Source organism: Python bivittatus, unplaced genomic scaffold (genome assembly GCF_059951505.1).
Source record: "Python bivittatus isolate LINGU-HERP-01145 unplaced genomic scaffold, Pbiv_v1 ctg000270_np1212, whole genome shotgun sequence".
In the NCBI taxonomy this organism is placed as follows: domain Eukaryota; kingdom Metazoa; phylum Chordata; class Lepidosauria; order Squamata; family Pythonidae; genus Python; species Python bivittatus.
Window position 1 is genome coordinate 1890011 of NW_028277050.1, and position 72089 is coordinate 1962099.

Consider the following 72089-nt stretch of genomic DNA (forward strand, 5'->3'; position numbering starts at 1 on the left):
ATTCTAAAATATCTCTTTAAGTAACCAACATTTTATGGCAGTGTTGTCCAAACTTGGCCACTTTAAGATGAGTGGACTTCAACTCCCCATGCTGGCTGGGGAATTCTGAGAGTTGAAGTCCACTCATCTTAAAGTGGCCAAGTTTGGACAACACTGGTTTATGGAATCACATTACTCATATAACCTAGTTAGAATCAAGAATATCATTTATTAATTTTAAAATATTACTGTATCCCCTTTCTAAGAAGAACCAAGGCAATGTACCAAATAGGGCTCGGATACTCAGTTGTGACATCCCTGTGTTCATTTCAATCTCTGTCAATCCCATGGATTGGAGCATGAAATATGCTCATTCCTAGAATATGATCGTTCATGTCTGTTCAGTCCTACCATCTCATGGGATGTTTTAGGCTAACTTGAGCCAGGTTACTTGTCTTATTGTACTCTCTGATTATCCTTCTCATTTTCTATACCTATATACCTTTTTCTCCTTGTTAATTACATTTAAAATATCATTTATCAAATGGTACGTGTATATCATATGCATGTAACCATCATATAAGTATATATTGGCCAGCCAAATGATGAGGAGATTCTTATCAATCTGCACATGATCACAAGAAAACCAAGGGGGATTGTGAAGAAAATTCTTCTCATTACTTTGTAGAGCACTATAGAAGGACCAAGTAGAAAATCATCCCTCTGTTATCATTTACTAGTACTCCAAACATCTATTATGCACAGTTCACATTTCTACTTTCCTCTGATCTTAATGTATTTGTTTGATTCTACAAACTTTCTCATGATTTTGTTAGGATTTTCTCATGGGAAGAAAGTCATTACATGCCCAGCTGCTCAGTAGAATTTTAGCCATCATGTAATCAGTTTTTATGGGTTATGTAGTAGTAACTTAGAACCAAGTAGTGTACCTCTTCTCTGAGAGTTTTTGGCTAGAGACTTTGTTAAACTTGTGTAGTAGATAAGTCTTGGATGCCACATATATGAGAAGAAGTGATTTTTACTCTGTTTTGTATTAAACTTGTATTTTATGGAGTTTTGCATTTTTATCAATAAACAACCAGATATTTTATACTTTCTGGCTGGATTTTCTTTGGAGAACAAGATATGGACATTGTATTCTTTAAATCTCTCTAATGCTGGTGTGTATTTTTTGGCCATTTCCTGGGAGTATTGCTGCACTCTGCATAACAGATTTCCTGTTCAATTAAACCCTAACTTCTACCAGTCCACCAACCATTTGTACTTCTATAGTCTTCTGAGTCTGGAGCTCAGCCAGGCTTTTATTCACAAATGTCATCCATAAAAATGTAATTCCCAGTTTCACTCTCACATGTAATGAAAAGAATGGGAAAAGCAATATAAGGAAATGTAAGATAAACCTGTTCAAATTAATAGAACAAGGAAGTTCTTTTCATGATAGTCCACCATTTTAGGGAAGGACACAAGAAGCAGATGGGGAACCTCCATTCTCAACAAATTTCAAAATTTAATGCTGGAGTAATCCTTGTGAAGTATGAGAAATCAGAGAGTTTAGGAATACTAACAGGATCTTGCTGGGCTGGGAACCTGCATTAGAATTCATCACAGATAAAAACAGATGCACACCTGATTATTAGGATAGATGATGAAACTTTCCACTGCAGATTTGACTCAAGATATCATGGATGTCGCCACTACATGGGAAGCAGGGAATAGACTAGAACCGAACAGATCTGATCCATTCCTCTAGTTGAGTAGGGACAGATTCAAGCTTGCTATGGTTGCCTTAAAGCTTTTCAGAAGTCTTGCTCATTATCTCCTCTGGATGTCCTTTTTGTCTGAAATAATTAGACTGTTCTCTAGGTTTCTAGAAAAGCATATTCCAATATTTTACTGCTAGCTCAAGCTATAAACAAGTTACGAGGTTCAGGCCTGGTAAACATTCAAAAGAGAGACCATCAGAGAATGTTCCACAGGCTAAGCTAGGAAGCTGAAAACCGGGATCCTGGAAGAAAGTGATCGCAAATCACTTCAGCCAAATAAACTTCATGGATGCATCCATGGAGTCAGCACAATTTGAGCTCAACTTGAGGGCATCTCTAGATCAATGTGGGATTTTCATGCAAAGGCATTCTGAGCAATTAAGATAGCAGGTGGCCGGGGGGAACAATATTTCATTCTGAAACCATTTTGGAAACGTATTTCTTAAATCAAATTTTAGAAAGTAAAAAAACAACAACAACCAGATATTAGCAGGATATTCATGAGCACAGACAGAAATGTTCGTGGATGCTACCAAGGGTGTGGCTTAGTTAACCCCTAATCCCGTAGCAAACTTAAGACCTTTCCTATAGTGACGAAGACATCTCCAGCCCACAGGCTTAAATCAGCCTAAGAGGCCAGTCCGTTAGGACCACAAGCAATGTTCTACCCCCTTGTTTCAGCAGTCTGGTTAATGCTTGTTTATATTCATTTGATTTTATTTTTCTCAGTTTCTTGGGTTTAAAACAAGTAATGAGAAAACAGCTCGTGACATGCATTTGCCATTTAAATTCAGGAAGAAATCTTGAAGTATAATTGGAATATTATTATTATTATTCATTTTAATTGCACCTTTTTTGTGAACAGTACTTTGCCATGCTCCCCTCTTACAAACAGAATCATCTTATAAAATGAGTCATTAAAAACTTACTCAGTGCAGAGTGAATTGAGACTGAGAAAGATTTGCTTAGGGCCAAGCAACAAGATCAACAAGCATATAACCCTAGACATCCCCAGATGAGTAGATCCACTGTGCAAGGTAGTGGGGATACAAACCCACATTTGCTGTAACATTTATTCCAGGAGTTGTTTGCAGTCAGTGAAAATACATTTTCGTTTCATGTACTTCACCGTGGTGAGATCGTCTGGTTGTCAGCAAAAGAGACATCTGCCCATCTCCCTCTTCTTTTATCCTTGTTTCCCCAATGACTCATAAGTACTGCTATTTATATTCCTTGTCTTTCATTTAAGGCTATTTGCTCCTCTTGTTTGCAGTAATGAGTTGTGAACATGGAAAGTGACTTCTTTTTCAATCTAACTCATTTCACTAACACTTTCTCATACAAAATGCTTTTCCTGCACTGATGGAAGGCGAATGAATAGCTTCTTATTTGTTTATATTCAATTAATAGCAAAGGAATCAGGGTTAGCTAAATTCCACTCCGAAATTATTTAAGTGGAATGTCTATGCAGAGACAAACCAATATCCAAAGAATCATGAATTACACAGAGAGACAGTAGGCTCACTTTCACAAACTGTGATCAAGAGAAGATTAGGCTGTCCTCCTAATTTGGAGGCTTCCATAGGAATTCCTGCACTGAACAGGGTTTGGTCTCTGTGGCATGAATGGCTCTTTCCAACTCTGATTTGATGATCTTTACTTTTTTTGCTAGGGTCTGCAACGTATGGCAAAATATTTTTGATAGTAAGGAAAGTTTCAAAGGCAGCTTGAGATAAGATATTAGCATCCTTTCTTCAAAGGGAAAGTGAAAAGCCAGTCCTGCTCAACTGTTACTGGGATGCAAGCCAGTATAATTTCTTAAATGATTTCAGACACAGAGCTTTAATTGGGATTTCTCACAGCAATGGCAACTCCTTGTCATAGCTGTTTTTAATATAATTCCAGATAGTAGCTACGGCCAACTTCTGTTTCCTTGAGGATCAAATGTTCTCCAGATAGCAATCAAGAACCCAGAAGTGCATTTTGCTACACAAACAGATCTTCCCTTCTAATAGTTAGGCTCCATACATAAATCTGGAGCCATTGGCAAAAACGGTTTCCTGGTTACAGAGCATTGCCACTTAGACATGGCATTACATGCAAATATGTGCATTTATATAGGACACTGTGTTCACAATCCAGAAGAAACATTAACATTAAAATATTGAAAATCTCTGTTTCCCAAAATAACCTGAAGATGTTTTGCCTTTTCTTATGCTTGCAGGCACTTCCAAATCTGAAATTTTGGACCACTGTTTTCTTACTTACTTACTTACTTACTTACTTACTTATTTATTTATTTATTTATTTATTTATTTATCATTCACATTTATATAACTGCCCCTCTCATATATATGACTCTGATCAGCTTACAAACAATTAAAACAAAAATAAAAACAAACAAAAAAGAACAATGCAACAATTTAAAAATTAGAAGAAAACAAGATAAAAGCATATTAAAAAACCCATCATAAAATACATAAAACCCACAGTCCATTCCACAAAACAATCAGTACAGCCACTGTACCAGCTCCCCCACACTCCCATGACCCCGTGCCCATTGGCAAAACCATATCTTCAGAGCCTTGCAAAAAGCCAGCAGGTTGGGGCCAATCTGATCTCCAGAGGGATTATGTTCCTCAGGGTGGGTGCCATGGCAAAAAAGTCTCCCTACTTGGGTCCCGCCAGATGACACACCCTGGCTGACAGACCTGATGGGATGGGTAGATGTAATTAGGGAGAGGCTTCCCCAGTTCTTTCCCCAAATTCACCTGTTTTTGTGGTACCATCAGTACCTAAATGGTCCCCCCTTGAGCTGACCAGCCTCTCTCTAGCAGGTCAACAGGGAAGCTCAAAAAATGGTAGACAGATGATGCCCCATCCCCTCCCATCCATCCTCTTCCTCAATCTTTACTTTGGTGCATTCATAGTCTGGAAGCAGACTGAACAACACATAAACAGACTGTTAAAGGGGATAACGGCAAAGCTGCAGCATAGAGCTGCCAGGAACCACAAGGAGGGGAGAGAGGAGACCACATGACCTTGGCTGCTAGGGGGAGACAGATGATCAAAGGAGTAGGAAGGAGGCAGGATTTCCTTCCAGTGAGAAATTCCCTGACCATCCCTGCCGCTACATAAGAATTGCTGTGAAACTATGGTCATATTTCTTTTGGAGCAGCAGCTGAGCCAATTAACTCGTGAAGATCACCAGAACTTTCAGTGTTGTGTGGGGATGACAAGGTAGTGCTGATCTCAGACAGATGTGTCTCTTGCATGAAAGGGGCTTCTATGTGCATCTGTGCATGTACTTCTATATATCTCTCTGCCTTATCCTCTAGTTATCAGTTGACATATCTGCTAAATAACAGAAGGTTATCAATATAGGTTTAGGATAGATTTATTTCTGAATAGACCACACGTAACTATTGTATTTGTTGAATTATCTGTACACATATTCATTATCATACTGCCCATTTCTTTGTAGTAGTGGAAATAAAAATATTGGAATCTGTTCACTGCCTCTTTGCTTATTACTGAGGGCTAAATTAAAACTTATCTGTTGCTTAAAAAACCAGCTGCAATGGGAGAGGACTTTAAACATTATCGCAACAGTGGAGCCGGGACAAGCGTGCTTCACTCTTTCTCCTGCTTCATTAAAAGCAGAGGGGGGGATGCATGTTCTGTTTCTCCCATCCCTATAGCAAACTTGTAATGCATGTTGTGGGAGAATGACGAGGATGTGATGTGAGAAAGTGAATGGATGGGAGGGTGCTGTGAGTGAGTCATCAAATTACCAACTGTTGACCATAGCGCATTTGTGAGGTGGGATTGTGCTATATGATTGACTGACACCCGTGTGTGGAGCCTGGGAGATAGGGCATGGGGCACATACATTAGCTATAGTATCCCAGTAGTGTTGGGCCATGGGAAATACAGTGGGGGTTCCAGGTAGGCTATTTTAGGGGAAGGGTAATCTCCAACCTGGTGGTAATCCCCTTCCAACACAGCAATCCTGAGCTGGGGACCCAGTTGCCGGATTGTTGGTATGCCTAGCCACAGAGTACTGCTAGTGAACGCCAGGTCTGTCTGCCGTAAGACCACATCCATTCATGAATTATGGATGGATGAGTGACACACATGGCATGTATTACTGAGGTTTGGCTGGATGAGAATGGTTATATAGTTCACCCTGAAATCTGCCCAGCCAGAGTTCAGATCCTGAAGGAGGGAGGTATGGCACTGATCAGGAGATCTTATCTGTAACCAGGAGTGACCACTCTGTGACCACTTTTCCTGCTGTGATGGGGTGTGAGTGTTTATGTGTTGGTGTACTAGCTGCCCTGCTGTCTAGTAGAAACTTATCCTGGGCTTTTGGACCTTGTTGGACTGCTAATAGAGACCTCTGTATTTTTGTGTTGAGGGACTTCCAGCTCCATCTTACAGATGCTGAGTCAAGTTGGGCCCAGAAATTCATGGTCTCTGTGGCAACTATGCGCTTGTCTCAGGTGATCTCAGGCCTGACACATATAGATGGACACACTTTGGACCTTGTCTTTGCTTTAGAGCAGTTGCTATATGATCTGGATATGGAGGCATTTCCACCAACTCTTTGCCATTGTCATATCACCTCCTGGTCCAGGTGTGATTGACTGCCACCAACAAGTCCTCATAGTTGGACTTATTTGAATGGCCCACCCCAGGTGCCTCATGGATCTGGCTAGGTGGGGAGTTTCTTGACAGTCTGGTGGATAAATCCATTGAGGCCCTAGTTTGCTATTGATACTGTGAGGCAACCCAGGCCCTTGACAACAACAGCTTCCTTTTGTTGGCTGATCTTGGATGGCTTCTGATGTAGGTTAACACAGGAACCCTTAGATTTGTTATCCTAGATTAGGGTGTTCCAAAATAATCAATATCAATCCCCAAGGGTTGATGGGACTATCCAAGGGATTGTTGTTCTTATTTGTAGTACAGTACTATTAGTTAAAGTAGTATTTATTAAATTATTTTCATACAATAAATGTTTGGGAGTCAATGAACAATCTGAAACTTAACAAAGAGGTTGATGAACTGAAGAGTTTGGGGACCCCTATCCTAGATGATCACAGTGTATATAGCAGTGTTTCTCAACCTCAGCAACTTTAAGATGTGTGGACTTAAACTTCCAGAATTCCCCAGCCACCCTTGCTAGCTGGGGAATTCTGGGAGTTGAAGTCCACACATCTTCAAACTACCAAGGTTGAGAAACACTGGTCTATAGCCATCATATCTAGACCAATTCAGGACCTCATATTTGTCATGATAACTACAGAGCTGTCCCATCATATATTTGGCTCAATACTTATGTCATTATTTTATTAATAATTATCAAGTTATACCCCACCTTTCTGTACATAGACCTTAAATACTTCAGTTAAAGCAGAAAGGGTAGGAGCTAAGCCCAGTTTCTGAGGGAATACATTCCATTATTTGGAACAAGGTAGGAAAAAGATGTTTTCATTAGCCTGACCAATAGGACTCGGAGCATTCTTAAGATGGCATTTCCTGCTGATCTTAATTCCTGGGCAGATTCATATTGAGATAGGCAGTCTCCAGAGATGATGAAGATGATGAAGATGATGAAGACAATGATGATGATGACGATGATGATGATGTGCCATCAAGTCATTTTTGACTCCTAGCAACACATAGATGGATAGTCAGGTCCTAAATCATTTAAGGGGTTAGTTTATTTCAAATCAGTAGGAAATGGTTTGAATTTCTTGAAGATGATCTGAAGATAATCTAAAGATGGTCCGAAAGTGATCATAGTTCAGTTACTTCCTGTTGAATAACAGCTTTGCCCCCCTAAACTGATGTGAGAAATGCTCCATAGGTATGGGAAATTTAATAGATTCTTTAGAGTTTGAGGAGATTTTCCAGCCAGCCTGATTGGGCTGAATCATGCAACACAAGTATAGACCCCACAGTGTTGAGTGGCACACACCATAAAGCACTGAGCAGTCATCCAGTTGGTTAAAGCCAAAAGATCCACACTGGATGTCTTTTTAAAGAATTTGCCAGTTGGGCCATGTAATTTGAGGACATGCCACCAACAAATATGTTGGAGTGATAAGGCATCTATGAGGGATCAGTTGCCTGGTATTCATTCTCTTTTAATCAGATGGCTAGTTGTGTAAAGTGCTTTTATAGAGTGTACCATTACTTTCTGACTCAAAGGATGAATGGGAGAAAGGAAAAAGACTACCATCAGGACATCATTAAGGTATCATCATTACTACTGCCTCCAGGGAAAAGCCAAAGATGGGAATACCCCAGGCATTGAGAAGAGTTGGCAAAAGAACGGGGTCCCAGAAAGGCTCCCTTTCCAGGGCTTCCTCAAACCTGGTAATGCCACGAGCTCCAAGAAATACAGAGGTAACTTGGGTGATTGACACTTTAATTTCTAAGGGTCTTCTGCTGAGAATTATAGATGACATATAAAGCTATTATTGTGTTAGACTCATAACCTCCCAGTACATATTCAAGTCCAGTTCAAACTTCTGGCTTTGACCAAAGACTTGGTCCAGAATAATCTTAGTCAGTATGGACATATCCAAAGTTTAAGATCTTCTTTGGACATTCTTCCCTAGGTGCTACTTCCAGGTAAGGTATGGTAGTGGCAACTGGATCATTTGATCTCAGATCCATTAATATGGGCTGCACCGCTGTCATGGATTTTCTTAAAATTATGCCAAAACAGCTAATAGAGTCATACACACATTTCTGTTCCATAAAATATGGCAATTTTTCCTCCAGAATGTAAGTCCACAATCTATGGGGGTAAGGTGCAACATCCTTTCAAGCAATATGAAATGCTACATGCCAGAATGTTCAGAAATGCTGAAACAACCGGCTAACAAACCCTTAAGAAAAGTCATCGTCTTTTCAGAGATTTCCCCATCCATGCAGGGTGGGAAGTTCATTCACCTCCATGAACCTCAGGGAAAGTGAAGATGATGGGTGAGCTAGCTGAAGGAAGAAGGGCATAATTTTCATCTCCACCCCCTCCCTCTAAATAAAATATTACATGAAGCATGTTAGATGCTTCACTCATGTATTTTATTGTTTATTTTTGTATAAATACAAACACTCCGCCACTACAAAGCAAATTCTATCATCTTGTAAGACCCCAAGGGTCATCATAAAAGAGCTGGAAGGGTGTGCGATAGGCTATCAATGGGATGCAACTTGTCCACCCGCTCCAGATGCAAAAAAATCTTGGAATGGTTTGGAGAAGCTAATTCACCTACTGCTTTTCTCACCCGGTACATTTAATTGCAGTGCTATGATGTATGCGTGTCATTTTAGATTCATATAAACACCATCCTGTTGAAGATGCTCATTTCCTATTGTAGAACACAGTCTACATTATCTCCTTAAAAAGTTTGTGTTCCAGTCACTGTGCCTGCTCACCATAAAAGAGCAAAGTCTCTTTCTATCCATTGATGGGCACAGAGTTATAGGAACTTCCAGAAAGTCATTTACACACAAATACACACAGGACCCATTTCACACATTACACTACGGCAAGGTAAATCCAGTTTCATCGGTTTCCAGTTCTACATCCAGGCAAGCTGCAGTCAGTCTTGATTGCCTGACTAGTATGTCCCAGGAGTCTCCTGCTTGCAAATTCTTGTCCTGTTTACAAAACCGGGGAGACCTACGAACAGTGTCACGAAGACCTGAAAAGCAACCGGGACTGAAGAGGATGGGTGGCGACGGCGATCGAAGCAAGACTGGAAAGCAGTGGAAAGCAGTACCTGGGGAGCAGTTCTTCCAGCCCAAAGTGTTTGTTCTCCCCAAGCCGCTTTTATCCCGTGAGGTCACTGGGGAAAGCCTGAAAAAAGGCCACATTTCGTTGTAGAGCACGTGGGTCCACACAACTTTGTCCCGATTATTTACTGCACCTCAGACTCCCGCCAGGTGCGCCCAGCCCGCGTCTAGCTATACTCTCTCGCCTGCCCACGAGCCCAAACGCCGCCCCGTTTTCCTCTTCCACCTGCAGGCTGCAAGCCACCTGTTGGCCCGGCCGGCCCAGCCCCGGCTCTCGCCTTTGGACCCCGAGGGAAGAAGCAGGGGCAGGGCCCGGGCCCAGCCCGGATGGCTCCCCTCCCCGCTTTCCCCGTCTTTCGTGCCGGAGGGACCAAATCCCCGAGCAGCCCACGGCGGCAGGAAAGCTGCCACCTCCTCGGGGAGACGGCGGGGAGGAGGCACGCGAAGGAAGGGGACAGGCGCGCACGCACTAGCAGAGGCGGTGGGGCCGAGCCGCGGCCATTAAAGCAAGCCGCCGCCGCCGCCGCCGCCGCCGGTGGGTGGGCGCCCTTTTCCGCCTCCGTCGCTGCGGGAGAGTCCCAGCCGGGCACGCGCTGCCGCTGCCTTTGGTCGCTCACCGCTCTCCTCCCGCCGACTGCCGCGGGCTACCTCTCGCTCGCTCGCTCGCTCGCCCTGCCTTGACGTGGCTGCCGTCGCTTCGGGGTGGGATGCGGACAGCGGCAGGCGGCGCGGAGAGCAAACGAGAGAGCTGCTCCCGGCGGCGGTAGCAAAAGCAGCCAAGGATGCTCCGGTCGCCATGGCAGCGGCAGCGGCAAGAGGTAAGATGGGTCCCCTCGCTCGGCTGCCTGCCTTCCTCCAGCCTCGCCGAGCGAGGGTAAGTGCGGGAAGGGGCGGCTGGTGGCGGCGGTGCGCTGGCCTTGGCCGGCGCGGCCGTCTGTGCATGGCGACTGGTCTCCTCCCGCTGCCTTTGCGTTCTTGTTGGCCGCTCGCGGTCCCTTTCCTCTGCCCTGCCTGCCCGCGCTGGGGATGGGGCAGCTTTTGACTTGATCCTCTTCCCTCAGCATCGAAGCCCCACCGAGAAAACCGACTGTCTGCCCCAAGGACCTGAACCTCCCGGGTCCCTAACTTAACCTTCCTCCCTGTGGCCCTGGCAGCATCAGCACTGCCCCCTTCTTTGCTTGACCTCAAAGCTCCTGGTCTGCAGGAAAGGGCAAAAGGAAAAAGGGGAAAGGCTCCCAGGCCCAGCCTTTCAGTTTTCTCTCAGCCCAGACTTCTCTCTACCCAGGCCTAGTGCCATAGCAACTTCTTGGAGGCCACTGGCAATTGCAGTTTGCTTAAGCCTAAGATCAAAGGCTAAGGCATTGGGGGAGTAGGAGATTAATGGGAGGAACCTCTTCATTTTTAGTGCCTTCCTTTTCCTAAGCCTTGGGGAGGAAGCGGAGCAGCAGGGCCTCCAATCCAACCGTATCAAGCTCCCTTGTTCATCTCCACCCTCCCCATTTCTGTGCCTTGTTCCCCCTCATTTTTCTGCGTCTTCCCCTCAGTCAGGAGCCTGTGATCTGCTTGTTTCCCTAGTCACAAAAACTTCCCATCTGGAAAGACGGCTAGGATAGTGGGAGGTGGCATTTAACAGGAAGCATGGGGTGGGTAACTGCAGGCAGAAGGCTTGCTGGAAACCAGGAGGCAACCCTACCCAGACGTCAAGGCGGAAAAGGCAGGAGAATTAGGAAGAATTAGGGCATATTCCTGTAACAGTTTGGGCCAGGTTGTGGGAAAGATCAGCAAGAAAGAACAAACAGCTTTGTAAAACTTGTACTCAATGGAAGCTTTGTGGTTTTGGAAGAATGGGCAAAGTAACACTAGAATTAACTAGTATCTTTATTGGCATTACATGTGAATGGCAGATACATGGAATACCCAGGCTAAATATAGACCTTAATGACATCTGAAAATGGTATGAAGTTGAAGTCATAATAATTGACAAAAGTTATTGAGCCAGGAAATACAGCAGGACAGAAGTTATTGCCTGTATGATACTAACTAGGAACACAGGAGTAACAATGGGAAAGGAGGTTGCCTTGATCTCCTATTTGCGGGCTTCCCAGATCCGTTTGGTGGGTCATTATGTGAGATAGAATGCTTCTTAGATGAGCCTAGGTCTGACCCAGCAGCTCCTGACCAAATATTACTTGTACATTATCTGGTAGCAATAGTAATCAAGACCAGCATGGTAGATTGAAGGCAGCATTTTTAAAATCAACCTTTAATATGTTTATGAGCAGTTCATTTTGTGATTCTCAGATTCATATCTATTTGCATGATAGATTGTGAATGGGTTGCTATCTATTTTGGGAGAAACAGACTTGGAGGGAGGGAGGGAGAGATCTAATAAGACTGTAGCCCTAGGAAAGTCTCTCTACTCCCTCTTTACTTATTCCAGTCCATGTCCTGAGTCAAAAACATTAAGGTCAGGGAAAGAACTTAGTTGAAGAATCATTTCCAGCCAATAAACAAATAGGACAAATACCTAATTGTGGACAGTACCTAAACATATGGTGAGGATGGACTGAAGCACAGAGGATGGACAGTCTGCATGGAATAAGACAGAGCTGCTGGGGAATGCAAGCTTGCAAGAGCTGAGCTGGAATGAGAATGTTCAGCAGGCTTGAGAAGTAGTACCACCATCAGGGTGGGAGCTTGGGACCAGAACAGCATGTGGGCACTGAGAATTTATGAAAGGAAATTCTTAATTGAAGTAGCTTCTGTTACTCAGAGGATAAGTGAATTGGCAGAACCATGAGCTGGTGGTTGTGTGTGGGTCACAAACATTAACTGGGAGGCAGACTGTATTAGCTTTAGAAGTAAGGAAAAAGGAAGAGTCGTTCTACAGTAGTTGAAAGTTCTCCTGCACCAGAACAGGAAATGCCATGTGGATAATCCATGTCAATGGTATCCAGGTGCTTAAGACAGAACATTCAAATGGCATTAAAAGAGAAGACCACCACTGGATGATTCTAGAGGCCTCTCTGTGTGCATAGTGCTGTTTCTTCCTTTGAAGGGGCAGGTATGCAGTTCGGGGGGGGGGATGCTCTTTGATCTTGTACTGTTCTTGAGCGCCCTGGTCAGTGCAGTGACGATGAGCAGCTGTTTTTGATTTTTCCTCTATGTTCTTTCCTGATCTGACCATGAACAGCTTATTTTTAATTAGATTATTATAATCCACTCTAGGTGAGAACTCCCTTAAAGGAAATTCAAAATTGTAGCAGATTCAGAATGTAGTGGCCAGACTTCTGTCAGGAGCTTCACAGCAGGAGTATATGATACTTGCTCTGGCAAAGCTGTATTGATGGTCCATTAATTTCCAGATTAAAATCAAGTTGAAATTAACCATGGTCAAGGCCTCCTCAGTGGTGGCGCCAGCTATCTAGAATTTCTTCCCCCTCCAAGTTTGGACCACTCCCTTCCTGGTTTGTTTTAAGAAATGACCAAATACTTATTTTTATTACCTAGCCTTTTCCCTTAGGACTTTGCTTTTCAGATTATTAATCAAATACTGTTGAGCCTGAAGTTATGTAAAGTCATATTACCTGCTATTTATGGATTTTATATTGTGTTTTGTGGTTTTAGTAAACTTTGTAATTGGGATTTTCTTGTTTTATTTATATTGTTAATTTTTGTGCAGGCCACTTGTACTGGCAGTAAGTAGGTTATAAAGATGAGAAATAAATAAAGGTCAGCTAGAAGTTTCTAGGGTGCTCATTAAAAAGCAGGAAGGTAATAGCTCTCTTTCACAGTCACTCCCCAGCAGCTAATATTTAAAGCATTCTGCCTTCAGTACAGAACAGAGACAAGATTAATATTCATTGAATTTGTCTAGCTATTTTTTAAAAAATGTCTACATTAGTGGCCATCATCACATTCTGATGTTAATTTCATAATTAAACTATATGTTTTAAAAAGAGTTTCCTTCTATTGATCTTAACTGTTCCCAAGTAATAATACCTACAAAGATATTTGTCTATATACATTTTCTATATCATACAAGATTTTATATACCTCTGTCACATCTCCCCATAAAAGCCACAAATCAGTGTAATCTTCCTCCACAGCAGAGATGTCCTAGCCCTCTAATTAGTTTGGTGGCCTTTCTGTACCCTTTCCAGTGCTATGATATCCAGTGCTAGCAGTAATAACACTAAACAAGGCAGTCTTCCATTATTTACATAAGGGCATTACTCTATTGGCAATTTCATAGTCAGTCTTTTTCCTAAATAGCATGAAATCACTTTTTTACATTTCATTGATCTTTTCATTTGACCCATGACTTCAAGATCCTCACTGCAAGATTAGATTCTGTTAGTATTTAAGTGAAATTCAGATTCTTTGCTTCAATGTGTATCACTCTGCACTTACTTAATTTTCCCTTCTTAAAAACCCATTCAGTTTGCCTTTGAATCTCTTTGCAACCTCAAACTCTCTTTGATTTTAGCACCCTGAGTAATATGGTTAACAACGTTGATCATTTAGCTGCTCATCCATGACTCCAGATCATTTATAAACATATTTTTTAAGTATTGATTCTAATACAGATCCTTGGGGAAAACCCTTCTCCCCTTTGCATATTTCCCCATTTATTTCTATTGTTTGCTCCTGGTTTAACTGCTTCCATGGGAGGAATTGCTGTCTTAATCAAAGGCTGCTAAAGTTGCTCCATTCCCTCTGTGCATTTATGTTGATTAAAACGAGACACAATTCACAGAAAGTTTTCCTGGATGAACCCTGTTGACCTATTACACTCTGGACGTGTTAAAGAGGCTTGCGCAGGACTCTCCAGAACATTGCAATGGATGGACCAAATTCCTGCATTGCCACCCATCATGTCTACTAGCCTGCTTTGCCTTACCATAGGCAGCAGAGTAGATGGGTATTGTCAGACCAGGAAAAGATTGAAAGAGGCACTTGAGAGATAGAGTTAGAATCACCCCCCTCTTCACTAGATGCTTTCACAAAACTGCTCTGGTTTCAATTCTCCTGGGGTGCAAAGAAGCAGGTTACAATAGGTTCTTGTGCCTGGTATGTGCTTGAATTCAGTCTGTAGGCTTCAGTGTTGTACTGACCCAGTGTTGTGGCACAATAGGTTGTACACTCCATTAACTACTCATTGTGTGGGTGGATGAGTTGGAATGGTTTCTGTGAGTGGAGGAGAATAGGCAGGAAAAGATGCCTTCCTGTTTTCTTATATTTTCCTTTTTCTTCTTTCTACAGTACAAATGGTTCTCTAAACTCTAACTTGCCAAGGAACTTGGGGAAATGAAAATCTTTCCTGCAGTTGTTGATTGGGTATCTATGGATTCCAAACCAGAGGACAAGGTTCTATGGATAGCGAGCCCAAGTGCCTGGCAGAAAAGCAAAGGAAGTTGGTCATGTGTGGTCATTTAAGAGCTCTCTGATCAACAACTCAGTGGTGCCTTGCGAAAACCAAGACTTTCATTCTGCTTCCAAGTGAACTCTTCCGACCCTATCCCCCGAGAACCTTTTGTTTAATTTTTATTCATCTTGGAGAGGCAATGTCAAGTGAGATTACTAACAGGAGGTAATAATTTTTGAAGACAGAGAAAGGAAGGAAGCAACAGAGGAAAAGATGGCAATGGAAAAGAAATATACTTTTACCCCTTCTTTATCTAGTTTTCTTAAAATGCACCGTTAAACATATTTGGAGGCAGCTTAATTTCCTAAAGGGAATTACAGCATTAATCTAAAATATAACATGAGCAGCACAAATATATAACTCTCCAAAATCTATTATTCAAGCCAGCAGTAAATCAGCAATTATATAGACCAGCAATTTAATACATGCATCAAGGGACCTTACATTTTCTCCAAAAATCCAAGTGGGATGGACATAGGTTAACATCCTTATATTGAGGCTGTTCAGTAATACTGGTCTTACTGTTGTAAGAAGATATAAGGATCCTCCAATTCACTGAAGATGCTAACTTTCCTTGAAAACAAAACAGTGTCTTCACAGCAAATAAGAGTAACTCAGTTTTGTGTTTTTGCTTCATAGTTTTTGCTCTATAAAATAATTTTAAAAAAAGAGAGAGAGAAAGAGAAAATAATCAAAAGAAAAAAGAGATGGGTCAGAACCGTGTCAAGGAACATATGGATCAGAATAGTGGAAATGAAGAAAAAAGTGTGAAGGATGTAGGTCAAAAGAACAACAAGGAGTAAAGAAAGACATGGTGTGCACCTCATGGCAATAGTTAGACTTTTTTTCTGCATCCCTCTTCTATTTACGAGACAGCTACAGAAGTAAACATTGGGTTCTCTGCCAGTATTCTGGGTGTATTCGTATCCCGAGAAGGAGGTGGCACAATGAATCGTGGAGGTGACAGCAGCTCCATGGAGGAACTATCGAAAGCTACCCTGCACATTAACTCACTTTGGTGGTTGGCTTGTGGACTCCTTGCTCTGCTCGCCAACTCCTGGATAATCTTGAGCATCACAGCAAAGCAACAGAAGCACAAGCCCCTGGAGCTCCTCCTCTGCTTCCTGGCGGGGACGCACATTCTCATGGCTGCTGTGCCACTCACAACCTATGCAGTGGTGCAGCTGCGACGCGAATCTTCTGACTATGATTGGAATGAAAGCATTTGTAAGGTCTTTGTCTCTACCTATTATACGTTGGCCTTGGCGACATGCTTCACTGTGGCCTCTTTGTCTTATCACCGTATGTGGATGGTAAGATGGCCTGTCAACTACCGGCTGAGCAATGCTAAGAAGCAGGCCCTGCATGCTGTGATGGGCATCTGGATGGTCTCCTTCATTCTTTCCACCTTGCCATCCATTGGCTGGCATAACAACGGAGAGCGTTATTATGCCAGTGGCTGCCAGTTTATTGTCAGTAAGATAGGCCTAGGCTTCGGTGTGTGTTTTAGTTTGCTGCTTCTTGGAGGCATAGTCATGGGCTTGGTGTGTGTGGGTATTACTTTCTACCAGACTTTATGGGCACACCAAAGGCATCATAGATGCCATCACCAAAGGACAGATGATGCCTCTTCTTCTTGCCCTTCTTCAGTTCACAACACTTTCAATGTGCCAGCCATTGTAGTAGAGGATGTAAGAGGCAAAAGACGATCATCATTGGATGGATCTGAATCTGCCAAGACTTCCATGCAGATGACCAATCTCATCAGCGCTATTGTTTTCCTGTACGACACACTGACTGGTGTGCCCATTTTGGTAAGAAATATCCTGTTTTTGACCTGCTTTTTGGAAGGTTTTTAGGGGGCATAAATCCAGTTATGAATCCTCAGTTTCTGTTAGGACTGGCATACTGCAGTCAGTTTAAGAAAGCAGTTCCCCCATCTTGCACATACAAAGACGTTTCCTGAAATAAGGGCATTTTACATTCTGAAATAGAATAGTAACAACAGGCATTTGGATTATATTTCAAACCTAAGCCATTTTTTTTTCATTAACGTCTTTAAAATTAGGCATCCTTGGCAAAATCATCTGTAGTCTTCAGAGACTGTGTATATCAGTCATACATTCTGTCCTTAGGTCTGGTTCCTACCCATGCACTGCACTAAGGAGATACCAAGTGCCTTAATAGGATTTCAAAAGGACCCTATAATTATACACCAACTTTTGGAGGCTAAGCAATACATGGATGCCTTTGAAGAGTATGCCAGGAGCAACACTCCAAATTAATGAAATAGTTAATATTACATTTCTTTCAATATTCTGTAATATTACTATCTACATATTTGTTCACCTTTCTTTTCTGTCCTGTTAAAAATTATAAGTGGTGGCTATCTCTGGAGGGTTCTAGGGATTACACTCAAGGCTTTGGGGGCTCTGGAGCCACCAATTATCCTACTGCCTTGTCAGTAGAAGGCAAGCCATCCAGCATCAGGGGTGAGTGCCCTAATCAAAATTGTGCTCCCGGTGTAGTAATATATTTTTCCAGTAGAAGAGAATATGTGTAGCTCAAGGTTGAACTGTGGAGTTCTCAGAGAACCCCAAGGACTCCACAATATATTTTCCTTATAATAGTAAATAAGTGTCATGGTTGGGGAGAAAGGAAATACATGTATTCTGGGACATTTTGTGGGTAGGTGCTAAATCTATCTTAATGTCTAACACCATTCTGATCCCCTCTCAGCGATGCTGTAGAGCACATCTTTGTTCCACAGAATTAATGGGAACCACTGAGAATCAACTATATGTATATGCATTTTCAGATATACAGTCTTATTACAAGTCTGATGGTTTTGTTCACGCTGGACAAAAATATTTGAATCTCGGGGACTATTTATTTGTATACATATGTCCAAGAAACCAGGGCCAGGTAGACGTTCAGATTTATTGGTAGACTATCTGGTTGACATGCTAGATTGCCAATTATTTAACAATAAGAACAATGAAACTCCCATATTCTAAATCAGAATGCTAATGTGAAACAAATCTGAGCAGGTGGCAACCCTCAGCCAACCTTGGCAGATGGCAGAAGATAAACACTTTGGTTAGTATTTGGCCAGGGTTTGTGGTAGACAGAAGTAAAAGAAAACCCCAGAAGAAAGCTGTGGAAATCCACTTCTGTTATATTGCTAAGAAGACTGCATGGATGCAGTATCATTTGCTTTAAGATGAAGAAAACCAGGTGTGAATTTTTGTGTGGCTGACTTGTAAATATATTTTGGTATTAAAACTAAAATGCTTTTTATTTTTATTTTTGAATTTCTAAGCTTTTTTTTTAAATGCAAGCATTTGTTTTTTGTTTTTTAAATGTATGCCTGTCATGGTAGAAAATTACAGTCTCATGTTTATCTCCAAATGTTGTCATTTTTTTTCTGACAGGGAAAAGATAGAGCAAAGATAATCCTTTACAGCCTGAAGCTGTAAGGGTTTTCCACTCTTTCAGGATAAACCTGAACTGTGTTTTTTCAGCCCATGCTTTTACAGATCACTTTTGACAAAATACAACACCGAAATCCTTTACCACTAGTGTTTCAGTGGAAGGAGATAAGTTAAGGTCTTCCTTCTTAAGAGCATGGCAAGAAAAAAAATATTGCAGTTGTCAATTTCAATATACTCTGGAATTTTCAGCCAGAATTCACATTGCTGATGAAATTTTTCTTCTCATCCAGCAGTAGAGAAATACAGAGTTGCCAATGATTAAAGACAAATATCGGAAAACTTTAGCGAACCAGCAAACATTACTAAATGGGTATTTGCTGTTAATTAGAATTTAGAATAGTACAAAAATATTTTTTTAAAAAATACCAACAGCATTTTTTTAAAGGCACAGATATCCATGGAGATTATTTTTAGGCATCAATCTGGTGATGTCACAACCATTATGGGTGCTTCTAACATCTGTGCAATCATGTGCCGCACACCGGTTGTGATAATAACACACAATTGTTTAATTTTCGCAACAACCAACACATTGCTATTTAAATGCTAAGGGGAAAGCAGTATCTTCTCCACAGAGATAAAGATTAAATCTAGCGGAACAAATGAAAAACTGCAGACTTCTTTCATAAAGAAAGAATGCAGAAAAGCCCAATGACCAGACTAACTGAGATATTATGCTCCCCTATAAGGCAGTTATGCTGGCCCTTTGCGACTGCCGCTCTTGATCAGCTCTTGCTGTTTACTTGGATAGCAATTGTTAGCATTATTTTTTAAAAAACAATAAAGTACTATAATGTGTTGCAAGGCAATAGCCAGTGCACACTGAAATTATTTTCCAGACTTACACAATTTCAGCTTCTGCATATGGTGAACTAGCCGGGAAGCTGTTCTCCACAAAGTATTTGTGGGTATTTCCTAACCCTGGTAATGCTGGAGTACAAAACAGAGAACAATTTTAAAAGTGTTTTGAGGGTGGCTGCATTGGCTACAATACATGTTTACATTTAGCTGTGTTATCACTGATCAGATAGGACTGACTGCGTTTTGAGAAAGTCTTCCGTTTGCAAAGCCTGTATCAGATCTGTGAATGTTAAGCATCATGAGTAGCATTCCTGTTTTAGCTGAAAAGTTTACTCTCTGGACTGTTCTGTGATGAACAGGGAGCCCACTGTGGAGTTTTACTCACACTATCTATCTCTCTCTCTCCTTATCTTAGGTGGTCAGCTTCTTCAGCCTACGCTATGACACTGCTCCCACCTGGATGGTGTTGGCTGTGCTCTGGTGCTCCATGGTGCAGACGCTGCTACTCCCGTCATTCATCTGGTCCTGTGAACGTTACCGGGCAGATGTCCGGACTGTCTGGGAACAATGTGTAGCAATAATGTCAGAAGATGATGGGGAAGATGGTGAGCAACCCACCCACTCCAGTCCCTATATGATATATTGAGGACGCCCCATACTGTGGAGACGGTAGAGTAATCACAAGCTTCAGAACAAGGTGTGAGGTGTGAGATCAGCAGCCAGAATTAGGGATCCTTTCAGGAGATTAATCAGTGGAGTGCCTATCTTTTTATCTGTTGCAAGTGTGCATGTTTTGGATGGTGTGAATGTGTATGTGTTAATTCTTACACAGTACCAACTTAAATAATTCCTAAAACTGCAATGTGTTCCACACGGAAAAATTCTTTACTCTCTCCCCTGAATTTTAAGGATGAGGGGTACATTAGAAAATGGAAAGGGGCTGAAATGAAACCAGTTCATCTTCTAGACCAGTGTTGTCCAAACTTGGCCACTTTAAGATGAGTGGACTTCAACTCCCAGAATTCCCCAGCCAGCATGGGGAATTCTGGAAGTTGAAGTCCACTCATCTTAAAGTGGCCAAGTTTGGACAACACTGGTCTAGACTAACTGGAATTGCATTTGTGATTTAATACCACTGAAACAAGATGAAATGATAATAAAAGCAGAGAACTGAATAAATGCCCTTACAAGTAGTGGTACAAACCTAGACAAGAAAAAATCTGTATTTACTGGCACCTTGAGAAGTTATTCTGAAAAAGATTCTGTGAACCTAACAGTTTGCAAGACCTCTTGGAGTCTTCACTCCCATCCCTGTCAGTGTGATGTGCACAATAGTTTTCCTATCTAACTTTGTCATTTCCATATCCAGGACAGGGAAAGGAAGATGGTAGGACTAGAGAATAAATCCTTATTCCTGGAAGCCTGGAGGCCAGCCCATTTCTGCAGTTATTAACAGATTTGTACCAAGATGCAATTAAAAAGCCAGCCTTTCCATTTGTGACACTTTCAGCTTGTTAAAGTATATGACATGTTACTGAAATCAAATTGTAGAAAATCAATTGATCAGATGACATCAGCTAATATTCAGCTTATATACCTGGAAGATAAAGTTTACATATGTGCTTTTTTCAATAACTAACATTACAGTTAAGATTCTAATCACACTCAACATAAGCCTCATTTCATTCTTTCTTTTTTTCTGGAACATAGCCTGCAGGCAGTTGTACACTGAGTCAACTATCAGTTTGGCTCTTAACATCATACTTTAGGTGTTTGTGCTTTTAAACAACTACTAGATTACTACAAGGCTGGAGGCAGAAAATTATTTATCTATCTATCTATCTATCTATCTATCTATCTATCTATCTATCTATCTATCTATCTATTTTTCAAATTTGGGCACCCCCCATCTCACGAGGAAGTGACTCTGGGTGGTTAACAATTGTTCCTAACAGACCCAGTACCAGGTTAGAACATTTTATGCCTATGCCTCTGTCTAAAGCTTCATCCTATGACCCCGCCCCAAACTGCTGAGTTGCATGCACTGATTGGAGGTTTTGAATGATACTGAGCCTATAGGCATCTTCCACAGCCAGCTCTTTAGTTCACATTGGACATACAGTAAAACTGTAGGAGAGGTTCCAGCATTTGTCCCAGTAGGAAAAAAAAATTGCACATTTGAATGGAATGAGACAAGAATTATCTCAAACTGTTCTACCCAAAGAATAATCATTTAAGCAAGAAATCAAGGAACTGGACATAATCCAATATGTTATTTTGTTTACTGCTAGATTTCTCAGCAACCTCTCTTGGATACATAGCATACCTTTTAACAGCACTAAGAAAAGAGACCAGGATATATCTTGGACTAGTTATTGCTAGCCATTCACAAAAGCAAGTCTGCACTGTGAAGCACAATATAGACCGAGAGCTCTAGGTGGTAAAATATTTTAAGAAACCAACACATCATAGCTACCATACAACATTCAGATGGTACCATGCCATCATGAATTTGCAGACCTGCTCTCTCTTTGTACTGTATGGTAGGGACTGAAGTGGGCAGGGGAGAGAAATTTGAGCCTGAAAGAGGTTTTTAGCTCTCTGTTCTCCTTTAGATGGTCCCGCTGATGATTATGGAGATGGGAGGATCTGCAAGGTGCGATTCAATGCCAATGGTGCTACAGCTATGAAACAGGATCCTAGGGATGCTAAGCTGCTGCCAGTGCACCACATGCTGTTGCCCCATGACAGGGTGCATTATTTGCAAGTAAGCTGCCTGCTCTGAGTTACAGTTGGTCACACTGCCATATGAATAGAGAGCCAATGTTGTTAGTAAGAATTCTGGACTGGCACTGGGGAGATGCAGGTTCTAGTCCACCTGCAGCCACTGGGTGACTTTGGACCAGTCACTTTCAGCCCAGTGTACTCAATGATTGTTATTGTGGGGCAAAATGGGAAGAGGGAACATTATGTACATCATCCTGAGTTCATAAACAAAAAACAGGATAAAAACCTGATACACAAGGAAATAAATTACACTTCTAATCATATGCACAGGTTAGGCTACGTTAGACTGAATCAGTCTGTGTATAACAGACCAGTGTTGCTTAACCATGTTCTGTTGGATTCAAAGTACTGTATTGCAACAGCTCATTGTCCACTGTATCTGGTGACAATGTTCTTTATAATACAGTAAGATAATATGGTAAATTAGACTGAGAGACTGGCCCAAAGACATGCAATAGGCTTTATGGCTAACTAGATTTGAACTGAATATCTCGTCTGCTCTAAGGAGAACTTCAGAAAACACAGCATTGACCTCAAGTCCAAAACTGGATTCTGCTCTTGATTTTGCAGTTTATTTCATAATTATAGATGTGCTAAAAGCTAAATGGGACTTTTCATTTCTGAGAATACAGATGTTTATAGACTTACTAGTTTGATGAATGTACAGAGTTTACCTGTATTCTAAGCCAGTTGTTTTTATAAAGGGATATTAATGACTAACAAAACAAACTGTATTCTCAATTTGATGTCAAACTGCTATCTGGTAATTATAGGTTTTTCTTCACTATCATCTGGAGGGGGACATTTAAATGTAGAGCTGTTTTTTATTTGTAGAGTGTAATCCACACACCCTCCCATCTGTTTCTTCATCTCTTGTAGGAATATGGCACAATTCTCCTGCAAACAGCTGAGCTATATGCAATAATTCATGTTTGTGTTTGGGGAGATCATAGGAGAAAAACAATTTGGAGGTTTAGGGATAAGCATTTGATGTAGCACTGCAGGGAGATATGGTAGCAGCTTTTATTCACTCTATTGAAAAATTTGGGGCTGAGTGGAACTGGGGAGCTTCTTCTCCAATTAATGAACATATTGGAAGATTAACATTCCAGAGCATGTGTATCAGTCAATATATGTTGGTGACTATTCCATCTTTTCCTTTTATAATTAATTTTGTGCCAAGAAAAAGGGTACCTGGGAAAACACAGAAGGACTCCGTTCCCTTAGACTACTGATTGCAGAATGAAAGCCTTGAATAAAAGCACCATTAGGATAGTACAACAGGGTACTTCCCCCCTCCCCATTTCCACAAATATATAATATAGGAAGGCATGTATAATAAAAACAAAACAAAAAATCAGAAAGGGAATAACATTTTCTCTAAAACAACATTATGGGCAGAGAGTGTTGTTTGTTAAACTCACATATACAAAGAAGATTAGAAAATTCAAATAGCCATACATCTCCAAGCAAACGAATCTGATATGAACCTTGATTTTTTCCACCCTGGGGTGACTGTTGCATGCTGGGAAAACAGATATCCTAACAGTCTAAGTGTTTCTCAACCTTGGCAACTTTAAGATGTGTAGACTTCAATTCCCAGAATTCCCTGGCCAGCCATAAACCTGATCCTCACATCAGGTATTCTAGCCAACTAGTGGGAAAGCATTGGAGTGATTGACAAATTCTTGGGAACCTGACTTTTTAAGTTTCATAGTATTAACTTTTGATTAAAAACAATTCAAGCTTAATAACTTTAAATACTTTATTACATGTCCCCTTATGACATCTGCCTGTGGGCCATCTGGGACTTGTTATATAAAGAGAAAGGAGGAATCTGCAGTGTGTGGCTCAGATTTCTTTCTTTCATTTAGGCTATTGGACTTTTCTACCGATGGAAAACAATCTGTCTTCTTCAGCTGCTGTTTCTCCCCATTGACTTTCCTTTCAGGTTCCTATCTCACGGAGGATGTCTCATGATGAAACTAATATCTTTTCCTCCCATCGTGCTACTCCTTCCTTCCTTCAAAAGTGGTCCTCATCTGATGACATTCGGGTGGCCGCTCCCCACAAGCCTGGAGGATCCTCCAGTTTTCTGCCTCCAGAATTCCGCAGCTACCATCACCGTCGACGGTCCCCCGAAGATGAGTTCACTACACTTCGGCAGTTTCTAGAAGCTGGAATGGCTCGGGGACCTGGGCCTGGTTCCAGTGCTTGCTTCTTCCGTGATGAGATTACGACCTTCATTGATGAAACACCGGCACCCTCCCCGCACAGCACTCCACGCCACTCACGCCTCCCAGTCACAGTACAGCGTGAGCGGCACCATTCCCTCAACGGTGCTGAGCTAGAAGGCCCCAATAGGGATCAACAGTGTTCACTGACTGGCGGTGAAAGCCTATACCTCTATGCTGTGGAACAGGAGCCTGGCAAATGGACTATGCCAGCTCACGGGGCACAGTCCTTGCAGGAGGTCAGCCTACAAAATGGCACCACAGGCAACAGCTCTGCTCTGGATTTTTAAGGAAGTCCCAGAACTCAAAATTTCGGCTCTCATGTTTTTCTCGATATTGCAAGGGGACAGAATCGTGCCCACAATGGAGCCTGATGTGGAAGGGAGAACAGTAGTGAGAGGGCAGAAAAATGGCACTGCCGGAGAGCGCAACGGCACCCTGCTCTCAGTTGACAACTGAGTCCAGACCACCATAGTTAACTGAGGGCACTTTTTGTCTGCTCCCTATCTTTGGTAGCATTGTTAGCACTATCCATCTGACACTTTTCTTAGCTCCACTCATGAGAAATACTCCAGTGTGGGAAGGAATAAAATATATATATATATATATAATTGGAATGTCACATGTGTCTGGTTTTTGTTTTAGTGTTAATTAATCATGTTTTTGTGCTATTAAAGTGGTTCAGGATTCAAACCGATACGTACTTAGCTGGGAATTAGTGCCCTTAAAAACTTGCATCCCAGAAAGATATATAAGACAGTGCTGTCATCAAGCTTTTAATAAGTCTTAACAGAACAGACTGGGAAGAGCCACCCATAGCTAATCTTACCTACCAACGAAGTACATTAAATGTGAAAAGAGGAATCACTTGCAGTGATCATGAAAGTGTATATCGTGCATTTTAAAGTTAGTTGATTGATAGACTGATTATTTGCCATTAAGCCATTTTCGACTTCTAGCAACCAGTAGCTCACACCCAATACTACAATAATTCTTTCAACAGCTCTCTTGGAAAGCATTATCATCCATACATTACAGATGAGGAGGGCTAATGGGAGAAATAAAAGTATTCAAGAAGTAAATGGACAGTAGACAGTGATGAAAGCAGGATTTCATGAGGTCTTTGACAGCTATCTTTTATCATTACGCCATCACAGATGCAAACATGAGCAGAGCAAGTGCCAAAAGCTGGAAGAAAAGTACTACAAACAGCTGAATTTGTCTGGGTTCATATATTCAATGTTTATTTTTATGCCAGATCTATTCCCAGAGGGTAGCAGTTAATTCAGGGGAAAGAGGAGAAGAGATTTGCCTAGTGCTGCATTCACACTTGAAGTACTTCCAGATGATGCTTTTATATTGGGCAGTTAGAATTTTATAGAGGTGAAAATATTGTTGTCTTCCTTCAGTCACTTTCCCATGTTTCCTACAACTATTTTTTACCAGAGAAAATGCATTAAGGAGAAAAAGATGGAATAGTTACAGGGTGCCTTTTGACTGATGCTACCTGAGAGACAACCGTCTAGGGGCACTGAGTATGGAAACGTCATGCCTTGTTCACTCACTTTTTATTGGTAATGGGGGAGCACAATATTGTCCTCAACACATCCACCTATGTTTTAGCAGATGGTAGCAACTAGCTGATCTTGGCTGATATCCCCACAAAGCTAAACAGAGTTGGATCTAGTTAATAATAGATGGAAGTGCTAGTAGGCTAGACTGGGAAGTCATAAAACGTCCCAGAAGGCGGCTTTGGCAAACTATTTCCATATTACTGCCAAGAAAACTATATGGTTTTCTTATGGACCAGGGGTCAAAGTTTAAGTTGTTTCCTGGGCTCCATCTTTTTTTTTCCCCCCTTACCATAGGAAGTCTAATTCTTCTGAAATCTCCACTGGTGAAGATGCTTATAATACTAAGTTAGGAATTTTGAGTTATGCTCAATTCCTGCAATAGTAAGGTAATGGTTTACCATTGCCTTCTTCTAAGATTTGTTTTTACTTACTAGTCTAATATATTTATAAATACATTAAACAACTAAGGAGATCATCCACATCCTTGTCTTACTTCCTGCTCAGTGCTGAAATATGCACTGAGCACTCATGCATGCTTTGCATTATTTATCATTCTCATCACACCAAGCAACTATCTTTCGACTGCACAAAAAATGTCCATAAGTCAAAGCAGTCATTCATTCCTTTTCCATGTGCATGTATGAATACACTTATGTTTATCTGCATCACCACCACCACCACCATCATTATCATCTTGAATTAATCTACAGTAGGATGAAGGCCTGAAGGTTATCTACCACATTAGTCCAGTTTAACTTGGTAGGTAAATGGTTTTTTTGATTTCCCAGGCTGAAAGAATAACTGGCTCAAAGTTACTCAGCTGGCTTTTGTGCCCAAGGGAGGACTAGAACCTGGATCCCCTGCTCCTGATCCAGCCCCTTAACCAGTACATCACACTGGCTCTCATTTAACAACACAACTGAAACAAATAGGCTTTTCTTTTATTTTTTTTAATAGTTATTAAACATTATAATTACAACAGTAAAAACTAATACAAACTAAGAAAAAAGAAAAAATAGCTGCAGAAAAAATAGAAAAAAATAGAAAAGAAAAAAATAAGATAGTAAAGAAAAAGAAAAGAAATATATAAAGAAATGACTTCCCCCTTCATCACAAGTATAAACAATTTTAGTAACTTATCACCTTCTCTCAAAATACAACAAATGATCTCTTCTTCCCATATCCCATCTCTTATCTATAGACAAATCCATAAAGTGCACTGTCATTTCAGTCCTGATGTCAGCAAAAGTCTATTAAGGGTTACCAGAGATAACAATGTATCTATTTTAACCTTGATCAAATAAACCAACTTTATATTCCTTTCTTCTACTTCTAACAATCTTGATCCCTCTGAATAATGTTGTAGAACTTGATTTCTTTTCATTTTTTCTTTGTCCCTTCTCACAAAGTTCTTTGAAACTTTAACAAGCCTCTTTTGTAAATCCAGTATAGGAAAATTATCCAGATCACTCTCTTGGTTTGTTATTTGTGTACCCCTTTTAATTATTAAGACATCAGTTGGTTTCTTTTGTATGTCCAGTGTAACATCTTTTTCCATATCATTCTTGCAGTCTGTCATTTTTAAATCCACTTTCAAATTAGTCTCGATCTTGTCAGATAGAACTTGGAACAAGTTTGGAACTCTTTCATAGCATATTTTAAACCCAGTCTGTCTATAGAGGCAGACACTATTACAATTAACTTCTGGGTCCATTGTTCAAAAATATCCCTCAATATGTCCAATGTTAAAATATTTTGCTTCATTCTGTAATTGTAAGTTGAGTTTGAGAGTTCTTCTCCTTTAATTTTAATCTTTAGTTCTCTCTAGTTCCCTCTAGTGTCCAATTTTTAAAGTCTTATCTTGAAAATTCAATTTTGAAAAAATTCAAAACAAAAGCATTTTCCCACAGGAAGGATTGTTTATAATTCATTCCAAAATCTTATTTCAAATTTATCTGGACCCTTCGTTTGTAACTTTCTAAAATCAAAGTTTTAATCACACTTTTGCTGTTTATTTTCCCCACCCCCATTTTTAAAATTTCTTAAGCTTGTAGTTAAAACTAGTTTCGCTAAGGATTGAAGGAAACTCACCTGATGCTGTAAAACCTGTTGACCCAAAGGTTCCTAATAGCTGAAAAACAGTTAACAAGCAATTTCCAAAAGTGATTAGAAAGGAAGTATGTGAACTTAGTGTCCTTTCAAAGGCGCTAACCGCGGTTTGAGCAAGATGGCTATTCCCTCATCTCTTAGAGCTCTAAACCCACTGGAGATCACTGTCTTGCAGTCTTCTCACGAGGAGCAGCTGTCTGGAGCACTTCTGGGTGATCTCAAGTCCTCTCCTTGTCAGGAGAGGAATTATCAAAGAGCCAGTCTACTTGCCAGCTCTTCATTCCACCAGCTGTGTGTACATGCCAGGTGGCAAGATGAGGGCAACAGTATGTTGGCTTGTAAGATAGTCTCTATATTAGAAATCCTAGCTTGCATTGAATAGCATGAACATGCCTGGGCTTTGATTGAACTTGTGGCATGACATCAGAAAGAAGACCAGCGTTGTTCCCCTATACAAAGAAGATGTGCAAAAACTACAGGTGAATTTATTTGTTAATTGTTCCTGGAATGGTGTTTGGCAGGCTTCTGACTGAACGAGTACAAGAAGCATCAGTGAGCTTTTTTATGACATTTTGAGATGTTAGGCTAGGCAGGGAGTGAGCTGTGTATGAATGTACCTAGGTCTACTTTGTTATATGGAAGTGACAGCTGAGCGGGTTAGGAGAAACATAAAAATAAGTTGAGTGCAGCAGGAACTGAGTTTTTAAGAAGTGTGCGTGTGGTAAAACAAAAGAGGAGAGAGAAGGTCAGATACACAGTAGTGGGACTTCCTGCAGGCTCTCTCCTCTTCGATGCATCCCTGTTCAGCTTCCAGCCAGGGTCAACCAGGTGCTGCCACCTGCCGTGATACAGGAGGCCAAGAAGTCCTGCATTCACCCTGTCTCTGAATTAGTGATGGGGACCTTCCACTTGACTTCCCCTGCAGTCCCAGCTGTAATTACCACCGATGCGCAGAGATGCAGTTAGCGGGGGGGGGGGGGGGGATCAAGGCTCAAACCCCTTGCTTTTTGCCCTCCTTTCTCATCTCCACAGCTGCTCATTAAAGGCCCCTTCACGCCACACAGGCAGCGGCCGAGGCGTCTGCTGCTAAATACCAGTAATAAACCGTACCTTCGTTTTATCTGCAAACGAAGGCTAGCTTCCGTTCAGGCAGGGCGTTTGTGGCTATACAGTCCCTAAAACGCCGAGGCCGGGAAGCGTTTGTTGCGCTGCGCTGCTGTGCGCTGCGCTGCGCTGCGCTGCGCGACGGCTGGCTGAGCGTCCATCCGTTCGTACCTCCGCCCGGAGAGATTTTCCCCGCTCGCCCAGAGACTCCGGACCAGGCTGCCGGGGCTCTCCCGCCTTCGCTGGCCCTTCCGCTTCGGGAGGAATGTCCGGCTGGAGGACTGTACCTCGCTTTTCTTCTCCTTGGGTCTCCGCCTCCTTCTCTCCTTCCAGCGGCCGTGGCGGCGCAGCAGGCCCCTTTTCCACCCCAGCCAAACAGAAGAGCGGAAAGCAGCGGAGGCATCTCTCTCCCCCCACCCCCTTCCTTCCAGCGACGTTGGCAGCCTTTCCTTGCTTCCCCCTGGCTTTCGTTGCCTCGAATCCGCTTCGCGGCGTCCTCTCTCCGCCTCGGCCATGCTCGCCTCCTCTCTCCTCCTCCTCCTCCTCCTCGTCGCTGGAAGCGGCGGCTCGTTCGCTTCAGGGTCGAGCCGGGCAGCCCCCTTCGACTTGCTCTACGCCGACGGGGTGCGGGCGTACTTCGCCCAGGACTGGCCCCGGGCCTCCGAGCTGCTCCAGCGCTCTCTCCACAGCTATTCGCAGCTGCAGGAGGCGCGCCGAGAGTGCCGAGGCAGATGCCGGAGGGAAGCCTGTTTCCGGAGCCCGCCGCCTCTCCAGCCGTGGGAGACCAGCTTCTTCGACCGGGTGCTGCAGCGAGCAGAATGCCTGGAGGAATGCCTGGGGCGGAGGCTGGGCGGGCAGCCGTCCCGCTACCGAGCCAGCCGCGAGATCCAGCAGGACTTTGAAGAGAGGGAGCCCTACAATTATCTGCAGATCGCCTTCTTCAAGGTGAGCGGCGGAGGGGGGCGGGACCCTCTCTGTGCTGCCGCTGCTGATGTGGCTGCCCGTCCTGGTCCACCCTCTCCCGCCCTCGACGAAGAGCGGCGTGACAGCCGCCCCCAGACCGCCCAGCCCGCACTCTTGGCGCGCATCACATACCTCCCCCCGCCCCGCCAGCTCTAAACTCCAGGAGCTCTTAAATCTTCCCGCAGAGACGGGCCTGGTTTTGAATTTGAACTCCTCCCTTATCCATCCAGTTTTTAAATTGCTGTTCTTTGATACGTTCCTAGAGAGGGGTTGAGGGGGAGAGGTTTTAAGTCCTGAAGGTATCTGTGGGGCACAGGTTCTGCTGAAGACTCTTGAGAGGCAGGGGCAGGACATTCATTTGGACCCTCCCACCCCACTTTATTTTCACTGCATCTGTAATTTTTTTTTTTTTCATTTCTTCCCATTGAAACCAGTAGTCCAATCATCGAGCTCCTGTGAGAAAACTTGAACAAACTCCTGGCATCAGATGTTAATTATTTTGTACTGCTGTCTTGCATGAAACATTGGTCCATCTGATGATTTCAGATGTTGGATTGATCCTTCCATGTGTGGGGCTTGGAGCAGTTGCCCCCAGTGGACCCCCTTTAAAAAAGCCGGGGTTGGGTGCCATTTCAAAAGGAAAGGACTAATCACACATAGGGAGTTTGTGAGATACACAATATAAAATGAATAATAATTTGATAGCCGATGCATGAGCTGTTAGTTTAACACTGTTGTTGCTATGGTTTTTGTTACATTTATACTGCTCATTTGTTTGTTTGTGAAAAAAAGTTGAGTGAACTGTGGTGTAATGATCTTCATTTGTGGGAAAATACTATTCCTCAATCAGCAAAATGTCTTGGACTGGCCTGCTGTTTGCATTCTACTTGGGGAGCATGTTAGCAAAGCTGAGCCTACAAGGTGAAAGGTTGGAGGTCTTCAGCTTCCTTTCACTTTGGGGTTATACATTCTAACTCCATTTTCTGCCTTGCCCGAGAACAGTGTTTCTCAACCTCAACAAATTTAAGACGTGTGGACTTCAACTCCCAGAATTCCCCTGCCAGTATGCTGACTAGGGAATTCTGGGAGTTGAAGTCCACATCTCTTAAAGTTGCTAAGGTTAAGAAACACTGCCCTAGAAGCTTGCTAGTCATTGCTGCCACTATCTTTCTTCTGGGGGTTGTGGGAGGGAGGGTCACCTGGCATCCTTCGCTGTCTGAGACAGAGAGGCTTCCACAGTCTGTGTTGCTTTCCCGGCAAATGAAAAGGAGAAAAAAGGGAAATAAATAAGAAAAAAATAAATAAATTACATAGAGCCCTCTTCTGGCCACGTAGTATTGAAGCTAGGAAATCAGTTTACCTTGCTCCTTTTTGTGAGATAGAACAATTTCACAAGAGATACATAAAAACAAACTTTGCTTTTAAAAAAAGGAAAAGAGAGAATGTAAAAATCCCTTTTTAGCTTTTAGTAATCCTATCCAAAAATTCAGTAGCAGAGCAAATAAAACTGTTTAGCTGTTCAAATCAGAGATTGCAACTTAAAAGGATTTCCCGTTGAAAATTATGAAGAAAAATAACAGGCTGTGCCAAACTATGGTCTTCTCCTAATTTAGAGGCAGTATTGCTATAAAGAGGTTCAACGTTGCATAAAACATGCAGTTACTGATCTTGTACAGAAAAATAAATATCAGAGAAAAATATTAGACTTAAACACACACAACAGAAAAAATAAGATTTTAACATGTTCCTGTCTAGATTTCACCTGCTTCTACTGAAATAACCAGATTTCCAGAATAACAGTCCTTAACTTGGTTTCTTTGATTTTTGTTGTCGTTGTTGTAGCTGGTTTATTTTTTTTATCAGTGGCTGAGGAGACTGTTTGGGATGACTGCTTGTTCCTCTGTTTCCCTAGTTCTTCCTCTAGTTTTTAAAAGAGCAAACTTTTTCCACACTGAGTGGGGAGAGGCTAGGAAGATTAGGCAACTTTACAAATCTAATAAAATAAATAAAACTGCCTGCTATTCATGTCAGAAAAGTGCCTGTCAGTGTTAATGATGTGAATTCAAACCCAGATGCCAGCTAGCTGTCAGTGAACGTGGGGTGCGGGTTTCCTGCACATTGACTACACAGAGTAAGGATTTTAAAAATCAAATGAATCTGTGTATTATAAATGCACACCAAACCTTGCTTATGAAAGTTATCTGTTATATGTACTGTATGCTGATTACAACCTGATTTATGATAGATAAGCATTGTTTCCCAAATATTCTTAATAAACAGTATTATCTGGGGGCAACTGGATCTGAGAGGGATTGGTGAATTCATTTTTATCTCCCTGCTCCCAAACTGAGATGGTTCCCTTGTATTCTATATTCAGTCAAAAATGATTTTTTTCTATTTCAACAGCTAAAAAAACTGCATGAAGCTGTCTCTTCTGCTCACACGTTCTTCGTAGCCAATCCGCAGCACCTACAAATGCGTGAGGATATGGAGAAATACCAGCGCATGGCGGGGGTGAAATCTGAAAGCTTTCAGGACCTGGAGGCTCAACCACATTGGGTGAGATATTTTTGGAAAACTGGATGTTACAGAACAGATCAGAAGGGTTGCTGTGTAGAGACTGGGACCCATGATGATAAGGGCCTAAGAGTGCTTCCAAACTGGTGGATAATTATGTTATTACTCCTTGCTTTTTAAGGGGTTATAAAACATTGTAAAAACATTGTCCTCCTGTGTTTTCCTCATATTTCTTCTGTATTTTCTCAGAATACAATTGCAGTGTGAAACGTCATCTGTAAACTTAAAAAAAAAGAAAAGAATCAAACAATAGAACCAAACCTGCATAAATTAGGAAAGCAAGGTTTAAACGTGCTGGATTACATATATATATAAAATATACATACATACACATATATACATATACAAACACAAAATAAACCAAAGGCTGAGAAAAACCCCTTACTATTGAAATTAGTAAAATGAGCCACATATCCCTAAGTTTAGCACCTGTTTATTACTGCCTGTTTCTTTCCAGTTGGGTTCATTGTGGTCTCCTCTTTTTAAATTTTAAATTTGGCTTAACCTTCTTTAAAATATTATTAATATATTTCTGCAATAGCACGCAAGTAAAACAAATATTTAGCAGAAATCTAACAATTGCTTTAAAAAAACGAACTGCTTTTTTGGTTTTTCTTGTTAATGATCTCTAGAGGTGATATTTTTGTTTGTTTCCAATTTTTCTTTTAAAAAAAACTTTTAAAATGTGTTGTTAAAATTATTGATGTAATCATGTAACAGGACTTAAATTATACAAATGCTATAGAGCAAATCCAAAAATATTTTTTTTAACTACCTGATAATTTTGGGAAATGATATCCTCTGCTGACAAAACAGCCACAGACAAAACATAGCAGCATGCTCACTTAAAAAAAGTGCTGTGCCCAGCAAGGAAGGGAAAGTTATTTTCAATTTCCCTCGTACCTTTCAGAGGAACATCAATGGATAGATCTAGGCACTATCTGTCTGGTAAAATTTCTGTTTGGGCCATTTGTTCAACACTTATGCTGGATGGAGCATATACATAGATCAGAGAAGAGTAATAAACATTTTTATCTTTCTGAGAGGATGCAAATTGACTCAGATGATTGGGAGGTATTTAATATTTTGCCACAATAATGCCTTTGAACCCTTCCCTCCTCTTCCCATTGCTAATAGTCTCGCTAGAGAAAGAAGGTTTGCACACGCAATGCAGGTATATATTTTACCTTTCCCCCCACTCATTCAGTCGCATTGTTGTTTGACTGCAAGTTGAGCCATAGTTGTGGTGCCCCTTGGGACAGTCATCACCTGGACAATCCTTAGGCTGTAATAAAGCGGCTTGGTTTTCTGGCTCTGCAGGTGGCCTACGAAGCTGGGATGCACCACTATGGTAAGGATGACTACCAGCAGGCAGCAGCAAAACTGGAGGAATCGCTCAGAGAGGGGCTGCTGGCGTTGGAGGATTGCCGAGCCCTTTGTGAAGGGCCCCGAGAGGAAGAGGAGAAAGAGGAAGAGGTGCAACTAGGCCTCTATGAAAGCATTGCAGGTAGCATCAAAGGTTTAATAAAGTACGATGAATTATGTGAAACTGACAGGTACATGAAAAACCATAAGGCAATGTCTTAAAGAAACATTTTTTTAAGAGATGTGCAGATCTTCAAAGGAGCATGTCACTTTGACTAAAGACTGAGCAAACTATCCTTTTGAAGCTGTTTTGCAAAGCAGCGTGGCCTCCTCACTTCTCAGAGTTGCTTTGCTTCATCTCTTGCTTCTGAGGCTTCCTCCAGCAATACCCAAAGAGATCGGATTATTGGAACTACTGATTGAAGCTTCTGGGTGATGCAAAACATGTCACTGAGGAAGTCCTGTAGCCTGTTTATCTCAGTGAGGAAAATGATGCTACTGCACAGCACAGGGGCTTTACAGAGGCCTAAAAAACAGAATACAGTTTTGCTTATCTTAATGTTGAATGTTCTTGGATATTCACTATATATTACTCCCCAAAAGTAGCTTGTTGGTTTACTTGAGCATGACATGGGAGATCCATGGAAAAGTTTTGTTTTGTTTTTTTAAATAGGATGTCCCTGTAGAGAGAAACAACTGCCATTTTTGCATGTTCTCACAATAACTAGAAAAGCTTTTGCAAAAATGTGGAAAAGAAGGTCCTAAAATTTGGAATCAAACCGATATGGAATAAAAATTAAGATATTGGCTACTTTATAAAGAAAGTCATTGAAAAGTTGGCAATCTACGTTGAAATTTATCAGATTAAAGGTGAACTTTAAAGGATGATATATTATTGTGGGTTTTTTGATTTTCTGCATTTTAAGAAAGCCTTTTCAAAATGATTTAAATTATCTTAAACTTCACATTAAAAATAAAACATTAATTCACAAAACACTAATTCAAATGTAGTTCTTTTTTCTGAAGATAATACGTTCATTATAGTCCCATTTGGTTCTGCTTGCTTTTTAAGTCTCTGACAGTATGCAGCTTAAAATGACATTCTGTAGCTACTATGTGTACTGAGTGAACATCCTCAGTTTTATTTCTGTCTTCTGTCATACAAACCTTTCACATCTTTCTCTAAATTTGCAAATGTTGCTCATGGCATCTCACCCATTTTTTTCTAACCTGCATGCATTCTTCTTGATAAAAATGTTTTCCCTATAATTTTTACATTCAGTTCTTCTATAAATAACTACAGTATTCTAGTACAGGTAGTCCTCACTTAATAACCACAATTGGGACTGGCAACTCTGTCACTAAGCAATGCGGTCATTAAGTGAGACATTGCATGACCGTGACAGGTTTATGACCTGCAGCAGTCGTTCAGTTAATCACCCACGGTTATTAAGTTAGAAATCACATGACTGTGACTTGCAATTTTACTGCCAGCTTCTTCATTGACTCTGCTTGTCAAAAGAGGGCTGTGAAGCACGCAAATGGCGATCCTGTGACTGTGGGGATGCTGCACAGTTATAAGTGTGAAGACCAGTCATAAAGTTACTTTTTCAGCACTGTCATAACTTTGAATGGTCACTAAACAGGGCAGTCATTAAATGAGGAATACCTGTATAGGGGTGGGGTGAGGGTCTTTGTGTAGATTGTATTTAGAGAGCAAACATTTATCCTTTCTTTGTGCACTGTGAAAATTCCTCTCCTACACAGCCCAGCATTTGGCTTAAAACAAGGAATCACATTGTGCTCATGAACATTAACATGTCTGTAATTACTTCCGTTAGTGTTCACTGGACTTCAAGAAATAGATGATTTCAATTTTTGAAACTTATATTGGAAGCTAATGTAAAATAAAATAAAACTGCATCCTCCAGCATTATTCCCCAGCCTGACCCCCATGACTCTGGCTTCAGAAGCCAGGTGAGATGTAAGAATGGAAGGTGGCTAAACCCAGTTCTTTGTTTATAAACGTTCCTCTTTGCCCAGAAAAAAAAAAGTAAGCTGGGGAAGTCAGAAAATGTTCATGGAGCTAGATGTACTTATAGAGAACATCATTACCTGGTTACTTTCTGGTGAGTCTTCAGAACCATCATGGCATCCATTTTGTGGGGATGTCTGTGACATGTCCTCAACATTCAGTGTGCCAAACAGCCTCCTTCCCCCACAAATTTAGGAAATGTTTACAAATTTTCCTACTGGGTGCATATTCTTATGATATTCCTGGTTTATTACGTACTCAATGTTGGTGGGGGGAGATGTTTATTTACTTTTGCAAAAAAAAAAAAAAAAGTTAAAAATAGGAATCCAAAGGAAGTTCACACAAGAGGCCAGGGCTGTCAAGAGGGATTGATTGCTTAATTGACTGATTGGATTGTAAGGCTGCCTAATTGCAAAGCACCTCATTTCTTGTCTCCTACAGCCTCCAAATGTTACAGCCCTGAACAATATTACAAATTGGAAAGCCCCTCAGTTTTAAAAGAGTAAGAAGGGAGCCATCTCAAATGAACGTATGGCCCCAGGCTCTCAGGACCTTAAAAGGCATTTTGAGATGAGGACATCAAGAGTGCTAACTGGCCTCAGGATAACATGCAGTCAATTCATAAGGTTTTCTAATTTGTATCAATAACAGTAATAAAAGAGGGAGTTTTCCCTCCCGCAGGGAAAACTAGGGGAGGATTACCAGTCAATATCAGAACCAAACACAAAATTCTTTCATACAAAAATCCTGGTCTGACTAAAGATGGAAATCATTATCGTAAATGCTATCACTGAAAACTGATATCCAACTAACTGCTACCTAATTCAAACACCCCACATGTTTCTTTGCGGATCTTTTTCGGTCTCCAGTCTCTGATCCACCTTCTCTATCTTCTTCTCTTTGTGCATGAAATGGAAGATTTGGCCCACTAAAATTGAGACCTATTTTTTCTAGTCTTTGCTCTCCTAAGTCTTTTTTTAAAAAACAACAACAACATAGTATTCTGCACTTAGTTTGAATGGCAATCAGCACTGTACAAGTTGTCATACTGGCCAAAGCCAAAACAATCTAGAGATGCCAACAAGGCAGTTACTCAGATTTTGAAGTAAATGTACATTTAAACTATGCATTTTAATTTTTACATGCATTACTTGGATGGTGAAATGAGAAACACAGACGATGTAGGAATCTTAGCAATATTGTTCCAGCTTTTTCTGCAGTTATGAAGCCAGAGGCCCATGTGTTCTCTCTCTCCCTTCCAGCTCATTATGTCCAGGTCTTGAAATGCAGGCAACAGTGTGTCCTTGATATTGCCACCAAGCCAGGCAGAGTGTCTTCCACAGAAGATTTCATCCCATCTCATTTGGATTTATTGCAATTTGCCTATGACAGAGGTAAGCAGGAAATCAACAGCTGAGAATTTCATGTAAAACTATGGGGTGAAGCTTTGCCAGAATGGCAGACAAAGGAACGCTATGACCAAGTCCACTTTCTTTATTTTAGTTGGAAATCGGACTGTTGCTGCTGAATGTGCAGCTACCTTCCTGCTATTCTATCCATCAGATGAAAAGATGCTGGAGAAGTTGAAACAGTACCAAGCAGATCTGGGAGAAGAAATATCTATTCCAGCCAGAGAGGTAGCCAGCAGGATTTCTCCCATCTCAAGTCTTTCTCAGTTCTCTTTTGAATAATTAATGTAATTTCAGTCATAGAATCATGGAGTTAGAAGGGGCCTTAGAGGGGCCACTGAGCATCTCTGACAGATGACTATCTAGCCTTTGTTTGAAGATTTCTAGCAAAGGAATTCACAACTTCATGTGGTAGCCTGTTACACTGCTGACAGCTCATACATTCAGAAGGTTCCTCCTGATGTCTAGCTTGAACCTTATAATTTCCATTCACTGGTTCTGGTCCTGCCCTCTAGGGCAATAGAGAATAAGTCTATTCTTTCATCTGTGTGATAACCCTTCAAATTTTTGAAGACTGTTATCATAACTCCCCTTAGTCATTTTTCTATAGGCTAAATGTACTCCAGTCCTTTAACTGTTCCTCATAGGGTTTGGTTTCCAGACACTTCACCATCTTGATAGCCATACAGTACTCTGAACTTTCTCCAATTTGTCACTGTCCTTTTTGAACTGTGGGACCCAGAACTGGACAGAGCTTTCCAAATGGGTCCTGACCAAGGCAGCATAGAGTGGAACAATTATTTCTCATGATCTGGACTCTGTGCTAACTGTTAATGCACCCCAAGGTAGCACTTGCCTTTATAGCAGGTGTATCATGCTACTGGCTCATGTTTAATATGTGTTCGACAGGGACACCCAGATCCCTTCCACATGTACTACTGCCAATCCAGTTTTCTTCCACTCTATAGTGCCTTACATTTTTCTTACCCAAATACAGAACTTGATATTTCTCCCTACTAAATTCAATCCTATTCATTTCAGCCCACTGCTTAAGCCTGTCTACATCTGTCCAAATCTTATCTCTTTCATCTAAAATATTAGTCACCCCTCCCAGCTGCTCACTTTGTAAGTGTCTCCTCAATCACCTCATCCAAGTCACTGATGAAAGTGTTGAACATTAGAGGACTGGGCTCTGTGGCACTCCACTCCATATTTCCTTTTAAACTGAAGCAAGCCATTAACGAGTACTCACTAGATGCAGTCATTCAGCTGTGAATCTCTCTAATAGTAGTAGAAGTAGTCTTTGCTTCAACCATATCATTAATATATAAATTGAACAATAATGGGGCTAGAATTTCATCCTCCAACTCTTGCTTATTGCCCTGTAGCCATTCTTCTCTATGCCGATAATAGGGCTGTTTCCATAATCCAAGTGGGCCTGTGTAGATGCCTTAAAGCATTATCTTCCTATTGCCATAGGGAATACCTTGAGCTCAATTACTCTAAAGCAAAGTTTTAATATTCTCCAGTGTTTCAAGTCCCCAAGTAGCTGGAAGATTAATGATAGACCTACAGTATTGAACAAGTCACGACTTTTAAATACCTAGGCATCCACTTTCAGTCATCTACTTACTGGATCAATCAAGCAAAGGACTTTTTTATATGAGCCCCAAAAGCATCCTTTGCAATTATTAAATATGCATGTCAACATGGTAATAACTATATTCAAGGCTAAAGTACTGGGCTCAGTGCTATATGGCACTCAGTTATGTATTTATAAGAATGCTTCTAAGTTAGAAGCTATCCTATCCAATTTTTTTAAGGCTATAACCCAGGATCCTTATTCTACCCTTAACTCCCTTATCCAGCTGAAATTAGGCTGCATCTCCTTAGGGACCTGGAGGAGGCGCTGTTGTCTCAGATACTGGTTGAAGCAAATTCTTTGGGGAACATCTTTGGTCCACCTCACCTTATAGAAAGGTTTGAAACTTCCCTAAGGAGATAAATTAATCTCATTCTGCTTTCTTGCGGGTTTTCTTTTCCAGCATTAGCTGGTCTCATCCTTGATGAAGCCATTGTTGCCCTTCATTGGAGTATCTGGAACTCAGATCTCCAAACTGATAGAACCTGGGTTTCCCATCTCCATTACAACTCAATAATCATCCCCCCCCCCCGTTCCATTCCTAGATACTTTTATTTCACATATTTCACATAGGAGACTCTTCACCTTGGTACAAATTGTCAAATTGCCTATAAGGGCAACAAGTGGTAGATATGTTAGTACCCCCTATGAAAATCGCACCGGTATATGTTTTGATGTAGAAATTGAATCTGTTTCACATGCACTGCTAGAGTTCCCTCCTTAAAATAAATGGAGGACAGAACTCATAACACCAATTGTTAGAAATCTTAATTGCTCCTCTGAGCAGGAGGTTATCATTCTGTTCCTAGGGGGATCAAACTTCAGCAATTTCCAATAAGGTTGCTAAATTTTTAACAATAGCCATGGCTTGCAGAAATCATCTGGTGCCTCCTTTACCCTATTAATTTCTGTATAAGTTCAATTATATATTTTTTTATTTTGTATTGTTGATTTATATTGGATGTGTTGTAATATTGTCTTCTTTTTAAAAAATGGTCTGGGGCTGTAAATAAATAAATAGGTTCCAAAGAGTGAATGGCAAGAAATGAAGATAGTTCCCAATAAAGCAAAGAGAAGGATAGGCACACAAATTAAAGTGTTTCCAGTTCATCCTTTCCATCACCCAGAATCCCTCTGGCAAGGAACCTGTGGGCCATTACTGCCTCTTTCTTCTTCCTCCTGACGCTCATACAGTTTAGTAGCAATGAATCAGCTCAGATTCATTTAGCTGGCAAGCAGCTGCTTTTGCTTGGGAAGAAAACGAGCTCTGATTTGTTTCAGTCTACACCAGCCCACCTCTTAGATTCCCTGTAGTGCAACACACGGTGTCAGCATTGGGGCATTGCATTTTCAGAAGTCTAAGATGAAAGCTGGGTAATGGGTGAAAGATGAAAGATGGGTAATTTTTCTCCCCTGCCCTCCAGTTCTAATGAAAATCCTCCAGAAGTTCATCACTGCTGTTTGCCCCAAGTTGTTGTTGACTAGCAGCTTCCCTCCAGGGCAAATAACAGCTTCAGGGATGGCTATTGTTAGGACTGTAGCATGGGGGTGGCATTAATCTCCTTCTCTGCTTCTGCCATATTGGGACCACAAGACAGAAGCACCCACGTTGAATATAAATCTAGTTTGATCTGAAGGCAGGATTGATTGCCTGCAGTAGAAATGGTTGTGTGTATTTTGTGTCTTGTTTTCCTGAGCAAGAAACACTCAAACCATTCATGTTTTTTGTATATTATTTTAACACATGCTTTCAATCCACAGAATATCCGGCATTATGTGCAAAGATCCCTTATGGAAAAGAAACTGATCTATTATGCAGTACAGCACCTTGAGGAAACTTTTAAGGACCCAGTAAGTAGTTGTTGTTCTTCTTTGGAGGTAGATTCTTCATGGCCTCCTTGTGCCAAAGCTATTTGTTGATGTCATCAAACACTGCTTGATGAACTAGTAGATAGGGACCTCTTTCTGTCCTCTGTTCTGATGTCTGAAATGAACAGGAAGAAGTTATGCTTTAAGGACATGTGACATTTATTACAAGCCTTTTTAAGCCAGCGTCATCCAAGAAAGACTATCAAGGCAATATGCAAGAGGCATAAAACCCCAAATATGCCATGTTACAATACAGGTAGTCCCTAGTTTAAGAATGAGTTCCACTCCCAAGGTCTGTCCTTAAGTTGAATTTGTATGTAAGCCAGAACAGTATTATTGTATAATACTGTATAAGTAGTATTGTGTAATGAACTCAAATTGTTGTATGTTTAACTCAAATCACTGTGTATTTAACTCAAATTTTGCTACAGTAGGCTCCGCTCTTAACTATGGGTTGTCTGTAACCCGGGTGTTCTGAACCCAGGAACTACCTCTACAACAAAATCCTAAAACAATACCAAATTATAATAAATCAGAATGATAACCATACATCAAAGTAAGCATAAAGCAGCATATCATTTAAAAATATATAACCAAATAGAGGTGTTTAAAATGATAGCAATTTCAGTGCCAGTCAAGTATCTATGGAAAAAGTATTTCAAGGATGGTGTGCTACCACAGCAAAGGTGCTAATTATAGATGGATGTGTTTCTAAACAGCTGTTACAGTGTGGGAAGGAACACACTGCTTGTATAACTAGAGGAAACCAGCCAGATTAATTGTTTCAGCCTGCTGAAGTTCCACAAATATCTCTGCTGTGTGGAATAACCAGAAAGTAGGGCAAATGTGCTTACTGTGGTGAGGAAGTGTCTGCTGTGATGCGGTCCTATGAAAAAGAAGGTGAGACAATAAACTAAATTTTATAGTACTAAGTCCTGGGTTTGTTTCTTTAGGATTTATGGACTCCTGAGGAACTGATCCCTGAAAGCATGAAGGAAAAACACAAGTAAGGTTCAAAGCAAAAACTTAAGATATGGATGCAATTCTAGGATACTTTAATGAAGGGCAGTGATTCAGATCTATGAGGAAAGATCTTTAAAAAAGACCTTAAATGTAATAGAACATAAATTATAACTGATAATAAATTATATAATTTATTGCTGAGTTACTTAATTGTGGAGAAAATCTCATGCTCTATATTTTTCTTATTTATGGCCTTTTCTATATTTGTTTATTAATCCCAAGAGAAGATCAGGAGAAACGAAGCCTGAAGGCCTCACATAGGCAACAACAGGATCAAAATGGTGAGTAGCAGAAAAAGAATTGATAAATGGGAAGAAAGATCATCATGTTTATTCCTCTTACCATAATGAGAGAAGAGGGAGACTCTGGCATGATGATTCCACAGTTTCCCCTAAAGATGAGAAGGTTAGTCTCTTTCCCAGTACTCAAGTTCAGCTGCTGAAGCCTGTGATTTTTTGGGGTTCCATTTTGCTAAACAACAGGGACCTGAAGGGGTAGCAAAGGTATGTAACTTATCTCAGCACCAGAGATGTATTCAGAGTACCCATTTGACATAGAGGCAGTTCAGATCAACCCATAGGATGGCCATAGCTTCTCCTCCACAGAGGACTGTCCTCAGTTTGGATGTTAGCCAGTCAAACCTAGTTCAAATAAAATGTAATCTTTCCCAACTTGTTACCCTTCAGATGTGTTGATCTACGACTTCCATCATGCTAGTCAAGGATGGTGGGTGCTGTAATATACCATATTTGGAAGTATTGGCTTGGATAGGCAGAAAAGAGAAAAGCACTTTGAAGCTGGACAACAGCCTGACATCACTTGGTTACAGTCTACCCCACTATGATGAGATGTGTTGTATTTCTGTTTAAATTAGTATAGTGATTTCTAAATTTGCATCTATCCAAAAGACTCATTTGTCTACTCTGTATGTGTTGGGTGTGTGTGTGAGAGAGAGAAAGGGAGAGAGAGAGAGAGAAACAGATAGACAGAGATGCATTTTCTATTCAGTTATTCATAAATGGTCACCCTACTGAGCTGGAAGAAGAGGCAAATATATAGAGGCAGGAAAGTCTCAATTGTTATAGGGCAAGGTATGATTTTCTCCCCCAGTGCTCCACCTCCAAGCTTGGAGTAGGAACTTTTCTCCTAAAGTTGTGTTGCATTTCAAACCTAAAGTTGGGACAAGAGCATGTTCTTTGGAGAGGAGTCTTTGTTAATTCCCGCTTAAGTTTTTAAAACATTTTCTCTAATTCCAAGTATAGTATTATGATCTTCTGAAAATAACTCCCCTGTGGGAAAGAACTGTAGACTTTCAAAGAATCATCTTTATTTAAATGATTAAGGATGCATTCAGATTTTTCTTAATGCACTTGACACCTAATAGCCACTTACCTGTAAGCACATACACAGCTGCACAAGACCTTCATATTAATAGCCAGTCTTTTGCCCTTCTGTACTGTAGGCAGAAGTGGAAGTGAGGGCACTAGGGATTACCCTGCCTGCTGTACTGAAGCAGTAGTGCTGGTAAACCTAGCTCTTGAGTATCACATAACAACTTAATGACGCTGGAGTTTGCCGGTCAGAAATGGTCGGCACTCCAGCGGTTCGAGCCCGGCTCCGCGGGACAGGGTGAGCTCCTGTCCCTTGTCCTAGCTCCTGCCCACCCAGCAGTTCGAAAGCTATTCCATCTGCGAGTAGATAAATGGGGACTCCCGTTTAGATGGGAGGAACCGTTGGGGCTGTGCGGGGGAGCAAAATACCGGTGCTGGCCGAACTCCAAATGCAGCCAAACTCCAAATGCAGCCGGCACGAGTGACGATCGATGCGAGCGGCGAAAAAGATCTACGGAGGAGGAAAAAAGTCCGGATGACCCCCTAGCGGCCCCTGCTGGTCACATAGCATAATAGCACTAATTGTAAGATTTCTCACTGTTTCTCACTGTTAGGATTATATATGTACTTTGTGAGCTGCCCAGAGTTCTCCATTGGGGGGAGGTGGGGGGAGAATAAAATTGAATGTATAAATAAATTAAAAAATGTATTTATTTATGTATCTGATTTATATCCCACCTTTATTTTGTACATCTCAAAGTGGTGTACATAGCAATGTTTGATGGCATCTCTACATACACTTCTGCACTGTTTGGTGTGTCTCATTTTTCCAGAACCACTACCTTTTGCGGACATCAGCATCACCATGGATTCTCACCAACTCAATGGTTCCCAGAGGATTGTCTTTGACAGAGTCTTGACTGAATCAGAATGCAAAGACATCCTTCGTCTGTCTAAGGTGAGGAGAGGTGTCAGCAAATGCTTTGCGCGATTCCCTCTAACAGAAAGAGGAGCTTTGTTCTGGTGAAGTGCGATACCAGATCTCTCATAAGTTCATGCATGTTTCAGATAGCTGGAGGAACAGGAGGTGGCTATCGTGGCAGACGTTCCCCTCATACCCCACATGAGCAATTTGAAGGCTTAACAGTGACAAAAGCTTTGCAGGTAAAAGCCTTGGTGATTTTAGAATGAGTTAAGTTCTTGGCTCTGCAGAACTGCTCCTTTTTTCACTCCAGTTTCACAGACTCTAGACATAATTCCAAACCATACATTGCGAAGTTAGAGTTATATTAGAGACAGGTAGGACCCATGCACACCTTCCTCTTCCTTTTCCTATGATTTAAACTATATGTATTATGCAAATAAATGTAAAAATCCAGTTGATATTTTTAGGGAAAAGGATAATGCAAGTCTCAACTGAGAAGTGGTAAACAAATGCTTAATTTTTCTTTTTTCTGTAACAAACCAAACTGACTCTGTGAAAATATTTTTATACAAGATTCCAAATATACACATATAAGGGTAAAAATTCATTTGGAGCGCCTCATAGAGAAAGCAGATTGGGAGATAAGATTAGAATCAGGTCAAAAAGAGACAAGGAAGGAACAAGCATACAGTACGTAAAACAATACAAAACTTGTTTCATTTTCTATTTTTAATTTCTTTTATTGAGCAAACCAAATATCAAGATAAAAAACTAAAAAATACAAAATTAAAAAGGGAAATAAGGAAGTAATAAAACAAAAGCAAGTATATTAAAAATTGAATTAAACAAACCTTGGGAACGTGTTTCTGCTATGTGTGTGGCCATATCCACACAGCAAGCACACCTTACCACCTGTTTCCAGAGTCCATATCCTTCTCCCTTTACCTATATCTCAAGATCAGCCTGCAGTTGGAGCAGCCTGAAGAGCCTTTCTGGTGCTCCCCTCCAGAAGATGTGTTTTCCCTCTTATCCCAGCTCAAGATCTTCCATCTGGACAATCCATCGTGCAGGGAGGAGGAGGAGGAGGCTTGAAGTGACCTGGTTGGGGTGATGATCTGTTCAGCCCTAATTGGTCTATCAGGTCTGCTGTGAACCCACCCCCTTCTGTCAGGTCTCGGGGCTTTGTACCTATTTTTCAGTCCTGGTTTGCCTACCAGGGAGACTTGAAGAACAATAATTAGCTTTGCTCTCATGAGTGACTTATTATATATCTCCAAGTCTGAATACTTTTGTTTTATGTCAGTCTGCACCAGTTCAGATAGCCATTATTTAACGAGTGGAGAGAGAAAATAATTTAAGAGCATTTTGTGACCAGTGGAATCTTTACACGATTCTCATTTGTTGGAAAAAGACATTGTTACATTTGTATTTAAATACCACTTCTCACGGTAAACAAAGAACTGGGAAAGTCGAGGCAGGAAAGGAGCTACAGCTCTTTTATATCTTACTTTATTGATGACTTGTAAAATAAATACACTTTTATCTGACAGTCTAGGGCCATAAGAAAAATGTCACCATCTGAATTGCCTCTCTGATTTGATGTAATAAAAGCCATCTCTTCCATCCTATTTTGTTAAGAATATTTGTGATGAGTCTTTGTCAGTTTTCTTTTTCATACATATTCCTGGATCTTCCTGAATGTTAATAGAAATTAAGTATGCACTAATCTGTTCTTGTCTTATAGCTGGCTGAGGAAAGTACTATGAACTGGAAAGATGTTAAACTTCTCCTGCAAGCCAGTGAGAAATCCCGGAAAATTGTGGAATCCTATTTTACCCCTGGGAAAAATCTCTATTTTTCTTTCACACATCTTGTGTGTCGCACAGCTACAGAGGGTAAGGAACTCCTAAGTGCTCTCTTGAAATCTGCAACGTAAGAGTTTCATGTTGTTAATTACCATTTCCAGTGCATCTCATTCTAATCTGAGGTATGATATTGCTGGTAAATTTATTGCTAAAATTATCAGTTAATTGAAGTAAAATAATTCAGTGGAGTGAATAACAAACATAGGTTATATAACATTGGCAAATGCACCTGACATTTGTTAATAAGCAGTGAATATCTGAACCAAAAAAAAAAAAAAATCTAGGCATATTTAAAATACCCCACTTTCTCATGCTTTAGTTTGTGAGCAAAATTTCAAATATGCAGTCTGATTTTGAGCTGAACATTAAAAATCCAGAGTTTTAGGATGTTAAGATTTTGATCTGATTTTAGAGCACATGTCAAATGCGAAGTCTCATAAACTGACATCCATCAAGTATACCTCTTCCAAACCAGCAAGAGAAAATCATATATATAAACTAGTCTTGCACTGTCAGTGTGGGATGTGTTCTAGGTTGGATCCCATTTATTCATTTGGCACCACAATGTCTGCATATTTTACAAATGGAGTTATTCCTGGTAGGCATATTCATGAATTCAGTGCAGTACAGGCTGTGTTGATGAAAATGTGCTACATATAGCTATGTATAATGTTGTAATTGTAGGAGAAATTGGTGAAGAGTATATGGTCATATATGTGTTATCCTTCGCATTTATAGGATGAGTACTTGCTAAAGGTTATAGTTTAGTTTTGCAATTGCAGGGGAAGTGAAAAGTTATGCTGCTATTTCAGATTTTCATTTTTAAAAGTTTAAAGTCGGGTAATTATACATGCCCATGCGTAGCAGTGTAGGGAGGCAGGTTTAAAATAAAGATAGTGTGGTTAATGAGAATGATGCTGCCCAGAAGACACACAGTGAACAATAGTCTCCATTGACACAAGGATAACAAAATCATGGATTTTCTGCCATCAAATCCTGAGATCAAAGGAAAGCGTAGGAAAAAGGATTGCTAAACTAGTCCTCCAGCTTGAAAGCACTAAATCCACCACACTGAACTACTCAATAAAGCATGACTACCAGGGAGGGAGATGGAATAGCAAGAGAGAAATAGCTTCAGGAAAACAAGTTGGGGAACATATACTGTGCTATACATGTAAGCTGGATGAAGCAGTACTGTGATAAGCTGGTCTCTGCTTGATCCTGGGGTATGATATCTCTTCGATATCATCCCTGCTGATACATATAACAGAATTTTGTTGGAGGAGAAATGGGTAGCAACTTGGATTTTTTTAACCTCAGGCCAATTCTGTCCTTCTAGAATTATACCATGCTTGCCCAGAAGTGTTTCTTCAGGAAATAAAGCTTTATTGTGTACTGTAAATTCCATAGTTGCAGAAGAAAATGAAGAATCAGCATTTGGGTTTCTTCTGGCTATTGAGCAATAAAAGGCTGGTCAAAGGAACAAAACAGTTACAACTTTTGTTGTTCTTCCTTAGGAGAACAGGAAGGTCGCATGGATCTCAGCCATCCAGTCCATGCTGACAATTGCCTCTTGGATCCAGAAGGAAACACTTGTTGGAAAGAACCCCCTGCCTACATATATAGAGACTATAGGTAAGAGTCTAAGAGTGAAAACTGAGATCTATCTATCTATCTATCTATCTATCTATCTATCTATCTATCTATCTATCTATCTCATGCTGAGCAAGCCATACTGAAATCATTTATTTTAATATTTTAAAGGTGTTTCACTTATTTATTTATTTTTAATTAAAGGTGGTAAATTCTAAACAGACTTGCAAACCCACATTCAGCAATTTGGAAGGAAGGGAGTTCATGTTGGCTGGTTGGTTGATGTGACCAATATACCACTGAAGCTGTTCAGGCTTCCAGCAGCTTATAATAATGTTGTAATCAGTAGGGGTTGTTGATGCTAATACGTAAGAAATATTGTTCAATTTTCCACACTATTGTTTTTAAAAACAGCTTGTCTTGGAATGGAAATACTGTAAGTGTGCCTGCAAGGTAATGAGACTGCCCCTCTCATTGCCATACAATTGCACACATTGGTATGATGTCGCTTGTCATTATAGTCAAGAATCTGCTTGTAGAATGCACAAACTTTCTTCCATCGCAGGAGGATTCTCCTTTTCCTTGTTACCATCTAGAAGAACAAGGCAGGAGACACAACAGGGTTTGAAACCAGGCTTTTGTTGTGCCCTGCCTCATTCACAGGATTAAATGTACAAAGGATTCCATTGTCATTCCTTTCCATTTGTAACCCATGTTTTCCACTGCTTCTTTTGTCTTATTCTTTGCCATGATAAAACTGTTAAAGAAGGAAAGATGGAAACATTTCAAAATGCTTCGTGCTGCGCAGTGCTAGGGCCTTTGGTTCCAACAGCTACTGCCTTTTCTTCATGCTGCCATCTACTGTCCAAAGGACCAGCAGAAGATTACAAGAAGGAGCACCTTTGTCATCTTCCTTTGCCATCTTCTCATAGAGGAGGATAATTTCCAGAATTCTTCATTTGACCATTCCCACACAGCTTTGAAAAGAAGAACAGTCTTTTGACATTATTCTCAACTTACTGTTTATTTTATACACAAAGCTAATACATAGATTGTTTACATAGCTCCTGTTCTTATCAATTAATTAAAATAATTAATTAGTACAAATCAATTTACTGCAAATCCAGTAAAAAAAAAAAAAGATTTTACTCTTTTACATAGAAACTGTTACGTAAAGATTTTTCCATATGAAGCATTTTGCAGAAAGAAGAGCCCCTGAATCAGGACTTACCCCAAAATTAAATTATCCTTTTTATACAGAACTCAGAGGTACCACCGTGTAGGTGTTTCTGCAAAGGTCTACACCAGCCTTGTGTAAACTGCCGTCCTCTACACCTGTAGGAACTGTGGCACATACTGGGACTTGCAGTTTCAAATCAATTAAAGGAATTGGATTGAACAAGGCAAAATCTTGTAAAACTGAGAATTCAGAACAAATCTTTACCAAAATTACACAATTTTGTGGACTATACTTTAACACTTGAACCAAAATAAAACTATTGAAAGCCAAAAAACATTTCTTCCTTCAAAAGGTACACAATTTCACAAATAGATTGTGTGCAATTTTGTCAAGCAGTAGTATAATACATGAGCAACATCTTTGAAGCATTCTTTTTCTGGCTTATTTAAAATACCTGTTTGACTTTTTAAAAAATGATAACCATTTTTTTTTTACTAAAAGGAAAATACATGTTTTAACAAAAAGAATGTTGTGGATCCTTAAAAGCCTTAACAAATTTATTGTTGCATAAACCTATATTATAATAACTTGGTGCCACAAAAACCTGTGTATGTTAACTGTATGTTGTAATCCAATAGTGAAAAAATATCTAATACTATGATTCATCCAAGAAGAGAGATTCTCTGTTCCATATCATTTCTGGCTGTTAATAGGAAGAACCAATACCTTCTCTCACCTTCTCTCTCTCTCTCTAGCACAGTGTTTCTCAACCTTGGCAACTTTAAGGTGTGTGGACTTCCCCAGAATTCCCTGGCCAGCTCTGGCTGGGGAATTCTGGGAATTGAAGTCCACACATCTTGAAGTTGCCAGGGTTGAGAAACACTGCTCTAACAGAATAGAAGGGGAGGCAGATGCCATAAATTCACTGAGGTTCATTGACCATTCCTTAATTTGGAGCCAAGCATGGAAAGGTGTCTGCTTCACCATCTAATAACATCCAGCTATTTCAGTATTTTTAAATTAAATGTTGAGCCGATCACTAGCTGTGCATATTGTTTTGCTGCTGTTATGCATTGTTTCAACTGACCTTAAAAGTTAGCTACTTAATTTTCTTATAGTTCAGTACAGTAGAAATATTTTCAGTAAGTGAACTGGCAGTGGAGTTCTGGAGAGATGTACATGGCTTCCAGGTGGCCCTTTTAAAGTTTGCTGTAATTTCAGGAACCATCCAGATATGTTATTCTTTTGTAATGACCCCAAATTGTATTCCCCTTAGTAGGAATAATTCAGTTAGTCAGAATGACTCTAATTAGTAAATGTGTGGGTGTTTCCTATTGCTTTGCTCTTATAAGTTTTAGTCACATGGGACTGAAGTGACATTCATCATCCTTCCTCCAACCTATCTCTGCTTATTCTGAGGCATGTAGTGGCATTGTTCTCTTCCACACAAACCTTTTATCATTGTTCAAAACAGAATTCTAGAATTTCAAAATATTCCTAGCTTGTCTTTTTGACATTTGTTTTTATCTTATTCATCGAGACTAAAAGAAACACTGTTTTGCACATGTATCAGCGGACAATCTACCTGCAAACCATTATTTTATCATGGAATTCATTAAACTAGCAAAAGAGAAGAACTGGATGGCTCCATGTATTTTGCTTCTTATTCTGAAACTACAAAGAGAGTTCTTGCTTGCCATTCTTAGCTTCATGATTAGAGTAAGAAGTGTACAGTAATGCTTTCTTTCCATGCTCAAGAGAGCAACCAGTTTAAGATTGGTGTCACCCTTGTGTGTTCCTAATCAAACCGTCTGCTCGTTGGAAAACTGAGCCGATTAACTCTGCAAGTTAATTAATTTGGCTTCTGGTTGAGAGGGAATGGCTGTGATTATTGTTTTACAGCCCTTCCTCTAGAGCTGCTGGACAGGAGATGCACCCTGTTGGTAGTAACTTCTATCTGGCCCTGCTGTGGGATTCCTATTGCCTTTGTGGTTCATTCTTCCTCCTCTTCCTCATCAAAAGTAGTTTTGCTTCTCCCACAGTGATGGCTGGTTTCTTTTCCCCCCTCCTTCTCTCAACATAAGAAGCTAATATAGCAAAGTGAAGAGCAAGGCTGGGACTTCTCTTGTTTCTGGTGCCCTCCTATTGGCTAACTCAGTGTTTCTCAATAGAAGAGAAACTCCCAGAATTCCCCTTGCTGGCTGGGGAATTCTGGGAGTTGAAGTCCACAGGTCTTAAAGTTGCCAAGGTTGAGAAACACTGGACTAGGTAATAGGAGAAGTTGGGAATCATTGCCAGGTGCCACACAGCAGCATAAAAATGAGGGGAGTGAAGCCATTGGCTGTGTGGAGGGAGTCTGGGAGTGAAAATGAGAAGTTTCCTGATTTTCATGTCAAGTTGATCCACGCTTTAATGAATGAATGTATGTTGCTGCTGAAGAGAAGAACAATCTAAGACATGCCAGTAAGATGATTCCTGCAATCATTGACTGAGAGTGGATCAGTTCCACATTACTGTTGGCTCTCTTCCAGAAGCTGATATGCTTGGAGTATTTTGAATGTTGGAATTCTGGTTTTAATTGGTTTTTTTTTTAAAGCTGTTTCTGCAAGTGTAAGAATAACTTCAGACATGTTCAAAATGCACCTGTGTGCACTTGCTCACAGTGTTTTGGTGGAAAGAATGAAGAAGGGAGAGACTGGGTAGCTGCAGGTGAAAGCTTAGAAGAGTCAAAGGAAGATCACTGGAGAAATGTGATATCGTAGGAAGGTGGGGAGAGCAGCGTATGTTTTTTCTTCCAAGGCAAGGTATTTCATTGAGTGTGCTTTCTCCTTAGGCTTCCAGATTTAAATTAGTTCCCTCATATTAATGCCCGCTGGTTCAGATAAGTTATAATGGATATCTTTGCAATAAAACATGTAATAGGAATGGGTGGTATAGAAAATATTCATGCTGCAGCTCTGCAAATGACAAACAAGCAGAATAGTAAACATGGGCTGTCAAAGACAGCTCACAACTAGACCAGCTTTGCTTTCACTAACTAATGGCAATAAAGGATGAGCACACACAGAACAGAAACAGAAAGTGGATTTGACAGCTACCACTGGCTATAGTTACAGATTAGCCTTCACTAATGTGTTGCCATCCAGACAGCATTGCTGGGAGCTGTAGTCCAACCCATTTGCAGGGAAACAGTTTAAAGAAAGCTGCTTTAGATATCATCTACATTTCCCTGAATAATTTCCTTGACCCTTATTAGAAACATAATGTTTTCCCAGGTGGACCTTTGAATCTGGCTTAGCAGCATCTATTGTGGAAACTCTCTCTTAAAAGAATGACAATCTCTGGCAACTTAAATATGAAGCCTGACTGTTTAAGGTGAATGAAGGCTCATGGAAGAATTCTCAGGTTCCCTTAGATTTTTCTATTCTCTCATTTCTCTACAGTGCAATCCTTTACCTGAATGAAGACTTCCAAGGGGGAAATCTCTTCTTCACTGAGATGGATGCTGTGACCCTTACAGTGAGTCTGTCTCAAGCCTTGAATATGGGATTAGGAGAGAAGGAAGGACAGCTGGGACTGAATTCACAGTATTTGTTCCCAGCAAACTAAGCAATCAGACAAACTCAGCCAAATTTCATGTTGGAAGAGATATTAACTTCTCCTCTACTGGGCTTGATCAGTTATCTTCTTATCTCTAAAACAAGAAATTTTTTTTCCATCTATAATTGACATTCATCTTATGACCTTGGAAGAAGAGAATTCTATGGCAAGGAAGGGGAGAGCTTTTGATTTATCATTCCCCCCTCTCTCTTTGGCAGGCTCAAGTGCGCCCTAAATGTGGGAGGCTGGTGGCCTTCAGCTCTGGTGAAGAGAATCCTCATGGCGTGTGGGCAGTGACCCGTGGGAGACGCTGTGCTATTGCCCTCTGGTATACCCTTTCTCCAGAGCATGCAGAGCAGGTAACAAAGCAAGGAAAGTGGTGGAAGAGGGAGAAGGGATGGAAAGGGAACTTGCCAACCATGTCCAAAGGGAAAATAAAAAGTAAGGGCTGCCTTTGTAGGGCATCAAGACAATAATGGGAAGAATTAAGGACAGAAACACTGAATAGATTTCCAAGTGTCTTGATTTGAAATTACATTGTTTCCTATCCAAATATTGAGATAGATTATGGTAAGAAGGTCACCATCAAATGGTAAATTGCTTTTCTAATAGGCTCCTTCTTTCTTTTTCCATTTCCTATGTACTTTCTGGTTGTAGGAACGGGCCCACGCAGAAAAGCTGATGAGACAGAAAGAGGCAGAACAGGAAGAGTCACATAAAGAAGACCCAGAGAATACCAATTCTGCACATAACACTGGAGATTCACCAGAGCCTCCTGCTCCAAAGGGAAGAGCTAGATCCACAAGCCGAAAGATTAAATTGGACTCTGAGTCTGGGGTGCAGTCCAGGAGGCTGAGAGTCAGAGATGAATTCTGATCACATTCAGTGCATCCTGGTCTTTTGCAACTGTTATAATTGACTTGTACAAGTGGGCAGCCTGAGAACATTTGCAACTTATGAATTAAAGAAGTCTACTTTACTTCTTTATGACATCACAAAGTATGGATCAGAGAGCGATACTCTTGGACTTCACCTACCACTTAAACCTGAGTATCATGTTGTCCCAGTAAGGATGCCAAGCTTGTAAACTAATATAGCATTATGGCTAAAACAGGTTGAGACATGAGTCTTTTGTTCAAATCAGCCATGTTCTCAGAGGCCATTACTCTCTCTCACTCATAGGCCTTCATCTACAATATAGATATAATTAATACAGATCTACCTACTTTACAGGACACTTCTGAGGAGAACTTGGATAATATGAAATGTACTTGGAACACTTTTAAAAGTGCTATATTAATCTTAAATACCTTCCTCCCAGCTTTCCCCCACCTCCACATTATCGTTTGAAGGAATCAAAAGTCAGAAAAGAATAATACTCATTTGTATGAGCTTTTTGATAGGATGTATGGAGGCAGACAGGCCAGAGCAAACATCTGGAATAAAAAAAAGGAAAATGTGCAGTTAAAGAACCCAGGGTGATCAGAGTTCTTATCCAAAAAAGCACAGCAAAGCAGGTGAAAGGATGAGAAGCAGAAATATTAAGGATTCTTTGTTCAAGCAATGTCTTAGGTTGCATTCCAAAATAGATTGATGATCAACTTCTAGGTGGTCTAATAACATGCCTTTTAAAATCTTTTTTCTTAGGAGGTAGCATTCAGCGTCCAATACTATATTCTTACCATTTTTTCTGCAATTGCCTGGGTTCATAGAAAATATAAATTACTATCAGAAACACAGACTCCAGAAATTTGCATGTATTTGCACTGTTCAATTTTGGTTTTGGAAGTAGATTTTTTTTCAAAGAACGTTTAAAAAAAAAACACCCAAAAAGTAAGTAGAATGCAAGTGAAATTGAAGTCAAAGTAAATATTTGGGAAAAAGCAGCAGTGTAACTCTGGGGAAGGCAGTGGTTTGGATCAGAGGTACAACAGGTTGGAGATGATACATTATCTTTTCCAGCTATTTTTCTTCCGCACTTTCCTTTGAAACTAATTTACCTCTGTGATGATGACACATGGCTGGCATCACAGCAGAGGGTGAGCAGGTGTGCAGATAGGGGGTGGAGGGATGATAGGAAGAAGAGAGAAGAACCTCACACCACCCTGCCATTTTTCTATTACAAATCACTCCCTACCCCTCATTTCAGGCAATTGGTGAACCAGTTCCCAGATCCAGGTTTGCTTCTGAACAGCTGTTTTTACTAAGTTTTAAAAGATCCATGGGAACAAGAGAGGGGGAGAAGAGAAGAAAAAGGCAAATTCATTAGGGTTGTCAACCGCCATGGAGTGGAAACACTGAACAATGATACTTGGAAGGACACCACACTTCTGATCAGCAAAACTGTTTTATAAAAAAGAGCTTGCTCATTCAGATGTCACTGTAAGGGAGATAGTGGCACAACTGGAGGATCCTGAAGTTGGTTCTGAATACCATGGGAAGAAAACCTATTCAGAGGCAGCCTTTACTGCCTTTGCTTCTCAAGACAGTATAAATTGTTTATCAGGATGATTTAGATGTTCTATGTTCTCCCAGCTAGTCTGATAAATATTTGCTATAAACTGCAAGCTGTGAAAGGAGTGTGTATTTTTCCTTTAAGAATGTTGTTTGGCTGATGGGGGGGGCAGTCTTTTAAGCCAGGTTAGGCTGGATATGGGCCATAATGATTCATGAAATGGGGATGCCTCCCCATCAACGGATATGCTTTGAGCAGTTTAAAGCAGTTAAAGTTTAAAGGCAAAATCAGTATGATGAGTAATAATAGTCACGTATAAAATTAATGCAATATAAAACGTCTAGTAGAGATAGAAAAATTAATAGTTCTATCATTTGTATTGCATTGAAGTAGTTTGAAAGTTTTCCCTTGCCATAATGTAAGCTTCTCGAAACACTACAAAAGGGTTTAAAGATGGCAAAAACAATATAAATATATGGATCCCCTGTGTAGTGTTTTTACACTGAAAAACTATGATCAGTCTCTGACAGTATAGACCAGTGTTTCTCAACCTTGGCAACTTTAAGATGTGTGGACTTCAACTCCCAGAATTCCCCAGCCAGCATGGCTGGCTGGGGAATTCTGGGAGTTGAAGTCCACACATCTTAAAGTTGCCAAGGTTGAGAGACACAGGTATAGACAATGGCTGTGTTCCTGTAATATGCTTAGTTACTGAATTGACCCATTTCTCTAAATCCAGACAATATATTGAACCATAACACATAACATAGGAAGGACTTTTCCCCATCATTTAGTTGTTTCCACCCATCCTTAAATGGCAGGAAAACTGGACTAGACTGGATTAGCTGTCTCTATTGCCTATCCTGCTTCTATTGCTTCTGTTCCAGTTGCTGACTTCCCTCTAAAGGAAACCCACCCAAAGCCTCAAAGGTTCAATTCACTTTCAGAGCTGTCCTTGGAATGCGTCAGAATAAGGTGGAAAATACTGTGTCAATCTCAAAAGAGGTAAGGATGTTTTAAGTCTTGCTCACGGGCTTCGGGCAAGAAGAAGGCAACATCGTAGGAGTACATTAGAAAAAAGATGTTGCCCAGGAATGTTTGTGCCATTTTTAGCTGCAAATGGGGAAAGACCCTAAGCCACACGAAAACCAGCCAAGGTTAAACCTGATCAGGCTGAGTTGGTACAAATACAGGTTCCAGGCCTGTTAATATAACCTGGTAGAATGTATTGTTCAACCACACCATAGAACAGTATTTCTCAACCTTGGCCACTTGAAGATGTGTGGACCTCAACTCTCAAAATACCCCAGCCAGCCATGGGGAATTCTGGGAGTTGAAGTCCACATATCTTCAAGTGCTCAAGGTTGAGAAACACTGCCATGGAGGTTTATTCAGGAGTCCCTGGCGCTTGAGAAGATTTCAGGGCAACACACAGCACTAACATAGACAAAGAATAAGAACACTTTTACTTAAAGGAATCTAGGTTCTTGCTGTCGCAACCAAATCCTTATCTTCTTCTTTATGGCAAGTTTTCATATGTAACAATGTCCTACGTTGAATGTGTAATACAGATCAAGTAAAATGCTTTTCTGGAATAATCCCCCACCAGCACTAGGGATGGGGAGATTAGACTGAATGTCAGCTGCAGATGTAATCGTTCACATTATTTCTCAGATAAATGGAAATGATTGGAAGTGTAGATGACATCATACATTATTATCACTAATGACATTTGCAATTTCTTTGCTCACAATTTCCTTCCCAGACAAACTCATGGAACCGTAAACACTACAGCTTCATACATCAGAACTAAACCTCCTTTATACTTACGGTATTTTTGTGCCTGGGTGAAACCAGCAAGTCAAGCTGATGAATACCTTATCACTCTGAACATGGGAGCATATAACAACAGAATAAAAAAGGAGTGAGACATCTGCATTGCTTTGGATGAAAAATTTAACTAACAAATGAGCAGGAGATTGAAGTCTGAAGAAAGGAAAACCAATAAATAGCCCTTCCCTTAGTTAATTCAAACCGAGCGAGGATAGAAAGAGAGTTGTGGGTAATTAGGTTGGCTTTTTAGCAAAAAAAAAAAAAAATCCTGCTGGGAATTATTCAGGCTTTCGTGGTCTGTACCTATATTGGATCAGCCAGTTAAACAGAAGGAAAGACAAGAACTTCTGGACTGTTTCCAGGATGGGATAAACACAATCTACTGTTCCCGCGGGTGGGGTGGGGCTTAGCATCTAGTGATGGGATTATATTGTAACCCAAGAGAAGCCAAGAGAGACAGAGGGAACAGTCTCAAAGATAGCATCTGACCCTGTCCTTGGGAGGAGTCAGACCCAGGTGAGGAGATGATTTCAGGCGCTGCACTGCATGGGGAGCTACTTGGTAAAAAACATTCCACTCTTTAGAAAGTATGCTAGTTTGTAAATGGGTATCTTCTTATCTATCCTAGAAAAATTAGTAACAGCAATGGGGGAAGGGGCACAATGGGGAACCAATATTATCCTGAACCTTTTTTTTTTTAAAAAAAGCAAGGTTTTAGAAATGTGCATGAAACCATTTACTTACATATCCCAGTTGGGTAACTACTTAAATGATTTTAAAAAGTTGTGCTTTACAGGAAATTAGAAGACTGACACAATAATATCCTAGAAGGAATTATTCTTATTTTATTCCAAAGAAGTCCAATTGTAAATCACACATAAACTTAGGGATACCAGGCCAGTTGCTCACTTCAGACCTCCCCTTGAATGGGTAGCTGGCAGTGGAACCCAGCCAGCGATAGCATGACAAAGTGGGGTCCATGAGAATAAACTCGCTTTCCCCCTCATATGATTCTGACTGTTACATTTACTATTTTTGCTGTCAGCATTACATAGCTTTTCAAGGGTTTCAGTTTTGGAAGAATCATTATAAGCCCAGTTGGCTATTATTCAAGGAGGAGAAAAATGAAAATGCTCTCAGTTGAAGGCCAAGCACAGTGCTTTAGGGGAAATCTTAGGTAATAATGCAGGTGGAATTAGTAGTTTCCCTTCTTCATATATAGTCCGTGGTTCCTGGATGCCTGGCCCACTGAATGGAATTAAGTAGTCTGAAGATGTATGGGAGTGTTATTGATTGATTATGTGCCATCAAGTCATTTTCAACTCCTAGTGACCACATAGATAGACTTTCTGATGATCTATCTCTAACATGGTCTTTTAGTGTTTTAATCAACAGTGCCCCCATCACCACTGTAACTGAGTCCATCCACCCTGCTGCTGGTTGTCCTCTTCTTCTCTTTCCTTCTACCTTTCCCAGCATTAGAGCTTTTTCCAGAGAGCTGGGTCTTTGCATAATGTGTCTGAAGTAGGATAATTTGAGCGTGATCATTTGTACCTCAGGTGAAAACTCTGGGTTGATCTGCTCAATGATCCATCAGTTTGTTTTCTTGGCTGTCCATGATATTCTCAGGAGTCTTCTCCAACACCAAAGCTCAAAAGCATCAATACTCTTCCTATTCTGCTTCTTCAAAGTCCAAATTTTGCTTCCATAGAGTGTCATAGGGAATATCATGGCTTGCTTGCACAATTCTGATCTTTGTAGGTATAGACACATCACAGCATTTGAATATCTTTTCCAAGGCCTTCATGGCTGCTCTACCAAGTGCTAGTCTGTGGCATATTTCTTGAATGGGAATGTTAAGCAGATGCTTTTTATGTTATAAGCCTTAGCTCTTGCCCCAAGGTAGAGCTACTGAAAATGGATGAATGTTCTTCCACTACAGTTGCTGCTGGGAGTGAGTCAAGAAGACTCATTTCAACCTGAATTTTCTAAAGGGCTTGATATTGCTGAAATAAAAATGAGATTGAAGTTAGCTCTATAAATCCTTGATATTATTGTGATCTTATTCTGGAAGGAGGATAGAGAAGGAAGGACAATGAAATAAGATTTGCATTCCCTTTGCAGCATGATCTAATCTTCCCCACCCATTCCTGTCCTTTCAGGGCCACTTTCAAATCCATATGTGGTTACTCATTCTAGGAGGAAGGCAAATGCCCAGTTTCTTTGTCAGGATATAGGTACATGTGAGAACCTGGCCTTGCAGCATTGTGGTGGCTACTTCTGGCCCAAAAGTGGCCCAGCTGATTAGATTGATGGCTTCCTGACGTCAGATGCAATCCGTTAAAAGGTATTTATCTCAGGCTTGGGCCAAAGCTGTGGGTGAGATTAAAAGAGATTGAGGCCAAGATAATCCTACAGCAACATCCCAGAGCACACCACTGCCAAAATGCTTTTGCCAGCCCACCTTCTTCTCCTGGTTACAAACAAAAAAAATTGCCTGAACTGCTACCCAAGAAAGTGAGATCCCACTGCTACCCCTACCATCATAGGTGTCCGGGGCGTTGGAACACCAGAGGAAGCCTCATGGCTGCCTGCCCTTCCTTTCCCCATCCTTTTCTAGACCTGTTCAAAACTGCATATAAGTTCTCTTCCCTGGATTATCTTTGTTGCATCAGTGCAATATTAATGCAACAGAAATCAATTATATCAGCCTGTCTTGTTTTCTCTTTCCTTTTAAACAAAGCACATTATTCTCCCTCTATCCCCTCCCTATCCACCTGCTTTGCATTAAGTCTCAATCCGATTTACCCAACTCACTGGTGTCTGATTTAATTTGCCTGATGCTGCTCATGGAGTTGCTCCCACCCCTTGCCCTACAGCATCCCAGCTGCCCCAGGGAGATCTATCCGGGGTGAGGATGAGACGCTGAGAGTGAGCGAGAGACCCAAAGTGTGTAGACCGAAGGCTAGTGCAGGAACAGCTGAAGGGAACTAGCAGTATATCGCCCGCGCCTCCTGTCCAGAGGGAGCTGCTTTCCCCCTCCTCCAAGAAGTCACCCCACATATTACGGTAAGACTGCTGTGATGCTCTCTTTTCTCTATGTACTTGGGAACTGTGCTGTTGTGCTCCTTGGCTTATCTTTCTGACTCGGAATGTAAATAAAGCTACTGGGTATCTGCCTGAAAGAAAAGACTTAACTTGAGAAGATTAACAAATAGGCCATTTCCTTAGAATAACTCTCTTTCTCAGGGCCACCTTCACATGCTAATTTCAAAGCTATACACATTGTGGAGGGGAATATATACACTTCTGAATGTGATGTTTCAATTTTCATGCATGAACCAATATCCCAAGCCATTAGCTCTTTGTAAATTAAAGACTACTAGATATAATATCACTTCACTAGATACTATAGATGCTTTTCCATCCATATGTACTATTATGCAGGAAATATACTTTCAACAAGTGGATCTCACAGGCGGATATATCAATGCTCTTCAGGACAGAAATTATCACAACTCAGACATATAGGAACTTGGCTCCCATCACAAAATCTTCAGTACATGTGCCTTGAGCTTCTCCATCAAATAAGAAAGTGATAGACATACCTGCACAATATGTTTTGTGTTCTCATTCTTCTGGGGGGAAGGGGTTTTGAAAGAAGAGCTGCAGGACAGAGAATAGGTAAGGATAATTTTAGCCAGCTCTTTCGTCCTTTCTAGCAGGAGGTGGTTGATCTATCCAGTTCTATAGGAAGTCAACAGGGTGATCGATTACTACCTGCCCAGAGATTACGTGGACTTCCAAGTCCTCTGTTAATCTTCCATGTTTCCATGTCTTCCCTCTTCTGTTTTCAGTTCTTTAGCATGGACCTCACAAAAAGGCCTCCCTTAAGAGGAAAAAACAGGTTGAATGAATTAATGGTGGAGGAGTTTGGGTTATCTATTGTATGTCTCCCCATCTTGCCCAGTTTCATTCGGTCTAGAAGGTAGTTATTTCAATTAGTGAGTATCCTTTTGGGCCATCCTTTCTGTCTGCCTGGAAGTCCCTCCACCATATATCAGGTTAAGAATCACACACAGGGAATAATTTCCTAGCATCTCTACCCCATGAGCCATAGATTTGTCTACACAAGCATCTCTGCCCTTATCTGTCACCACATCCAATAAAAGGAAGCATAGAGGATAATGTGATATCAAATACCTTTCCAATTTAGAAATAATGGAACATACTGGCAGAATAATAAGGATCTGACCTTGTTTTTTTTAACCACAATTATATGAAAGCCTGAGGAGTATTTGTATTTAGAAAAAGATCTTCAAGTCCCCTGGATGTTTCCTGATAAACAGTGAAATACACTGCAGCAGCTGGTAGATGACTGCTTTTTCAGTCAAAACAGGCAGTAAAGACCAGTCAAGAGTTTTATTGCTTTGCTTTCAGTGTGTTGCCCCTAGATAAATGGGTAATTACTCTGTGGACACCTGTATTCCCATCACTGTTCAGCTCTAAGAGAATTTTGGCTAGTCATTATTTTTCAGCCAAACAGATGGGAAAAGCTTTTGTATGGTGTACCCAGCTGCACGGAGAAAGGATTCGACACAAACAGAATACAGGTCTATATGGCTTAAAAAGAGAGGCACATGAAACTCTGAAATGTGTCCGTGGCTAACTATATGATCTTGTCCAATGTAAAAGCCCCAAAAGTGTAGGCAACTCCATTGCTGTGCAAGAAAACACCCCTCCCAAACAATCCAAGCCCATTAATGTTTTAATATGATCAGTAAGATTTTGATTTTCTTAAAATTACCGTTCAGATAATGCATTAGAAGATGTTGCGTTAAAGTACATTAACAAATTGCCGTCATAAACCTGTTATATTGCAGATAAGGATGGTATTCTGGTTTATTCTCCCTCCCCCACCGTTTTCAGGTTGTGCCTCTTAGGATGAGAATTATATGATACATATTTAACTGCTTTTGTCCCAACTTAGGCATTATAATACTGTTGTGCTCTGGATTTTGTCAAACGTGGACGTCCACTAAACTTGGATAAGTTTAAGGCATTGTATTTTACTGTTATTATAAGTGGTCCTTATGATCCAGGGATCAGCCTATGTACCATTACAGATCTTCAGCCAATTACTGTCTGATCTGCCCTGAAGCCTGCTTGATGAGCAGTTTTCTTCTTCTTATATGTCCACTCAGCTACTCCCCAAGGGCAGCTACATTTAAAGGCCAACATTCATTTTATGCAGCTGTGGGTTAGAACAGAGAGAAAGCTTGTAGGGAAATGGAAAGTTATTCTTATCCCTCACTGTGGCTTCAGATCCCAAAGTAGGAACAATTAGATTGGTCCCTTGGAGAGATTTAAAGGTTCTGCTGGAGACTTCAGCCTAAGCTGTTCCATATCTCTCTTCTGCTTTATTTAGCTCTTCCTATCCCTTCTAAGAAGTGAGCCTCTGCCCCAGCCTAGAATTCGTCTGACAGTTCAGGAACTCTTCCACCAGGCAATCATGGCTCCTTCTGCAAAGGAATATTCAGGCTTAAAACTAGAAGAGGAGGGAGAAAAAGGGAAAGCAAAGCTAAGAGACAACGGGTTAGGGAAACATAAAACTACATTCATCTGAAAAGAAGTGGGTATTGGCCTGTTAAACTATTGCCCCAATACATCTTGGTTGCAAATAAATCCCATTAGAGATCTTACTTCTGAGTAAGTGCATTTAGGATAGCAGGCTTAACCTTTGGTTGATTGCAATACATACTTCTAACATTTTCGCCTTTAAGCCTGTGTTATTCACAGGACTTACAAAATAAATATAACAATAAAACAATACTGCTTAGTACCTGCATTATTATTCCAGTAATCCTCACTAAAATTGGAAGTGTGTAGCCAGGAAAGAGCGGCATGCTGAAGATCATCTACTTTCATGGCCATGGTGAAATCTGAACCAAGGATTTTCCAGTTCATAATTTATATATTTGCACACAGTACAGTGTTGCACTGACTTTGGAGAAGCATGACATCTCTCCCCACACCCCCAAAAAACCTCTCCACTTTTCTAAGCTGTTTATTTATTCATTCATTTGTTATATCCCTTATTTCCTCCAGAATCTCAAAGCAGCATTTGTAGCTATGGAGCTGGAATACTTTCATATTCTTCAGGTAGCATGTATGACAGAGGGAACTTGTTTATCAGATGCTGTCCCATATTCTGGTTCTGTAGATTGCTAAACAGATCCAAGAAAGGGGATGGGCCAGCAGGAGGATACTGCTAATTGGGGTACAGCAGAAATCTCAAGCCAAGCTGGGTCATGGGGTACAGCAGGTCTTGGAGTGAAGAAAAGAAAAGGGGGTATAGAAAGGAGGTAGGGATCAAGTCAAACTGTGGCTTTTGCACAGAGAACCATTCTGTTATTTAGATCAGTGTTTCTCAACCTTGGCCACTTGAAATGTATGGACATCAACTCCCAGAATTCCCAGAATTCAACTCCCAGAATGTGTTCATACATTTGGATTCTCCTACTGTCCTTGGAATGGATCTCCAGGTCTTTCTACTGCAAGAAGATTCACTCCATCAGGCAGAAGAGCTAAGACCCAAAGAAGGCAAGAGAATGTGGAATGGCAAGAGATGAAGGCTCTCTATCGTTGACATTAATCTTTCTGTTACTGAATAATGAATGTAAATGAAGTCAATCCTAATACATATACTGCCTTTCTAAAGGATACATAAAGAAATAAAATAAAAATAAAGAGAATGATCATAAAACACAAAGATTAACAGGAAGCAGGATCTGAAAAATAAAAACTATCTGTAATATTAAACCTAAATCTTAAAGGCCTGGACAATTAAAATAAAACATGGTCCTGTGGACTTCTTCCAGAAGAGAATCCCCTAGCTGGCTGGCATGCCACCACTGAGAAGAGCCTTTCCAGGGCAGCCACCTACCCATTATGCTTCAGGTAGGGACCTGACAAAGAAGGTCCTCTTCTGATTTTTTCATGTGGTTATGCTCCAAGCATTCTGTCAACAAAATGTCAGTGAACATTGAAATAGGGTCAGTGAACAGCTCATATTCCTATTGTGATGGTGAGATATAATGAAGATATAAGATTCTTGTAGTGAAACTCCATACCTGCACCTCCATCACATAAAGATTTGCAGTTGTCAACTATTTATTGCAGACACCCACATCCTCCAGCTGCTGAGTGACTGCTGGAAATCAGGTTCTTTTCCTTCTGCAATGGGAAGAAAGTGCTTTCTGCTACATTTCTCCTATCCATGCATCTCCACTAGAGAAGTTGACTACATTCCTCAGCTTCCAGCAAATTCCTCTGAGCTTCAGAAAACAACTTACAAACCACTTTGGGAGAGATTGATGTGAGTCATGTTAACCTTCCATTGGCAATAATCCACCAACCCAGCAGAGTATCTTATTGCAGGACCCATTCTCACTGTGCTCATTGTTCCTGCTAATGAGCTGCTCATTACAGAAATCAAAAAGAAGGTGGAATAATTGGGAGGTAGTTGGGCTTTTGTGAAAATGTGGTGACTATGTGAGATTCTGGGAGGAGACTGGATGACCAAGTGAGATTCAGCAGCCATAATCATATCTGGAAAATCCAATATGTTCATGGCATCTATGGGTTTAAAAAGTGCTTCAGTGGATCATGGGGTAAAGTACAGTATCTGTGACCTCATGCCCATATTATACATCATCAGATACAGAAGGCATCTGAAATACTGAGATGGAGAGTTCAAAGGGCAGACAAGGGAGCTGGAAAGATGATCCATCTGAAGGGAAGTGAGAGTTGGCTTCTTCTCTACACCTGAGTGCAGTTACTTCTCTGAGGTATATTTATGTCTGTTAGGATTTGTTCTGTCTCCACTTCTGCAATATAGCTTTATGCAGATTGGTTAATGTACACTCAAAATCCTTTTAGATTTGCACTAAAAATAGGGTGCCAAAAGGGTGAGTGTCTTCATCTCTTTCAAAGCATAGACATTTCTAATTCATGTTTTCCAGGGCATAGTGTAAGTCAGGTCCTTATGGTATTTCATGGACAATGATTTCCAGGAAAGCAACATGAACATTATAAGAGCTTAAGATGAGGAATGCAAGTGATGTTTCCTGGGAAAATACTAACTAGCCTTGAGGGTTGAAGTGGACTATGAAGATAAACCTTGGAAAACTGCTGGGGCTAGCTGAACATATGAAGCACAAGGTTTAGTGAGGTGATGGTTAACATCTCCCAGTGCCTTGAAAATAAGTGAAAATCAATCGCTAGATGATCGGATTGTTTAGGCGCTACAAAACAGTTTCCCATATACTGTCACTCTAACTGAAATTGTTCTCTTTTCAAAGCTGCTAATAGACATTCCGGGGTAAAAGTCAAATACACTATGAATTACCCATCTCCCCCACAGAAGAGACTCCCATATTTATATGCAGTTCCAATATTTATGGATACCGTCTTCCACATACATTGTAGAGTTTTCTTTGAACTTCACCAGCTTGATCACTCAAGAATGAATTATACATGCCAGGATGTCAGTAGATAAGATTGTTTATGGCAGCTGAACTAAAATTCCCATTATCATCTTCTATCATACCATGCTGATGATTATGGGAGTTGTAGTCCAACACACCTGAGGGCATCAGCTTGGAAAAAGCTATGCTATGGGGTTTTCTTTTAAATATAAAGTTCTCTGTAGCCATGTAGTCAGGTTTGGGAGCCTGAACAAAGACAGGAATATTTTTTGTACTGTAGATTAAAAAAAAAAACAACTTTCTTTCAAAACTTGCCTTGTGGGACAAAAGGTGCATCTATAACACTGCATTCACAGTCCATTTCTATTACTCCTCCAAAGAAAAATGAGCCATTCTGGTCCTGACACCTCTCACACTTGGGGTAATGCTGAGTGTCAACAAGAGACACAGTCTTCCTAGGCAAGGCTAGACTTTTCTAGATGATCAGATGTCTTTGTCCTCTCTTACTCCAAAACCCATCCCCTTGCTGAATCATTCAGATAGCATGACTCCACTCACCTTCCCTGTAATCATCAGGTTAGATGCAAATCATCCAGAGAACATCCTGAAACCTAACACTTATCCATGGAACTCAGAGAAGAAGTTAGAAAGAAGGGGAGACTGGAGAAAACAATGAATGATGAATTTAAATCCACACTTTGATGCATTCAAATAATTTGCACACTGCATCCATGCTTCTTAAATACATTCAAGTTCTTTTGATCTACCCAAAAGTAAGTCTCAGTCAGATTTTTCCTCATGAACCATGTACTGGACAGTATTATAGCTTTAATCATTCTGCTTTTGCTATATACCTTCAACCTTTAATCAATTATTTAAATGTTTTAAATATTCTAAAAATTGATTAAATAGCATTGAAGATACCTTCCTCCTTTATTTTCACATAATGTGAATGTAACCTCAAATAAATCATTTGAGATTACATTTGTTGCCCCATTATGTAGATGTGCTGTCAAATATATTTAAACTCTTATATTTATATATATATATATATATTTCAAATTTAGATACCGCCCATCTCATGAAAAAGTGACTCTTTATATGCCATTGTTTCACTTTTAAAAAGTTTTGGATGCTGCTAATAACTATAATTTGAGCTTTTCATAGAGAGAGAAGAGGAAGCAGAAATAGTGCATGTAAAAACTTACAAAACAAGGCTAAATAAAACCAATGAGAACAGAAGCAATGAATTAATCCATTAAAATCATTCTATTAATATAATTCTTTGAACTGAGTAGCAGAGCTGTTGTGTAGTAGTAGCAGACCTGAAATTAGGCCATATATTCTTCTTTGGTCAATCCATGGCCAGGATAGTGGATGAGGTCATGGGGACAAGAGTAAACTGAAATCTTTAAATTAATTTTGGATGTAAGTAGAGCTACCAGTTGACATTTAAAAATGATTTACTTGGGTGAGGTAGAAGAGAAGCTTAACTGAAAGGATTGAATGATTATTGTATTCTGACTGGGGAGAGTCAGTAGTCTAGGAATAGCCTCATCTAAATAGAGGAGCCAACATTATTTCAGAGAATGGTCTTACCAGTTTCAATTTATTAGTATTATTAATTAATCTCAGAGAAAATTATTCTTGTTCCTTTTTTGCCAGCCAAAAAATGTTTGCCTGCCAGTGAATTTCATGCGCCAATCAATTATCAGTTACTACTGGTACTGAATGCAAGGCTGAAAAGCTGGGTGCTTGAAATGGATGGTTTTGGCCAGACTGGGATGGGCCCTTTTTGCTGGGAGTGGGTGGGCCTCTAGGGACACTTCCCTAGACATAGCTGGATGTGAGACCCAGTTTGTGAAATTGGGCCATAAGGATCAGTTGGGTTTACTACTTGTTTACTTTCCTTCCTGATATGTAGTAGCAGCCCTGCCTGAACTCCTGGACACCGTGTGGCTGAGTTGGTGGTGGAGTTTCCCTGGTTGAAGGTCTTGGGGGGCTTCAGTCTGCCTTTTTTGTGCCCAGAGTCAGAGCTAGCTTAGGAGTTCATGAACACCATGGACATTATCCAACTTATTAGGGGAGCAACTCACATCAGGGGTCCCACATTAGATGTGGCTTTAGTCTCAGGCCAGTGGCATCTTGGCCCTCTTGGATGTCTCAGCAGCTTTCAATACCATTAGCCATGGTATGCTTCTGTACCTGTACCAGAGATTGGGAGTGAAGGTATTTCTATTTTCTCTTTGTTCTTTCCATTATGGGCAAATCCACACATGGCATTTGATATGTTTCCATGAGGTCACCCTCCTTAAACTGCCAAGTCAATTTTCACTGGAACTCCACTGGATTTGGGGCTAGTCATTTTCCCTGTTGCAGAAACTCTGGTTCCTCCCTGCCTCCTGCTGTTGAAGTCCCTCTAGTAGATTTCATAGACAACCTAATAAGCAAACCTGATCTTAATCCCCCTAGCCAGACCCCGTCCACATGTGGCTGCTGTGCCAGTTTGAGATCAGAGCTGTTCCCCTGTATCTCCACATGCCTCTGGGCTTAGAAAGCTTTGCAGTGTCTCCTCTGGAGCTGCATTGTGGGAAGTTTCCCATTGGTGGAAACAGCTGTCTCATCCCACTTCCCAGCCTCTGCACTCAAGCAGTTCCCCCTCCCCCAACCCAACATATATACACAAAGAGACTTCATGCTGCAACTTGTAGTCATGGCTCCTGCTGCAAAAATTGCCTGGCTACAAAACTATTATGCCATGCCATCATCACATCTTTCAGTGGAAATGTACAAGCAGGATATATTTACATTTTGACAGCCTTGCAGTGTTTCCATCCCATCAACAGCTCAGATTTTTTGCAAAATGGTGTACATAGCAGGAGGAAAACAAGGTTGGGGGTAAGGGTTTGAGCTAACAATTTATTCATTTTCACTTTCTGTAAGGAGTGGAAGCAAGGGGATTTTTGTCATGTCTGCATTACTACCTTTGCATTGTTGTTCTGCCTCTTTTGAAGAGTATAATTTTTTACTTGGATGATTTCTCAGTCAGCTGAATTTCTCAAGCTTGGCACACAGCCATACACCTTTTGTAGTGAATGTCATTCTTCCTGAGTTATAGATTTTCTAAACATTATAAATCCACTTCAATTAAAAATATGGTAACACTATCCCTATCTGGTGCGGAGAAGGTCAGAAGTCAATATATTTCATAACTTTAGTTTATTTTTTTTTCTTTTCTTGCACCTTTTTCTTTTTTCTTGCTTTTCTTTTTTTCTTTAGATTCGTCTTTTACTTCATGTAAAATTCTTAATAAATATAGATAGCACTATCCCAATACAATGGAAAACATTTTATGCTGAGATTTTTATATTAGATCAACTAGAATTCATCATTTTCCAAATTAAAAGATACAATACCATTTGTAAGTTGCCACCCACTGGCAGAATTTACAATTACAACCTTATTGAAATCTGAAATTGAACCAGCAGCATTTTAAACCTTAGAGACATCTAGAAGGATAGTTAAATCCTACAAGACCCAAGAGGTTCACCATCATTTTTTTTCTGTTACCAATAAATCAATTTGATACGCAAATTTTATAGAACAAAAAGTATTTTGGACTTGTTGCACCCATGTGTTTTGTACAGAAAAGGAATGAGTAAATCATTGTGTTGTTGGAGATGCAACCAAAATTAATGCTTCCTTAAAACACATGTTTTTGCAATGTCTTACAGTTATTGTTCTGAAAACAAATAATTATATATATTAATTTGACTTTGAAACAAAGTTTAATATTTTTGGATGGACACCTCCTTTTGAACTACATGTCTTCTACATGGCAATTAATAGTTGAACAGTGAAAATGGATTGACACACAGAATTGCCAAGATTCTTCATCATTAAAAAGACAAATGTATGGCCTCAGTGGATTGAAGACCAGATCTGACTTGCAACTTATGAATGAGTTGCCTATAGATGTAGATTATGTATAGACAATTGCAAGGAGATATGATAATATTTAATTGAAATTGTTATGTAAAATTTCAAACACACACAGACAATTTATATTATATATTGCATGAACTCAGCTGAAACTGATGACGCACCTATGGATGAAGTCTGAGGTTGCATAAATCAGACTAAGCATAAAATGAGGGATTTGCAGTATTAATACCCCAAAAGATTATTGTTAGCCAACACATTTATAGCATACACCTTTCTAAGATTTCTTGCAGAGAGCAGACAACGGTTTTCTCCTCTCCCTCAATTTCAGCCCAGATGTGTAGCAGAGAGAAGGCTGCCTTACTCCCTTTGCTCCTTGACTTTTGCTCTCAAACCCTGGAGAGCATCAGGCTGGTGTCAGGCGTACAACCACTACATTATTATACTATATCATCCCATATTGTGAATAAATACATGTGTGGTTGTGCAAGAGCACTTGTGTAAAAATGTAAAGGGAAACTTTTCTGGTCAGCACAGTAAAGTATTAGAAAGATGCTTTATGGCAACTTCTGGATAAGGAAAATGGTGAACTAGACGTCTCTAAAAGAGCAGAGACAATGATGTGGTGATGATTAATGGACTGGTGGCAAACTCAGTCTGATGGAACCCCTTTGGATAAGGAGAGGACGAGATTTCCCACTTGTGCTCCGAATGGCTGCTCCTCACGAGGTGACCACAGGATTGAGATCATTCCACGGATCTGAGCGCCAGGAGATGAGGGAAGCCATCAAGCTCTCAACCGCAGCGAAGCCTTTAAGGACACTGGGTCTGACCACCTCATTTTCTAATCACTTTTGGAATAATAATTATTTTACAGTTCAAAGAGGTCTTCCATGCAGCACGTCTGAAAGACTACCTGGTGGGTAAAACTTCATTACTAAATAGAGGAAAAATTAACTAACAGTTTAGAGAACTTAAAGAATAGAAAATAAAGGGCAAAAAGCTAAATAAGAAATTTAATTCAAGAAAGTTTTAAATGGATTAAGAGACCAGAAGAATTTGGAATACTGGAACTTTTGCTAAGATTTTTGAAATAATAACATAAATAATATCTTTGCAGGAACCCAAATTATTTAGTCTACCAGGAAAGAGATGATTGGTTGAAATTTGAATATATATATATACATCTGAGACTCTATAGAAATTGGACACTAAAGTTCCAGGCAGGAAAAAGAAAAAGAGAGAGAGAGAGACAAACCTGTTTTTTATCTTGGATTCAAAAGAAAAGCAGTGAAACTTATAACATGACAGATAAAGGTATGACACTTGAGAAATTTCAAAGCATCTCTGAAGAACTGGGAGAAAAACTTATAGCTAAACTAATAGCAATAATTACTGTACCAGCTAATGCATTTCTTGAAGAAGATCCTAAAGAGGAAACAAAAGATGAAAAGGAGAATAATGTAGAAGAATTTACAGACTGACAGAATGAAGAGGTGAAACAAATTCCAGCAGATATAAAAACATTGGAAAATAAAGAAATTGTGGCTTATAAAGGAGAGATGACAGCTAAAGTGGAAATACAGATAATAAGCCAAGAGATGAAAGATGACCTGGACAAAGACTTATTAATGGATTTACAAAAGAGGATTTTTAAAGTTTTGAAGAAATTTTTGAGATGGGAGAAAGAAAGTTTGAATGGAGATTCAATCCCACAACAGCAGCTTGAGGGGAAAAAAAAAAGAATATTAAGTTGACTTGTTTGATCAGGGTAAAATAAACAATACTGTTATAAAATGCTGGAAACCCTTTATGGAATTTTTGCCAGTACCTAGACAGAAATGACAATGATTTTTGGATTATGGGAAAAAATGGATTATGTATCTAATTTCATAGGAGGTGGGGAAATATTATATTTGCTTGTACTTGTTGAGAAGAAGATACACTTATTTAAATATTCCTTTTTTCTATTTCTTTTTTTTCTTTTTAAAAGTTCTTTCTTTTTCTTTTTGCACTTTGTATTTCTTTTCTTTCTACTTTCTTTTTTCTTTTTGATATTAGTTTGTATTATCTTTCATACTGTTAAAATCTTTAGTAAAAATATATTTTTTTTAAAAGCAAGATGTTTTATGGCTGTAAAGGTTTTTTTTAAAAAACAGTTATTTAAATTGTATCATTGTAGGTGTTAATTATAATCCTATTTTTAAAAAATTATTAACCAAAACATTCTGATGATTGCTATTAAACAACTTCCCCAAATGGAAGATAATAAGATTTTTTGAACTATAGTGGTAATTGCATAATTAAGGGTTGCTATGATTATTATAACACTTTGGCTTGTGCTATACTATAATTATTTCTAATGCAGCCAGACAACCGTTATTATACTTATATGCTTAATTTTTTAAAAAGTACCTGCCACAAAGGTAAACTTGAATGTATGCTAAAATGAGATTGATGCACCGGGATTAACACTGCTTGTTCGGATGACATGACTCTTCCAGCCAGCTTTTAAAAGTCAGAGTTATTTGATAGTATGAAGAAAAATTCTTGCTGGCCTAAACGGTCCTGTTCAACTCTTATAACTATGATGCTATGAATAAGCAGTAGTAACTCCACAGTTAATCCTTGCCTGAAAGCAACCTGATTGATTTGGTTCAATCTGCTGCCAAAATACAGTTAATCTCTAGAGCCATATGCAGGAACTGAGTAAAAGTGAAACATGAAGGGGCAGTTTTTGAACTTGCAAAGCCAAGAATGGCATTAGGAGAAGGTAGAAAGTAGAAGCCAGGAGTCATTCAAGTTAAAAGTAGGGTTGCCAACTACCCAGAAGCTCAGTCTCCAAAAATTGGCAGGTGGACTTCTTTCCCAACATGGAGATCTG

The 72089-nt window shown here is 40.3% G+C and overlaps 2 protein-coding genes across 2 annotated transcripts; both read left to right on the forward strand.

Annotated features, from left to right (window-relative positions):
• Positions 1-14980: 14980 nt before the first annotated feature.
• GPR162 (G protein-coupled receptor 162) lies at positions 14981-24871 on the forward strand. Its single transcript, XM_007420437.3, has 4 exons — positions 14981-16820; positions 19717-19906; positions 21917-22068; positions 24040-24871. The coding sequence occupies exons 1-4, from the start codon at positions 15954-15956 to the stop codon at positions 24610-24612; spliced, it is 1782 nt and encodes a 593-aa protein (XP_007420499.1). The 5' UTR covers positions 14981-15953; the 3' UTR covers positions 24613-24871.
• A 4094-nt stretch (positions 24872-28965) lies between these two features.
• On the forward strand, positions 28966-55053 carry P3H3 (prolyl 3-hydroxylase 3). Its single transcript, XM_007420430.4, has 15 exons — positions 28966-30054; positions 32479-32631; positions 33970-34156; positions 37312-37443; positions 37553-37686; positions 40862-40951; positions 41923-41975; positions 42215-42273; positions 44157-44281; positions 44392-44487; positions 45993-46143; positions 47631-47748; positions 52330-52405; positions 52705-52845; positions 53144-55053. The coding sequence occupies exons 1-15, from the start codon at positions 29623-29625 to the stop codon at positions 53360-53362; spliced, it is 2166 nt and encodes a 721-aa protein (XP_007420492.1). The 5' UTR covers positions 28966-29622; the 3' UTR covers positions 53363-55053.
• The last annotated feature ends 17036 nt before the right edge of the window (positions 55054-72089 follow it).

Coding starts and splice junctions, on each gene's coding strand:
- P3H3 (XM_007420430.4), top strand. CDS start 29,623: ATGCTCGCCTCCTCTCTCCTCCTCCTCCTCCTCCTCGTCGCTGGAAGC. Junction 37,444..37,552: donor GCAATTTGCCTATGACAGAG/GTAAGCAGGAAA, acceptor TCTTTATTTTAG/TTGGAAATCGGACTGTTGCT. Junction 44,488..45,992: donor CAGTGACAAAAGCTTTGCAG/GTAAAAGCCTTG, acceptor CTTGTCTTATAG/CTGGCTGAGGAAAGTACTAT.
- GPR162 (XM_007420437.3), top strand. CDS start 15,954: ATGAATCGTGGAGGTGACAGCAGCTCCATGGAGGAACTATCGAAAGCT. Junction 16,821..19,716: donor TGACTGGTGTGCCCATTTTG/GTAAGAAATATC, acceptor TCCTTATCTTAG/GTGGTCAGCTTCTTCAGCCT. Junction 22,069..24,039: donor ACAGGGTGCATTATTTGCAA/GTAAGCTGCCTG, acceptor CTTTCCTTTCAG/GTTCCTATCTCACGGAGGAT.